Consider the following 72,089-nt stretch of genomic DNA (forward strand, 5'->3'; position numbering starts at 1 on the left):
TGAATTCTTTGGAGAAGGGAACGCTGAGAGTTTTTTCTTCATAAATCATTTTTTATTGGGTTTTTGAACAAAGTATATTTACCGTTATGTACACAGAATAAGAAATATATATATATATATATGGAAGAGAACGCTAAAGTTTTTTGACAGAAGTATCAAAATCATAAGGGGTCTGGACAGAGTAGATAGGGAGAAACTGTTCACTGTCACGAAAGAATTAAGAACAAGAGGGCAAAAGGAGCAAAAACGATATGAGGAGAAACGTTTTCACACAATGAGTGGTTAGGGTCTGGAATATATACAAACAGATGAACAACGAGTAGGGGTTGGCCATTCGCCCCCTCGCACCTGCTCTGCTATTTTGTAAGATCATGGCTGATCTGATGGCAACCTCAAATCTGCATCTCACCTACCCCCGATCACTTACCAATCCCTCGCTTCCAAGAACCTATCCACCTCTGCTTTAAAATATTCAAAGGCTCTGCTTCGACTGTCTTTGCAGGAAGAGAGTTTCAAAGACTCACGACTCTCTGAGAGGAAACGTCACCTCGGGCGAGATTCTCCGACCCCCCTTCGGGTCGGAGAATCGCCGGGGGCTGGCGTGAATCCCACCCCCGCCGGTTGCCGAATTCTCCGGCACCGGATATTCGGCGGGGGTGGGAATCGCGCCGCGCCAGTTGGCGCCCCCCCCCCCCCACGCGATTCTCTGGCCCGGATGGGCCGAAGTCCCGCCGCTTAAATGCCTGTCCCGCCGGTGTAGATTAAACTACCTACCTTACCGGCGGGACAAGGCGGTGCAGGCGGGCTCCGGGGTCCTGGGGGGGCGCGGGGCGATCTGGCCCGGGGTGCCCCCACGGTGGCCTGGCCCGCGATTGGGGCCCACCGATCCGCGGGCGGGCCTGTGCCGTGGGGGCACTCTTTTCCTTCCGCCTTCGCCACGGTCTCCACCATGGCGGAGGCGGAAGAGACTCCCTCCACTGCGCATGCGCAGGAATGCTGTCAGCGGCCGCTAACGCTCCCGCGCATGCGGCGCCCGGAGATGTCATTTCCACGCCAGCTGGTGGGGCACCAAAGGCCTTTTCCGCCAGCTGGCGGGGCGGAAATACGGCCGGCGCCGACCTAGCCTCTTAAGGTTGGGGCTCGGCCCCCAAAGATGCGGAGCATTCCTCACCTTTGGGGTGGCGCGATGCCCGACTGATTTGCGCCATTTTGGGCGCCAGTCGGCGGACATCGCGCCGATACCGGAGAATTTCGCCCCTCATCCCCATTTTAAATAGGCAACCCCTCATTTTTAAACAATGCCCCCTAGTTCTAGGTTCTCCCACAAGTGGAAGCATCCTTTCCACATCCACCCTGTCAATACTCCTCAGGATCTTATATCTTTCTAAACTCCAGTGGATACAAGCCTAACCTGTCCAACCATTCCTCATAAGCGAACCAACCCATTCCAGGTGTTAGTCTGGTAAACCTTCTCTGAACTGCTTCTAATGCATTTACACCCCTCCTGAAATAAGGTGACCAATACTGTACTTAGTACTCCAGATGTGGTCTCAGTAGTGCTCTGTCTAACTGAAGCATCACCTCCCTACTTATGTATTTGCTGAGAGTGTAGTGGAGGCAGGTTCAATCAGGGCATTCAAAAGGGAATGAGACAGATGTATGAAGAGAATGAATGTGCAGGGCTATGTGGAGAAGGCAGGAATGAAACTAAGTGAAATGCTCGTTCAGAGAGCCGGTGCAGACACACTGGGCTGAATGGACTTCTTCTGCGTTGTAACAATTCTGCGATTCTGTTGCAACAGTCTGCTCATGGAGATTTGGAGAAATGTGCTAATGTACTGTCAGGTATTTTATTGGACAGGCTGTGATGTAGAAGGAAAGAACTTGCATTTATACTTGTTTTGTGAAAAGACGATTAGTGCTGGCTCCTTGTTTTCTCATGACATGAAAATCACACAATCAGCTATTTGCTTATCACCACAGAAGCATTCAATTCATCCCTCAAGGGAGTCTTCCTGGAAGTGCAGACATATGTATATCAGGGCCCAGAAGGGAGAGAAACTGGATGAGTTTATGTTCTTTAGTCAGGGGTCCTGAGGCCAAAAGTATCATCCCTACAGCAATGTTTTCAGCAATCAACTGATTCAGCATAGACCGTGAATTGAACCCAGCCTTACTTACTGACTGCCTTCACCAACTGAAGCACTGTGGTCTTGGGTGCACACATCTCTCGCTAATTCCATCCTCTGGGATCAACCCGGGAATGGCCTCCTGATTCCCGGACATACTATGTTCTAGGAGCGACACCCACATCACCTGGGAGAACAATGTCTGGTTTTCCGACAGCCAGATTTTGGGCTATATACCTGCAGTTTGAATTAACAACTTACTTTCAAGTAGCTTCAAGAGAGCTGAGGGGAACAACATTATTGAAACAAAACCTGATAAAAGGTACCGCTGAATCATAAAACACTTTCAATGTTAATCAATCCTCTGTAAAAAAAAATGTTAAATATACATTTTTTTAAACCTTTAAACACACGGTAATAAAATCCTGTTGCTGATGACAGCAAATGTTTGATCTAACATTCTTCTGTCAGCTTTGCTAATGGATTCATTGACGCGTTGAAAATAAACAACAAATATGATTAATTTTGACAGCCTCTAGCCTTGTCCAACTGACCTGATTGGTCAATAACTTTGAATCCAAGTGAAAAAACCTGGGGCTGGATTCTCCGATTTTGGGGCTATGTCCGGATGATCCGTGGCGTTTTTGGTGAGGAAAATCAGCACGGCCCCAGCACCGACCTTCCGACCTCCTGCAGCGGTCGCGCCGCACAACAAGGTGCCGGCTGTGTGCGGACCCGATCTGCCAGATAGTGCCCCCCGGGAAACCCCCTCACCATCCCCCGGCCACCCGCCACCAGTCCTCGCCGAAGTCCCCTCGGCCAGTAGCACGGCTCCCGCCCGACTGTTGGCGGCACTGGACACAGTCCGCAGTCGCCACGCCGGATTCCCAACCGCTGAGACCACACGTCCCCCGCGCGGTCGGGAACTCGGCCCATCGGGGGCAGTGTATCGGGGGAGGGCCTTCAGGTAACGTCATGAGGCCGTCCCAACGGTGTGCGCCGCGCTCCTCAATGACACCGTTTTGGAGGGGGTGGAGCGCCCGAAAACAGGCGCCGCCCCCATTCCTTCGTAAAAAGAAATTCTCCGCCATATCGCTGGTTACGAAGTCGGCGTCGGGGAACGGAGAATCCTGCCCCTGACTGTTGGCTTAAAAAGCCAATAGTTTTCCTTTAAAGATAAAATAACTTTCATTTATTGAGCATCTTTCCTGACTTTGGGACATCCCAAAGCACTTCACAGTCAATGAAGTCCAGTCACTTTTGCAATCCAATATAACACTGCAGCCAAACCACAATTAGATAAATGGCCTATTAAGTTGCTGGTGTTAGTTGACACCGGAATAAATTCACCACTCTCCTTCGAATAATACCATGGGATATTTTACATCATCCTGCGTCTCCATTTAATGTCTCATGCAGTAGACTCTTTAGGTTCAACTCTCTTAGTAGTTCGCTGAAATGTCACCCTAGATTACATGGTCAAGTATCTGGACTAGGGTTTGAACCTACAACCAAGTGAGTCAGCAATGAGAATGTTACCAACGAAGCAAAGGTAATACTCAATTTTGCAGCAGAATAGCAGGATGAATTGGGCAGTCTTCCACACTCTCATTTTCAATTCTGCTATATGAGTCCCAAGTGCTGGGCCAATAAAAATGTTCCTTCCACTGCATTACCAATGATTACAAGATACTCCACCTAGTGGTTCATGCTGAGAAGCCGTATAGCATGTAACTGTGGCTGGTGGATATGAGTCATTGCTAATCCTGATGCTCAAAGCTGTGACAATGTGGTTATGGACTAAGTGTCAATGTTGTTAATAATTTGTTATCTGTGATGTCATTTTAAAAGTATTACGGATGCTCCAGTGTACAAAACATTTCCAATTAATTATGGGCCCAGTGAAATGTATTGTTAACATATTAGTATCAACTGAATCTTAAATAGCAATGTTCATTTGTGTTTGAAAGTAAATAATGGCCATGATTCAACTGATTAAAAACTAAGTACTATCACCAGTGAGAAAACCGGTATGTTCCCCACTGGGGTTAGCAGAGCTGATGAGGTGGGATTCAACAGCACTTTGAAACGTTTGTGGAGAGGGGTGGGTTTTGCCCTGCCCTCGAGAGCGTGGGGCCTAAACTTGTGGACAGGACCCGCTTCCCAGAGATCGTGCCGCCCATCTCAGAAAAACACGGCATTCCCCATTTTGCTAGCAAGCACCCCCAATCGCTGGCAAGGCCCCCTCCCCGAATTGCTGATGGGCATCCTGCGAATCGCTGGCAAGCCCGCCTCTGAATCATTGGCAAACCCCTCCTCTCGCTGGCAATGCCCCCCCCTCAAATTGCTGGCAAGGCCCCACCTCAAGTGAGCTATGCCCCGTTATGGACTTGCCAAATGCCCCTCATCTCTTCAGGCCCCTCCCCCTTCAGGCCCCCCTTAAGTCCCTCTCTTCAGGCCTATCCCCTCGGTACCCCATTCAAGCCCTGCCCTTCGGCAGTGCCAATCTCATGCCATGGACTCTGATGGGGGGGGCAAGGCGGTGAGTACCCTCTCTACACTTACCTCCAGGGTACCGAAGGGGTGCTTCAACTGAGGTGGAGGTCAAGTGATCTTGGGCTGGGCTGGAGGGGCTCAGGTTAGGGATCTTCCCCGGGATGGGGGTCGTGTGGCAGGTCTTTCCTCTGTTGCTTTGAAAATTATTAAACTGTCTTTCAGCGTGTCAAGTTGTAGTTAAAAGTCTTCCCTCTGATGTGTTGAAACCCTTTGATGTGTCTCCCAGCAATGGCAATATCAATGATCTGTCAGATGAAGATGAAAATCTTCCATTTGATGAGTTGGAAACCTTTGAAGTGATTTTTCCACAGTCAATTTCATTCCACTTTAACCTTTTCAAGCTCTAGGCATGCTGAGAAGCCTAAAAGCTTTGAACTGCATTGGTAACATTTAATTTCACAGTCCATCACCTATACAAGCCTCTTGAATGACAGATCCAGGTTATTTCAAAGACGATATTAGTTTTGTTTGTTTTTATAGCTCTTCACGTTCCATTAGCTCTGAAGCACTTCCTCTTTTGAGCAGGTGTTATCTCTAACCACAGTTTTTTTAAACAGGCTGTTTCTTTGTTCCGAAAAGCTTCCAGAAACTTTAGTAGCAATAGCAACGTCAGAAATTGTTCGAATGACTCAGTGATCAACAGGAGTGGCACAAATTGAAAACCGGTTTAAAAATAAGTAATTTCAATCATATAGGGGGCAATTCTCTGCCTGTATTCCACCCGGCACTTATCCCGCTATTCCCCGAGAATAAACACAGTTTACGCTAGGCACCGAACGCAGCATGATGCTCTCGGCACATGGGAGCAGACGCAATCTGGTTCATGCCCTCACTGGGTGCGAACCAGATGAACATATTTCAATAAGCATTTAAATATGCTCAGCCCATTTCAAGCCAGAGTCTTCCATTTCCCAGGATTCTCTGTCCCCACCAGCGCGGAGTGAGGCCAGTGGGAATCACTACTGGTCTTGAGCAATGGAGACCAGACGTGATGGCCTCACCAGGGGCTAAGAGGACATTAGAGCCCGTGGCTGGTCAAGGGTAGGGTACCACCCCCCCCCCCCCCCCCCCCCCCGGACTGTGTTCCAAAAGCTGCCAAAGTGTGGGAGAATTGCAATTGGTATCGTGCCGAAACAGCCGGTGAGATAAGCACGGTTTTCCCACCCAAAAATAATATTTCGGGCGCGATTCTCCAGAAGCGCAACAAAATTCTCCTGCTAGCAAGAAAACCAGAGTGGTTCCTGCTTGCGCGAGGAGCGACCCCGACATGCCATAGTATGGCACTTTGAATTTTTTTTACCTGAATCAGATTTTGCCTGCCATTCCATGGCACACCGGATCTGCGCTGCAACTGTGAGGGGTGGGGCCTATCTCTCTGTCCAGTCCCGCGCTTCTGAGATCGGAGTGCCGTTTTTAACAGGCGCTTGATCTTAAAAGCTGCTGCAGCCACATCGCGACCCCCCCCCGCCCACCACCACCACCACCACCCCACCCACCCCCGGTCACTGGCAGGGCAATCCCCCACTCGAATCACTGGCAAGGCCCAGTCACAAAACCCTCCTTCAGCCCCCCAGACTCCCTTCAACCCCACCCTCAATATCCCCTAACACCCCCTCCCCCCAGTACCCCCCTTCAGGCCTCGCTCCTTGGCAATGCCAAGCTGGCACGTTGCAGTCCAAGGGGTGGTAAGCACCCTCCTGTCAATTGCTGCTAGAGTGTCGAGGGGGGTCTTTAATGGGAAATGGGCACGGGGGGGGGGGCTTGTGCTGTGCTGGAGAGTCTCAGATCGTAGGCTTTTCCTGGAAATTAGCTTATTAGACTGCTCTCCCCATCTGTAGCCTTTAAACCCTTTAAACAATCAGTGTGTAGATAAAAAATTAAAGTTTTCTCATAATGAAATGACCCCTTCTGTACGTCTAAATCCTTTAAAAAGTATGTCAGTATGCTACGTTTAAAGGTCTGTGAGAGGAATGTAAAATAATCCCTTTAAAATGGTTTTCACACATCCAATTTCATTGCTCAGTCCGTGTGTATGTCGAGAAAGCTGAAAGCGTTGGGCGGCGATTCTCCGAGCTCCGCGCCGGGCCGGAGAATCGCCGCAACCGCGCCACGACGCCCCGACGCCGGCGCGCGATTCCAACGAGGTGCAGAGAATCGGCGCCATTTGCGCCGGCGCGTTTGACGCGGCGCCAGCCGCGGGCCGCTGGAATCGGCGGGGCCGCCGATTCTCTGGCCCGGATGGGCCGAGCGGCCGCGTGGATATGACAGAGTCACGGCGGCGCCATTCACCCCTGGTTGCAGCCGGCGGGAACTCTGCAGGAAGGGTCGGGGGCGGCCTGTGGGGTGGGGAAAAGCGCTCATTCACCAGGGGCGGCCTCCGATGGGGTCTGGCCCGCGATCAGGGCCCACCGATTGGCGGGCCGGCCTCTCCGCCACGGGGCCTACTTTGTTGCACGGCCGGCCCCTGAACCCTCATGCCATGTTGCGTCGGGGCCGGCGCACTGAAGAAGTCCCCCGCGCATGCGCAGGTTGGCTCGGCCCAACTGCACATGCGCGGCTTGGTGTGGTGCCCATTTGGTGCCAGGAAGGGAGGCTGGAGCGGTGTGAACCGTTCAAGTGCCGTGCTGGCCCACTGTGGGGGACAGAATCGGTCGTACCCGTGCCCGTCCCCACTGCCTGATAAAGGTTTTCTGATTGACAGATTAAGGCAGTTTCAAAGGGTAGATTCAGATTGTTTATATATATAGCTATGCAGGGACCCATTAACTCAGGGTAGCAGGTGTTTTCCTAACCACTGCTTTTTTTACTGAGACTGCCTCTTTGTTCTCAAGTGCTTCCTAGAAAATGCAGGGACAGCCCCTCATCGGCACCCTGACAGAAATTGTTCGGAGGGTACTTACCACCTTACCACCCCTCGGACTGCAAGACGCCAGATCCACGTTCCACAATACTCGCAACAATTCAGCCAGTGGGACTCTTGGGTGGAGAGATGGAGCATCCCAGCTGGCTAATCATCCAGGTGTCCTGCCCGTCAATGAGATGTAAAATAGCTGTAATGAGCTATTTGCAAGGTCTTGCCAGGTAGCTTGACAAGAACGTTGGGAAACCCACTATGGCCGGCTGGGTGGGCACAGAGATTCATGATAGGTTTGCCGCCCGGCGTGAATCCTTATTTTGGCCCGACGCAGGATTCTGCGGGGCATCGCAAATCCCGCATCTAATGGCCGGCCCCGAAGAATCCTGGTCTTGGTCAATAGAACATAGAACATTACAGCGCAGTACAGGCCCTTCGGCCCTCGATGTTGCGCCAACCTGTGAAACCACTCTAAAGCCCATCTACACTATCCCCTTATCATCCATATGTCTATCCAATGACCATTTGAATGCCCTTAGTTTTGGCAAGTCCACTACTGATGCAGGCAGGGCATTCCACGCCCTTACTACTCTCTGAGTAAAGAACCTACCTCTGACACCTGTCCTATATCTATCTCTCCTCAATTTAAAGCTATGTCCCCTCGTGCTAGACATCACCATCTGAGGAAAAAGGCTCTCACTGTCCACCCTATCCAATCCTCTGATCATCCTATGCCTCAATTAAGTCACCTCTTAACCTTCTTCTCTCTAACGAAAACAGCCTCAAGTCCCTCAGCCTTTCCTCATATGGCAGCGCAGTAGCATTGTGGATAGCACAATTGCTTCACAGCTCCAGGGTCCCAGGTTCGATTCCAGCTTGGGTCACTATCTGTGCGGAGTCTGCACATCCTCCCCGTGTGTGCGTGGGTTTCCTCCGGGTGCTCCGGTTTCCTCCCACAGTCCAAAGATATGCAGGTTAGGTGGATTGGCCATGATAAATTGCCCTTAGTGTCCAAAATTGCCCTTAGTGTTGGGTGGGGTTACTGGGTTGTGGGAATAGGGTGGTGGTGTGGACCTTGGGTAGGGTGCTCTTTCCAAGAGCCGGTGCAGACTCGATGGGTCGAATGGCCTCCTTCTGCACTGTAAATTCTATGATAATCTATGATAATCTTCCCTCCATACCAGGCAACATTCTGGTAAATCTCCTCTGTACCCTTTCCACATCTTTCCTATAATGCGTCGACCAGAATTGCACGCAATACTCCAAATGCGGCCGCACCAGAGTTTTGTACAGCTGCAACATGACCTCATGGCTCCGAAACTCAATCCCTCTGCCAATAAAAGCTAACACACCGTACCCCTTCTTAACAACCCTCTCAACCTGGGTGGCAACTTTCTGGGATCTATGTACATGGACACCGAGATCTCTTTGCTCATCCACACTGCCAAGAATCTTACCATTAGCCCAGTACTCTGTCTTCCTGTTATTCCTTCCAAAATGAATCACCTCACACTTTTCTGCATTAAACTCCATTTGCCACCTCTCAGCCCAACGCTGCAGCTTATCTATGTCCCTCTGTAACTTGTAACATCCTTCCGCACTGTCCACAACTCCACCGACTTTAGTGTCATCTGCAAATTTACTCACCCATCCTTCTACGCCCTCCTCTTGGTAATACTTGGTAAAATTCTGCACAGTGTGTGACATTTAGGTGATCTGGCTTTAATAGTGTAGTGCAGAACATTCTGTACACAATAAAACACTGAAAAACAAACAATAACAAGTTGGTTGGTCTAGCTGAATAATTCAGCCTAATGAATGATAGTTCTATATGAGTTAATCAGTTAAAGAAAACAGTTTTTTCAAATAAAGCAATGTGTTGGCACATATACCCTATAGTGTCCTTTCCTTGAAGGGGTATGGACATCTGGTAAAGTGTTTAACACATAATTATGTTTGCAATCAGAGGAATGTATAATTACCCTGCTCTTTGAAACAACAAAATCAGAAAACAGATCCCAGTTTTCTGAAATGTCATAACTTCATTTAGAATTATGGTCATTCAGAAAACAGAATGATACAATTTCATGCAATTAAACTGGCTGCAGTTTAAACTTTCCCCAACAGAACACATGTGCAGGGTTTAACTACGTTTCTGGAATAGGCTGTTCCAGGAGCTGACCCTCCCGCCCCATGTAATAATAATGCCCTTTAACCTTTCAACAAGGGGCCTTCAGGAATCAGACAGTCTGCAGTTGCCTTGGGGTAAGTCATTTCTTGCGCGCTGTATTTTTCCGGCAAATCTAAGTAATCCAGCTGAGTTTAGAAATTCAGACAGAGTTTTAACATCACATCTGAAGATGCACAGCAGCACCTCTAGCTATAGGAAGCAATGGAAGCCAAGTAATAAGCCCAGCTGTGTCAGACCTGCTGAAGCCATGTGCCAGACAAGGAATGCGGTAGGTAATTTGTAAGCCACATACCACAGCTAGCATGTAGTTCCGGTTATATAACAATGTTTTTAAATTGACCTTGCTTTAACTCAGATTACAGGAAACCAGTACTTGAGTGTTTACACCACTACATTTGGAGGTGACCAAATTGTGCATCCAGTAAGAAACTTTGGAGGAGTGAATTAAAAGGAAGTTTACACCGGAATATTAAATAACTGTCCTGTATTAAAATTACACCTGCCACTCGTTTAAAAACAGCCTTACATATTCAGGGACAATACAACTGTGCATACAGTGTTGACTGCATTAGAGCTACCAGAACATGATGTACAATACAGGCACAAAATGCACTCAGCACCAAAATAAATAATAGGATGTAGGTTACCATGATTCTTTTGTCCCCTAACAGGTCTTATATCCAATATTCCATTCAGTCCTTGGTACTTCCTTGTGTAACCTAGTTCTCAATTTATGCTAGTTTACACTTTCACTGCATTGCAAGTATCTGAGTAAAATTATATAGAAGGGCCCCTTGAAAGAGCATCTGTGGAAACAATATAGTGAAAGGGAACCGAGTGGCTCAGACCACAGCTACAGTTTAAGGAGGCAAATATTTATTACAGCATATTCATTTTAACAAGAGGTGAATATGCTCTCATAGTATGCACGCGTACTGATGTCAAAGAATTACTTGTGAGTTTACAGCTAGAAAAAGTTATCTTTTTATCAATTACTATGGTATCCTAAAATATTTGGATTTACAATTACAGATTTCATGAAATTTACAAATATTTTCATTTTCTATAAGTTATCAAATCAATCTCAGCAACAATATAACACCTGGCTCATAAAACGCGACTTTAGGACCTGCATGCAGGGTTATGAGTATGATGGGATAAAATTGACCAAATATTTTATCAACAGTTAGCATTTAAAGCCAGCACATAACCTTTCAACTTAGAACTCCCCCACAAAAATCAGCTTTATCGCTGGGATTGGAGAGCGTTCCTACTAACTGGTCAGATTTGTCCCATTTGTGCAATGGGACTGAAACCTGTCAGGAGCAATCAATTATACCTTACCCGCTCCCACTTTTAATTACACACGAACTTGAGGCTAGAAGCTGTTGGTTTTTGAGATCCAGTTGCAAGTGTTTACCAACAGTGTTTGTCCACCAATAATCCATATACAACAAGTTGTTTAAATGCTTTCTTTTTCGCTTCCCTTAAAGCAACATTATGTGCTGTGCCTGCCTGTTGCCTGATGTGAAGGTATCTTCAAGAGTCGTTGCATCTGCTTTTTGAGATAAGGGGAATATTCTCCAGTGGGAAAGCATTATTGGGTTTTGTTTGAGCATTTGTGACACTACCCTGGAAATAGTTGATTTCAACACATTATTGTAAATTTAGCAGAGTTTGGAAAGAAAATATGAAGTGGGATTGCAATAGTGATTCGCTCCATACATTTTAAAATATTATTGCCTTACAGATGAACTGCGACAAACTGTTGGTCTTCCAATAAGTACATTACATTCTGTAATTCTGAAAGCTATTTTCAGTTTATTAGCTCATGGTTATTGTACAGAAACTGGGCGGAGATCACATAGAGCAGCTAACATCAGGAACAGCGAGGAGTAATATGAAGCAATAAATAGGGAACAGATTATCACCTCAATGTTGGGGTTAGTTAATCTGGTACACCTCAAAACACACAGCATATAAATCATAAAAGCGAATTTTATGATTTAGATGTTGATTTCAACTTCTGGGGCGAAATTCTCCGTTATCGGCGCAAAGTCCGCCGATCGGCGCAAAAAGCGGCGCAAATCCGACTTGCGTCACGTCGGAAAAATGGATCGAAAGTCTCCGGCCCGAAATGGGCTAGCAGCGACGTAACGAGATCCGCGCTTGCGCACGTGGTTGACGCCGTGCAGCGTCATACGCGCCGCACGGCGTGACGGCTCATAAGGCCGCGCTGCTCCCCCCCCCACCCGACCGGAACACCCGACTGGATGGCTGGCCGCCGCTCAGCCCCGAGGTTCGAGTCACGTGATGTGGAGGCGCTCCTGGATGCAGTGGAGCAGAGGAGGGACGCCCTGTATCCTGGGCACGGCCGCAGAGTTGCCCCACGCCACAGCCGGCGTCTGTGGAGGGAAGTGGCAGAGGCCGTCACCGCTGCGGCCCTGACACCACGGACAGGCACCCAGTGCAACAAGAAGGTGAACGACCTCATCAGAGCAGACAGGATGAGCCTCCCCCATATCCCCCCTCCCAATATTCCCCCCTCCCCCATATCCCTCCTCCCCGATATCCCCCCTCCCCCATATCCCCCTTCCCCCATATCCCCCCTCCCCCATATCCCCCTATCCCCCTCCCCCATATTCCCCCTCCCGATATCCCCCCTCCCCCATATCCCCCATATCACCCCTCCCCCATGTCCCCCATATCCCCCTCCCCCATATCCCCCTCCCCATATCCCCCTCCCCATATCCCCCCTCCCCATATCCCCCTCCCCATATCCGCCCTCCCCCATATCCCCCTCCCCCATATCCCCCTCCCCATATCCCTCCTCCCCCATATCCCCGCTCCCCCATATCCCCCCTCCCCCATATCCCCATATCCCCCCTCCCCCATATCCCCCTCCCCCATAACCCCCCCTCCCCATATCCCCCCTCCCCCATATCCCCCCTCCCCATATCCCCCCTCCCCCATATCCTCCCTCCCCCATATCCCCCATATCCTCCCTCCCCCATACCCTCCCTCCCCATGTCCCCCATATCCCCCCTCCCCCATATCCCCCATATCCCCCCTCCCCCATATCCCCCCTCCCCCATATCCCCCCTCCCCATATCCCCCTCCCCCATATCCTCCATATCCCCCTCCCCCATATCCCCCTCCCCATATCCCCTTCCCTATATCCCCCTCCCCATATCCCCCTCCCCATATCCCCCTCCCCCATATCCCCCTCCCCCATATCCCCCTCCCCCATATCCCCCCTCCCCCATATCCCCCCTCCCCATATCCCCCATATCCCCCCCTCCCCCATATCCCCCCTCCCCCATATCCCCCTCCCCCATATCCCCCCTCCCCCATATCCTCCCTCCCCCATGTCCCCCATATACCCCCTCGCCCATATCCCCCATATCCTCCCCTCCCCATATCCCCCCTCCCCATATCCCCCCTCCCCCATATCCCCCCTCCCCCATATCCCCCATATCCCCAAGTGAATCCAGCCCTAACCTTAACCTCTGCAATGCACGCGCAACCCATGGCATGCATTCATATACCTGCCTAACAGTGTTGCCTTTTACCCCTGCCACCACCCCCACCCACCCCCCCCCCCCCCACAGGAGAAGCGCGCACACAATAATAGGGAGCATGTGAGGACTGGAGGAGGCCCCGCTGATGAGAGGCCACTGACCGAACACGAGGAAAGGGCCCTGGAACTGGCTGGCGGACCTGAGGACCGGGAGGTTGCTGATGCAGAGGTCGGGGGCGTACTAGCAAGTGAGCCACCGACAGCCCGTCCCCATATCCCCCCTCCCCTATATCCCCCTCCCCCATATCACCTGATCACTGCCTGCGTGTCTAACCATGCATGCTTCATTGTGTATCGTAGGACCAAACGTCCAGGCACCCATCCCCGCAGATGCAGACCAACCGCAGGATGCCCCTCGGAGGCCATGGGAGACAGAGAGACCCGGACCCACCAGCATGCGACGCCCGCAGGATGCCCCTCGGAGGCCACGGGAGACAGAGAGACCCGGACCCTCCAGCATGCGACGCCCGCAGGATGCCTCTCGCACACAACGGGAGACGGAGAGACCTGGAGCAACAGGGAGACGACACCCCCGTCACGTGCGGGAGCGACCACCCAGCGACGAGGGGGGCAGCCACAGGCCCCCATCACATCCGAGCCAGGACACCACTACCCAGGACACCACTACCCAGAACACCACTACCCAGGACACCACTACCCAGGACACCACTACCCGGGACAGCACTGCCCTGGACACCCCTACCCGGGACAGCACTACCCAGGAAGACGAAATACCGGACAGTGACTCAGAGTGGATGGGTGGAGACGAACCCCCACCCCAAAGTGCCATGGACTCAGAGTGGGACGAAGAGCACGACACAACACCACTGCTGTCACCAACACCCTCCACCATCGCAGAAACACTCACCTCGGTTGGGCACTTTAGTGATGAGGCGTCTGGTACACTCACTGGTGTGCACAACACAGCCGTCCCGGTACAGCAGGTGGAGGTAGGAGCAGCAGAGGGACCGGGCGGTCGGAGGGCAGCCCAGCCCAAGCGAACATCTGCCGCCCAGATGGATCACGGGTTCCTGGAGTTACCACACCCACACATAGATCCGATGCAACCACCGACCCGGAGACGAGCGAAGAGGGTGACGGCCGGCTTGCAGCGGCTGCAGTCGCAGGTGGAGGAGTCCACCCGCGTCCAGGAGCTGGAAGTGGTGCCGGTCATACGTGCCACCCAGGCCGACACCGCACGGGTGGCGTCCGCGGTGGAGGCAATAGGTGCGACGGTGTCAGACATGGGGAACGGTTTGCGAGGCCTGGGGCTTTCCGTGCAGGCGGCGTCTGTGGCCCAGGACATGGCTGCCCTCTCACAGGAGGCCATGAGCCAGTGCCAGCGCCAGATGGCAGAGGCGCTCAACACCATAGCCCAGTCTCAGCAGGCCATAGCCCAGTCTCAGCAGGCCATGGCCCAGTCTCTGCAGGCCATGGCCCAGTCTCTGCAGGCCATCGCTGAGGGCATCGGCGCCAGTGGCCATGTGCGAGCCGGCGTCGCACTGTCACAGACAGGGTTTGCCAACCCCCTGGGCTCCATGGCTGCAAACCTGCAGACCCCTGTCGATACCAGCACGGCCTCCAGGACTGGCAGCGCCAGATGCCGGGGGGGCGTCGGATGGCCAGTCCGTTCGCATCCCCCACCCATGTAGAGGCCTGGGGGCCATCGGGCACCCCGAGGGAGGAGGAGGTGGTGTGGTCCGTCCCGGGTCCCCCTGTAGGGGAGGTCTGGGAACACCGCGACACCTCGGACTCCCCCCCTTCCGGTCCCAGGTGCATCGGGTGGGCAACGGGCAGGACAGGCTGGCAGCTCGCCATCCCAGTCGCCCGGGCCGCAGCCTGGCCCATCTAGGCCAGGACGCCCCAGGAAACGGCCGCCAAAGGGATCCAGTGTCAGAGGGCAGGAATCACAGGAGTCCACCTCCAGTTCTGCTGTACCGTCTGGGGAACCACGTAGACGTAGTCAAAGGGCCCGTAAGGCCAAACAATTAGACACTGAGTAAGTTGGCACGGTTGCAGGGCACAGATGAGTTTTAGGGGCTAGGGCACGTGCATGAACTCATTTGGTTATTAAAGTCAATGTTACACCTACAGAAGCTGCCTTTGTGCTCTGTCCAAAGTGTGCGGGGGTGTCATGTACGTTGAGCGCAAGTGTGTGTGTGAGGGGTGGTCTTACCTCAGCCCCAGGTGAGTCTGCCCCCTTCCCCCTGGGCCGCCATCAACATCCCCCAGGCAGAGGACGGGACCGTGCGCTGCAGTGTCACAGCCGCATGCAGGGATGGTCCGGGTGGATGGTGGTACTGTGGCCATGGGTCAGACATAGTCCAACGATGTGGAGCCAGGAGCTCACCGCAGGGCGGGTTGCCATCATCTTCCACCGCCTGCAATAGACACGCGTCCACCCGCAGCTGTGTGAGCCCGGCCTGTTGTGCCGCATGTGGATCGGCAATGGGGGGGGTGGTGTGCATGCGGGTGGGGTAGGTGGGGTTGGGGAGGGGGGTGAGGGTGCTGGGTGGGTGGATGGGTGGGGGGTGTGGGTGGTCGGCTGTTGCCATGGTGTGCGGTCTGTGGCCATACTACCCGATTCCCAAGCCCATCTAGTCAGTGAAGCGGGCGGCTATCAGTCTGTCCCGTGCCCGCTGGGCCAGCCGGTAACGGTTGACAGCCACCCGCCTGTGTCTACCCCGTCTGCCCTGACCATTACCCCCATCCCCCTCATCTGGGGAGGACTGCGCCTCTTCCTGCTGCTCCTCCACTCCGCCCTCCTCTGTCTGCGGCACATCGCCCCTCTGCTGGGCTATGTTGTGCAGGACGCAGCACACCACAATGATGCGGCCGACCCTATCTGACCGATACTGGAGGGCGCCCCCAGAGAGGTCCAGGCACCTGAAACGCATCTTCAGCACGCCAAAGCACCTCTCTATCACTCCCCTTGTCGCTACATGGGCATCATTGTAGCGGTTCTCCGCCTCATTGCGTGGCCTCCGTGTAGGCGTCATCAGCCACGATCGCAATGGGTAGCCCCTGTCGCCCAGCAACCAGCCCCTCAGCCGGGGATGGCGTCCCTCGTACATGCTGGGGATGGATGACTGCGACAACACATATGAGTCGTGTACACTGCCTGGGTAACGGGCGCAGACTTGCAGGATCATCATGCGGTGGTCGCAGACCACCTGTATGTTCATCGAATAGGTCCACTTCCTATTGGTGAACACGGCCCTGTTATCTGCAGGTGGCCGCACGGCGATGTGCATCCCATCAATCGCGCCCTGGACCATGGGGAACGCGGCCACGGCAGAGAAGCCCACGGCCCGGGCATCTTGGCTGGCCCGGTCCACAGGGAAGCGGATGTAGCGGTGCGCCATGGCATATAGGGCATCTGTCACTGCCCGGATGCACCGATGCACCGATGTCTGCGATATGCCAGACAGGTTCCCACTCGGTGCCTGGAATGACCCTGTTGCATAAAAGTTCAGGGCAACCGTAACCTTGACGGACACGGGGAGAGGGTGTCCCCCGCCAGTGCCACGCGGTGACAGGTGTGCCAGCAGGTGGCAGATGTGTGCCACGGTTTCCCGCCTCATCCGGAGTCTCCCCCTGCATTCCCGGTCCGTGAGGTCCTAGTATGACTGCCGGGGCCGGTACACATGGGGCGCCCTCGGGTGCCTCCGTTGCCGTGGGGCCGTGACGTCCTCCTCCCCCTACTCGTCCTGTCGGTCAGGTGTCCCTCCAGCCTAGGCGGCTGCCGCCTGACCCTCTGCGGCAGCCTGCGCCGCCTCTCTGGCACGCTCCTCCTCCTCCTCCTCCTCCTCATCCAGGGCAACATAGACATTAGCGGCTGCCGCCACGGCGGCCAACATCGCTGGATGATCGGAAAACATGACGGCCTGGTGGGGGGGAGGGGAACGACGACATGTCATCATTGCCCATATCCCCTCCTCCCCCCAGCCAGGTGGCATGGACCGCATGGGTCCAACTGTTGGAGGCTGGCACCTGGCCAGGTGGACCAACTCACATGCCCTCGCATCCCCATCCCCGGCACGGACCCCAACCTCCTCCTCGGCAGGGACCCCCCCCCCATCCCCCTCCCCGGCACGGACCCCCCCAACCTCCTCCCCGGCACGGACCCCAACCTCCTCCCCGGCACGGACTCCCCATGCCCCTCCCCGGCACAGACCCCCCCCAAACTCCTCCCCGGCACGGACCCCAACCTCCTCCCCGGCACGAACCCCCCATCCCCCTCCCCGGCACGGACCCCCCATCCCCCTCCCCGGCACGGACCCCCCCAACCTCCTCCCCGGCACGGACCCCCCATCCCCCTCCCCGGCACGGACCCCCCCAACCTCCCCCCGGCACGGACCCCAGCCTCCTCCCCGGCACGGACCCCCCCATCCCCCTCCCCGGCACGGACCCCCCCAACCTCCTCCCCGGCACGGACCCCAACCCCCTCCCCGGCACGGACCCCCCATCCCCCTCCCCAGCACGGACCCCCCAACCTCCTCCCCGGCACGGACCCCAACCTCCTCCCCGGCACGGACCCCCCATCCCCCTCCCCGGCACGGACCCCCCCATCCCCCTCCCCGGCACGGACCCCCCCCATCCCCCACCCCGGCACGGACCCCCCCAACCTCCTCCCCGGCACGGACCCCCCATCCCCCTCCCTGGCACGGACCCCCCCAACCTCCTCCCCGGCACGGACCCCAACCTCCTCCCCGGCATGGACCCCCCATCCCCCTCCCCGGCACGGACCCCCCCAACCTCCTCCCCGGCACGGACCCCCCCTCTCGGCACTCCCCCGGAGCCCAGCCCACTCTAACCACCCTCCCCGCCGCACACACACACACACACACAACCCGAGACACACCTCTTCCCACACATTCAGACTGCGGCCACGCCATCGCCTGCCCAGCGACCACCCCCTCAGGCCGTCACTCACCTCCACGCTGGTCGGCGTGAACCTGGAGCACAGGGTCATGCCGATGAAAAGGAGGTTTGATTCACGTCGACGTGAACGGTCATCACGTCGACGGGACTTCGGCCCATCCGGAAGGGAGAATATCGGCAGGCCGAAAATCGGCTGCCTTGCGCAGACCTGTGCCATTCTCCGACGGCAGCGGCGCCATTAACGCCCCGCCGACTTTTCTCCCTTCGGAGACTTCGGCAACCGGCGGGGGCGGGATTCACGGCGGCCAACGGCCATTCTCCGACCCTCTGGGGGGTCGGAGAATGATGCCCATCCATGTGCCCGTTTCGTCAAGCCACATTTTTGGGCATTTCACTAATTCCAATTAAGCAGTTTGAAATAACGGGCACATTTTAGCGGAAATGAAATTGAATCCTGTGTCGAGCGCATTTAGGCGGGTATTTCCCAGCACTTGAAGTGCCGAGAACGACCCCGCTATCAAACGGGACTCTGCTTAACTTCGGGGCCTCTCAATACTTCTTAGCGCAGTAGGCAGTGTGTCAGTCTCATAATCTGAAGGTCTTGAGTTCAATCCTCAGAGGGGGTAAGTTATTGGGGCGGCACGGTAGCACAGTGGTTAGCACTGTCACTTCACAGCTCCAGGGTCCCAGGTTCAATTCCCGGCTTGGGTCACTGTCTGTGCGGAGTCGGCACGTTCTCCCGTGTCTGCGTGGGTTTCTACCGGGTGCTCCAGTTTCCTCCCACAATCCAAAGATGTGCAGGTTAGGTGGATTGGCTCTGCTGAATTGCCCTTAGTATCCAAAAGGGTTAGGTGGGGTTGCTGGGTTGCAGGAATGGGGCAGAGGTGTGGACTTAAGTGGGGTGCTCTTTCTGAGGGCCAGTGCAGACTTGATGGGCCGAATGTCCTCCTTCTGCACTATAAATACTATGATCTATGAATCCCATTTCTGAGGAGCGGAGCTCGTTCATGCAGGAAGAGATCGGGATGCAATTTGTAAATGGCACCCAGACCTCTAGACTCCCCAATGTAGTCTCCAACGCCACAACTCACCTATAAGGGAGTCATCAAGCCCCCTGCACCCCACCTGATAAGGGCAGGGCACCCCTGGGCCCAGTCCCCAGCACAGGCATAATGCCACCCGGCCACCTTGGCACTGCTAGCCTGGCACCTAGCAGTGCCCCTGCCTGACTGGCAATGCTTGCTGCCTGGGCACCCTGACAGTGCCTGGGTGGCATCGGGGGGTGCCAGGGTGCCACATTGCCCAGACACCAACCAACTAGGGGCCCCTAATTGCCTGGGAGACCCCCCAAGTGCCGGTACATCTGGTCCCCGTTTGTGGAGACCAGTACTCGCCAGAGCGTACTAATAATAATAATTAATAATAATAATCTTTATTTGTGTCAATCCTGGTGATCCCGTTAGATCTCACGAGGAGTAGAGAGCTGTGTAAATCTCGCGAGAGGCCTCTCACGAGATGTATCGACCACGTCGCGTCCCGAGTCTGGCGCAGCATGGCCATTAGATCACGCCCAATGTTTGCTTCCAGTACAAAAAAAATACTTTTGGACTGAATTGATAGGCTTACATTAACACTGCAATGAAGTTACTGTGAAAAGCCCCTAGTCGCCACACTTCAGCGCCTGTTCGGGTACACTGAGGGAGAATTCAAAATGTCCAATTCACCTAACAGCACGTCTTTCGTAACTTGTGGGAGGAAATCGGAGCATCCGGAGAAAACCAACGCAGACACGGGGAGAATGTGCAGATTCCGCACAGACAGTGACCCAAGCCGGGATGCGAACTCGGGACCCTGGCGCTGTGAAGCAACAGTGCTAACCACTGTGCCACGCATACTCAGGGTCTCCAAGGCGCGGTGGTTAGATCTTGTGCCTTGGGTAACTCCAGCGAGTGCATATTAAAGTTAACCTTACTGCATATTTTAATCTGCAAATTTATTTGTGGATGGGCTCCAGATCGCGACATCTCGCAAGATCCCGTTAGATCTCGAGAGGCATAGCGAGCTGCGTAAATCTCGCAGACAGAATTGATATTAATGATACCATACCGATACTTAATGCTACAGGCATTTACGTTTATTTGCAACTTGCTTAATTACCATTGTGGCACCTTCCCGCCATCAAATCCTGGGAGTCATCATTGATCAGAGTTTAACGAGACCAGCCATATAAATATTGTGGTTATAAGTTGAATTTAGATAATAGCAAATACTTTGCGGTTAATCCCCCGGGAGGGAAGCCTATCTGGCGATGTTTGTTTTTCGTCTTGCCAGATCTAGCTTTCGTTATCTGGGAATCCGGGTGGCCCATGATTGGGCCTCGGTTCATAAATTAAATTATACTAGTCTGGTTAATGGAGTCAAATCTGACTTACAGATGTGGGATATCCTCCTCCTGTCCTTCGCAGGCAGGGTCCAGACTATTAAGATGAATGTGCTCCCGATATTTTTATTTATTTTTCCATGTCTCCCCACTTTTCTCCCAAGCCTTCTTTGTCAAAATTAATAAATTAGTGTCCTCAATTATTTGGGTGGGTAAGACCCCAAGGACCCGTAGGCCGTCCCTCCAGCAAAATAGGCAATCAGGAGGCTTGGCTTTACCCAACTTATTATTTTACTATTGGGCAGCCAATATTGAGAAGATACTGGGGTGGTTTAGTGACCCGTGTGCCATATGGGGACAAATGGAGGCGAGTTCCTGTCAGCGTTCAAACCTTGGTGCATTAGTAACCGCAAAGCTCCTGTTCTCTCCAGCGAGATTTTCCTTGAATCCGGTAATGGATCCACCGCGAGAATCTGGAAGCAGTTCAGGCAGCATTTGAAACTTAGTTCCATGTCTTTGCTGGCCCCTATCTGCAATAATCGCATATTTTGCCAGTGGCTTTGGACTTGACGTTTAGGTGAAGGGAGGGAAAGGGCTTGGCGAGATTTGAGGACTTGTTCGTGGAGGGAAGATTTTCCAGCTTTAAGGAGCTGTTGGACAAATTTCAACTCCCTGGTTCCAATCTGTTTAGATACTTACAGATTCACAATTTTTCACACAAGGCTTTTCTCTCTTTCCCCTTGGCACCACCCTCCTCCCTGTTGAAGAGTATTTTGTCTTTCATTGGATCTGGAGGGGGAATTATATTTTGCATATACTGCCAGTTCCTATCAGCGGAGTCAGCTCCATTGGATGAGGTAAAGATGAAATGGGAGGGTGAATTGGGTCCTATTTTGGATGATGAGGTATGGAGTGAGGCTCTTCACACGGCCAACTCCCCATCCTGTTGTGCTCAGCTTTGGTTGATCCAATTCAAGATGGTGCACAGGACTCATCTGACCAAGGTAAGGATGAGCGGATTTTTCTCTGGGGTGAGGACAGGTGTGAGCATTGTTCTCGGGGACTGGCTAACCACACTTATATGTTCTGGTCTTGTCCCAAGTTAGTAAACTTTTGCGTCTCTTTCTGAAGGATCATGTCAGAGGTACCTAATGCTGATCTGGAGCCATGTCCACTGGTGGCCAACTTCAGGGTATCAGTTTTGCTGGTTCTGCAAATGGTGGTGAAGGTGGATGTCCACCCCTTTGCCTCGTTAATAGCCCAGGAACAAGTTCTGCTTGGGTGGAGGTCTCCTACCCCACCCAGTGCCTCAGCTTGGTTGTGTGACCTCATATCGATCTTACAATTGGAGAAGGTCAAGTGCATCATTAGGAGGTCAGTAGAAGGGTTCTACTTAAGATGCCAGGCATTCATTTCCTTTTTTAAAGAGCTAGTCACCGTCAATTGTTAAGGAGTTTAGCTTAGTTTTGGGAGGTTAAGTTAATTTGGGCATTTGATTGTTTGTCGTGTTCTTTGTCATTGTAACCTGAATTAGTTGTTTTATATTATTTTGCTTGTAGTGAAAAGTTTTCAATAAAAACATTTTTAAAAATAAACCTTGTAGGTACAAGGGCAGGTCAGAGGTTGGGAATTCTAAAATGAGTAACATACCTTTTGGCTCCCCAAAGCCTGTCCACCAATTAAAGGGCTCAAATCAAAAGTGTGATGAATATAATAAATTGCCATACTTTGACCTGGGTTAAAATGCTTACAGACAGTGAGCGCGATTCTCCGACCCCCCACCAGGTCGGATAATCGTCGGGGGCCGGCGTGACTCCCACCCCCGCCGTGTCCCGAATTCTCCGCCACCAGAGATTCAGCGGGGGCGGGAATCGCGCCGCGCCGTTAGGCGGAAATCGCGCCGGTCGGCGGGCCCACCCCCGGCGATTCTCGGGTCCGCGATGGGCCGAAGTCCCACCGCTGTCAACCCACGCCAGCCGGCGTAAATTGAACCACCTTTCGAAGGCGGGACAAGGTGGTGCGGGCGGGCTCCGGGGTCCTGGGGGGGGACGCGGGGCGATCTGGCCCCGGGGAGTGCCTCCACGGTGGCCTGGCCCACGATCGGGGCCCACCGATCGCGGGCGGACCTGTGGCGTGGGGGCACTCTTTTCCTTCTGCCTTCGCCATGGTCTTCACTGTGGCGGAGGCGGAAAAGACCCCTCCACTGCGCATGCGTGGGGATGCCGTGAGTGGCCGCTGACGCTCCCGCGCATGCGTCGCATGGCAAAGTCATTTCCGCTCCAGCCGGCGGGGCGGAAATCACTTCGGCGCGGGCCTAGCCCCTCAAGATGAGCGATCGGCCCCTCAAGATGCGGAGAATTCCACACCTTTGGGGCGGCGCAATGCCAGATTGATTCGCGCTGTTTTTGGCGCCGGTCGGCATACATCGCGCCGATTGCGGAGAAACCCGCCCAGTATGTCTGCTAGAACTATGATTAAACTTGAGGTAATCAGTGATTTAGCAGGGGAAGTATTTTACAAATAGATATGACAGACCATTTTACCTGTTTGCAGTTGGCGGGCTAATGTCATGGTGTAACAATTTGAGCGTGGCTAAACAAATCAAGACACATCTTGCAACAAGAGACAAAAGAATGCTGTGTGCTTTGAGAGCAGCTGGTATAGCTAATGGGAGGACCCAAGTCTGTCTGGAAAAGACATGTTGCTTTCAGGGCTCTAAGCTGAGCAGTAGGCTTTCAGCTTGGTCTTAAAAATGGTCTCTCTCTCCAAGGACTCTACACCAAGATAAACAAGTAAAGCCTGGTTGTTAACGCTATACATAAGTGGTATTTGAAATATATGGGTTGCTTTATTGGAATCTGGAGGCAAGTTTCATGAAGAAAGTTAAGATGTAGTACTTGTTAACTTTAAGGCTTTGTTGCTAGTGTGTTTAATTCTGTGTTCATATTAAAGTTTATTTTAATATAAAAGCTGTGTATTGGTCAATGTTATCACTCCTGTGGTTCAGTAACATTTCCTCACAATTTTACCAAATGCAAATAGTTGGGTTCTGATCCTGGACCTTAACCAAAAATTGAGGTTCTGGTCCGGAACCCTAACAAGAGTGTGATCGAATACCCTCCAATTTCCTGGTGATTGTAGCTCCAACACTTAAGAAGCTGGATATGGCCTAGGACAAAGAGGTCCACTTGATTGACGCCCCATGCATTATCCTCTCTGTCAAATTAGATAACAAAAAATAAATAAAGAGGGAAAGAGAGAATAGATTAATAGAGAGAATGAGAAAGTAAGAACATTTCTAAAATTTTAACTCTCTAACAACAATTTATGACCTGGAGGAATGAGGCTACCTTTTCACCTGTTTCCTTTCCGTATCTGAGAAGTTGATTGGTATTGCATTAATTATAATCATATTGCTAAGAGGGTACTTCATTCATAACTATCAGCATTAGCTTTCTGTGAAAAAGCTAATGCGCAATTAATGTGCAAATTCAGCAAGCTCTTGCGAAAGAAACGATAAGTTCTGGAGATTTGTAACTCAAGATTCTTTTTCTTGCATCCCTTAATCCTTTCAATTTACTGGTAATTTAGTGAATTAATAACATAATGCACCACATGGTTATTTTCCAGCAAGACTTGGCCCAATGTAGCTAAGGTTAGATTCTCAATTGAAATATCCTGAAATGTTATATTGAAGTCTGCACTTTTATTTTCATATCTATGCCATTTCCAAAATAAATAATTTGGGTTCAAAAGACCGAGTTAAAGCACGTTCCATAATATTATGCAAAGTATCAAGCAAAGGGATAACAATGTAAATGCTGGAGGGTATGCCCCCACAATCCATACAACTTGCATTATATGTCTTCAGTGCTTGCATCTGCATTTGGTAATTGTTAAATCTATCACAGCTGGGGTTTTCTTTTGCTGCATTCTTTAGGCATCTTTCGCTTCATTGTCAAATATACCCAAAGCTAAAGTTAGACGAGCCAATATATTAATGCACTTTTAGTCTAACTCCATTGTCTTCACATGTCATACAGGCTTGTCCTTGTCTGCTTTATTGAAACTGTTGGTCAACTTTTGCTACCTTTCACCTCTGGTTTATTTAGCACATATTTGTTTTCCAGATTCAATCATTCGCCTTCCATGCTACCATTGATCCTTTTCATAAGCCAGAGAGCAAAAGAGTCAGCTATTATAAGGTTAAATATGTACTCAAATATGAACAAAAAAAATTCTTCTTCTTGAACAGTCACCCCCTTATATGAAGAGGATGTGTGATACAGACATACAAACAGAAACAGGAACTCGGCAAACACAATGGAGGCATGGCGGGTGGGAGATTAAAAGCAGGGGGCATTTTACATCGAGGTCTGATACAAAGTAAAAAAGCAACGAGTCCTGTGGGCAGCTGCAGTGGTACAAGAGAATCTCAACCTGTGCATTGGGAGGGAAATATCAAAATTAGCACAAGAAAGGAGGACAATTAAAAAAAGAAAGAGAAATAGGGGAATCTAGTTAGCAATATAGGAAGAGAGATATTAATTTAACTAGCAGATAGTGCAGGAAACTACTGATAACCTGATATGTGTTATGAAAGCTATTGTTAGGTTCTAGTGTTCTGCTTGATGCATAGGATCTGATGCACAGTATCTTTAGTTATGCCATATGGGATTGATAATAACAATTAAGTTGATGGCATCATCATGTGACCCCCGGCAAGCTGATTTCCATTTTAGTTTTTTTTGTCTAGGAGCAATTTAAATAAAAGATTTTTCTGGAATGTTTTTATCCACTGCCAAAAAACAAATGCTGGAATTGAGGTGGTGTAAGAAGGAGGGGGAGGAGTTAAATTTGTTTCCCCCTTTTCGAAGCACAGTATAAAACAGCTGGTTTAACAATTTAAGTGTGAACTATATTAAAAATCATCATTAAGCCTCAGCAAAAAACATGAAAGTGGCAGTGTTCTTTGTCAAGAGTAATCTGAGTTCACGTCCATTATTGCCCCACATCGAGGGTGGAATTTAATGCCACCCAATAACAAGTTTTGTTTGGGGGGGCATTTAAACAGGCAGGAGGAGAGTGGGTGGGGACCCTGCCACCTACCACCACTACCCCCCACCACGTGCCCACCACTGCCCCAATTAAGTCCGGGGTGGGAAATTAGTGGACAGCTTTCTGCTCCCTCTGCCAATTGAACAATAATAGAACATTACAGCGCAGGCCCTTCGGCCCTCGATGTTGCGCCGACCTGTGAAACCAATCTAAAGCCCATCTACACTATTCCATTATCATCCATATGTTTATCCAATGACCATTTAAATGCCCTTAATGTTGGCGAGTCCACTACTGTTGCAGGGAGGGCATTCCACGCCCTTACTACTCTCTGAGTAAAGAACCTACCTCTGACATCTGCCCTATATCTATCTCCCCTCAATTTAAAGCTATGTCCCCTCGTGCTAGCCATCACCATCCGAGGGAAAAGGCTCTCACTGTCCACCCTATCTAATCCTCTGATCATCTTGTATGCCTCTACAAAGTCACCTCTTAACCTTCTTCTCTCGAACGAAAACAGCCTCAAGTCCCTCAGCCTTTTCTCATAAGATCTTCCCTCCATACCAGGCAACATCCTGGTAAATCTCCCCTGCACCCTTTCCAATGCTTCCACATCCTTCCTATAATGCGGCGACCAGAACTGCACACAATACTCCAAATGCGGCCGCAACAGAGTTTTGTACAGCTGCAACATGACCTCATGGCTCCGAAACTCAATCCCTCTACCAATAAAAGCGAACACACCGTACACCTTCTTAACAACCCTATCAACTTGGGTGGCAACGTTCAGGGATCTCTGCTCATCCACACTACCAAGAATCTTACCATTAGCCCAGTACTCTGTATTCCTGTTACTCCTTCCAAAATGAATCATCTCACACTTTCCTGCATTAAACTCCATTTGCCACTTCTCAGCCCAGCTCTGCAGCTTATCTATGTCCCTCTGCTGTAACCTGAAACATCCTTCCGCACTGTCCAGAACTCCACCGACTTTAGTGTCATCCGCACATTTATTCACCAATCCTTCTACGCCCTCCTCCAGGTCATTTATAAAAATAACAAACAGCAGTGGCCCCAAAACAGATCCTTGTGGTACACCACTGGTAACTGAACTCCAGGCTGAACATTTCCCATCAACCACCACCCTTTGTCTTCTTACAACTAGCAATTTCTGATCCAAACCGCTAAATCACCCTCATTCCCATGTCTCCGTATTTTCTGCAATAGCCTACCGTGGGGAACCTTATCAAACACTTTACTAAAATCCATATACACCACATCACCTGCTTTACCCTCGTCCACCTGTTTGGTCACCTTCTGAAAGAACTCAATAAGATTTGTGAGGCATGACCTACCCTTCACGAAACCGTGTTGACTATCCATAATCAAATTATTCCTTTCTAGATGTATATAAATCTTATCTCTTATAATCCTTTCCAAGACTTTGCTCACAACAGAAATAAGGCTCACTGGTCTATAGTTACCATGGTTGTCTCTACTCCCCTTCTTGAATACGGGGACAACATTTGCTATCCTCCAGTCTTCTGGCACTATTCCTGTAGACAATGACGACATAAAGATCAAAGCCAAAGGCTCTGCAGTCTCCTCCCTAGCTTCCCGTGGAATCCTAGGATAAATCCCATCTGCCCTGGGGACTTATCTATTTCACGCTTTCCAGAATTGCTAACACCTCCTCCTTATGAACCTCAATCCCGTGTAGTCTAGTAGCCTGTATCTCAGTATTCTCCTCGATAACATTGTCTTTTTCCTGTGTGAATACTGACGAAAAATATTCATTTAGCACCTCTCCTATCTCCTCGGACTCCACGCACAACTTCCCACTACTGTCCTTGACTAGCCCTACTCTTACCCTAGTCATTTTTTAATTCCTGACATACCTATAGCTTTAAGGTTTTCCATGATCCTACCTGCCAAGGACTTCTCATGTCCCCTCCTGGCTCTTCTTAGCTCTCTCTTTAGGTTCTTCCTGGCTACCTTGTAATTCTCAAGCGCCCCAACTGAACCTTCACGTCTCATCTTTACATAAGCCTCCTTCTTTCTCTTGGCAAGTGATTCAACTACTTTAGTAAACCACGGTTCCCTCGCTCGACCACTTCCTCCCTGCCCGACAGGTGCATACTTATCAAGGACACGCAGTAGCTGTTCCTTGAACAAGCTCCGCATTTCAATTGTGCCCATCCCCTGCAGTTTCCTTCCCCATCCTATGCCACCTAAGTCTTGCCTAATCGCATCATAATTGCCTTTCCCCCAGCTATAACTCTTGCCCTGCGGTATATACCTACCCCTTTCCATCGGTAAAGTAAGCATAACCGAATTGTGGCCACTATCACCAAAGTGCTCACCTACCTCCAAATCTAACACCTGGCCTGGTTCATTACCCAGTACCAAATCCAATGTGGCCTCGCCTCTTGTTGGCCTACCTTGGTGCAGAGGAGGTTCACCAGGATGTTGCCTGGTATGGAGGGTGCTAGCTATGAAGAAAGGTTGAGTAGATTAGGATTGTTTTCATTGGAAAGACGGAGGTTGAGGGGGGACCTGATTGCGGTCTACAAAATTATGAGAGGTATGGACTGGGTGGATAGCAACAAGTTTTTTCCAAGAGTGGGGGTGTCAATTACAAGGGGTCACGATTTCAAGGTGAGAGGGGGAAAGTTTAAGGGAGATGTGCGTGGAAAGCTTTTTACGCAGAGGGTGGTGGGTACCTGGAACGCTTTGCCAGCGGAGGCAGTAGAGGCGGGCACGATAGCATCATTTAAGATGCATCTAGACAGATATATGAACGGGCGGGGAACAGAGGGAAGACAGGTTTAGATAAAGGATCTGGATCGGCGCAGGCTGGGAGGGCCGAAGGGCCTGTTCCTGTGCTGTAATTTTCTTTGTTCTTTGTTCTTTGTACCTACATACTGGGTCAGGAAACCCTCCTGCACACATTGGACAAAAACTGACCCATCTAAAGTACTCGAACTATAGCGTTTCCAGTCAATATTTGGAAAGTTAAAGTCCCCCATAACAGCTATCCTGTTACTTTCGCTCTAATTGAGAATCATCTTTGCAATCCTTTCCTCTACATCTCTGGAACTTTTCAGAAGCCTATCGAAAACTTCCAACAGGGTGACCTCTCCTTTCCTGTTTCTAACCTCAGCCTATACTACCTCAGTAGACGAGTCCTCATCAAACGTCCTTTCTGCCACCGTAATACTGTCCTTGACTAACAATGACACACCTCCTCCTCTTTTACCACCTTCCCTGAGCTTACTGAAACATCTAAACCCCGGAACCTGCAACAACCATTCCTGTCCCTGCTCTATCCATGTCTCCGAAATGGCTACAACATCGAAGTCCCAGGTACCAACCCATGCTGCAAGTTCACCCACCTTATTCCGGATGCTCCTGGCGTTGAAGTAGACACACTTCAAACCACCTTCCTGCCTGCCGGTACACTCCTGCGAACTTGAAACCTTACTCATGACCTCACTACTCTCAACCTCCTGTATACTGGAGCTACAATTCAGGTACCCATCCCCCTGCTGAATTAGCTTAAACCCTCCCGAAGAGCATTAGCAAATCCGCCCCCCCCCCCCCCCCCCCGGATATTGGTACCCCTCTGGTTCAGGTGTAGACCATCCCGGTTGTAGAGGTCCCACCTCCCCCAGAATGAGCCCTAATTATCCAGGTATCTGAATCCCTCCCTCCTGCACCATTCCTGTAGCCACGTGTTCAACTGTTCTCTCTCCCTATTCCTCATCTCGCTAGCGCGTGGCACGGGTAACAACCCAGAGATAATAACTCTGTTTGTTCTAGCTCTAAGATTGAGGCCTTAAGTGGGCAGTTAATGCCCACCCAGGGTATTCACCCAGCAGCAGGCGGGGATGGGGCTCTTTCATTCCAAGGCATTCAGTTCCTGATTAATGGATCCAGCAAAATTAAGGAGCAGCCTGCTGTGAGTCACCCCCTCCACTGCCCAGTTAAGCAATTTAATGTGGTGGGCCATTCCAAAGGCAGGTGACATGGGTGCCTTGCTGAGTCTCCATCAGGCAGGTGAGACCTCTGCCGCTGATACTAAATATGCCCTGAGAATTCCTTTCATCCATTGGTTATGAGATGGACTTTTATCTTTGAGGTAGGAAGCTTGAGTCAGGGAATTTACTGACTCAGCAGATCCATCTCCTTTAAAAGCATCCCCGCCAAAAATATTTTCTTTTTGGGGTGGCAGGGTCAGGGAGGATTTGGGCCACTACGTCCAGAGGCAGTTCAAAGATGGCCATGGAGGCAGGCGAGTACCAAGGTGGACTGTTTCAAAGGACCCTCTCAGTTCCCCGAGACTTTAACCCAGTTGCATAAAAGGCTGGTCAGCCCTCTATCCCTCACCCCTCTCCACTGCCAACTTTATGCTCCATCGAACCCCCAATCTACCCTATGCACCCACCCCCAAGCCAGCTGACTAGCCATTCACCCGGTATCATTTATGGACAGACTTCAGGAGCCATATGGAGAAGAAAGAAGTTCTGCCGATCCAAGAAAATTCTCACTCATATAATACTGAAAAAGAATGAATTCATGAAACACAGTCAAAGGTTTTAATTCCCTCAGGCCGTCAATCTGTAAAGCACAAACTTTTATTCACAAACCATATCAAAGACACCTAGGGCAGGATTCTCAGTTAGCCGATGCTGAAATCAGGGAAAGCGATTGGGCAGAGAAAAGGCCACAAAGCCGAAATCGTGGCTGGAGCCTGGATTCCATGCCCCGGTGCCTCGACTGTGGCGTCAATGCGTTCACACATCATGGGCGAGATTCTCCGACCCCCCGCCGGGTCGGAGAATCGCCGGGGGCTGGCGTGAATCCCGCCCCCGCCGGTTGCCGAAGTCTCCGGCACCGGATATTCGGCGGGGGCGGGAATGCGGAGCATTCCGCACCTTTGGGGCGGCGCGATGCCCGTCTGATTTGCGCCGTTTTGGGCGCCAGTCGGCGGACATCGCGCCGTTTCCGGAGAATTTCGCCCCATTATCTGGCCTGATCTGGTATTCTCCGGGGCCACCGCGATGCTCCGCCGGGAGGAATTGCCGACAGCGAGTTTCACTTGTGGTTTCAAAAATCAGGAAACAGGCATCGTGGCCAATGAGAGAGAGGAGGTAGGACGTGCAAAGGCACGATCGTGGGCTGTCGGTTCTACCATTGGCAGGGCTGGCTGGTTGGTGAGGGGGTGGGGAGGGATCTCTGCCAGACCCGGTGGGGGTGGGGGGGCAGCTGGGGGTGATGGGGGGGTGACCAGGGGATGGGCCATGAGGTTGGGATGATCCCCCATGGGACTGGGGTGTCCAGGCACAGCTCGCCTTTGCCGCGGATTGCAAGGTACCCATCGTGCTGCACACCCTTTGACCTGTGGTTGTGCAGAATGTCACCGGCCATATGGATGCCCCCACTCCTCCAACCCCGCATCCATCTCATCACATCTTACCCTCCCCCCGCAACCGGACGGCACCCTACGACCCACCCAAGCGCATTACCCACAGTAGCCCCTGCAGGAGGGCACAGGGTGGGGTCCGCAGAGCGTACCACCGGCATGGATAGCAGCAGCTACCAGTACCCTTTGCAGGAGAGATGGATGCCAGAAGCCCCCATGGTGCTGCACACCAAAAGGGCCGGGGTGGGGAGGGAGGAGTGGCAGCAAGAACGGCCGGGGTGGGTGTGGGGTAGAGAAGGAGGGTGGGAGGGGAACATGTGGGGACAGGGGCTGCAGTGCAGGCTGGGGACACTTGGTTGGGCATGGGGGTACGCACCATGCTAACATGCCTGCCTTTCACCCCGTACAGACAATGGACTTCGGAATCCAACCAGGAATGGTGGCCTTCGTCCTAGTCGCCGCAGCCCTGGGGGATGCACTGAGGCTGTACGGGCTGGGCTGCTAAAGGAGGGCCGCTGAGGGACAGGAGGTAGCCGGTGAGGATGGAGAGCCAGCCTTCTAACAGGTTGAGGAAGAGTGGGAGGAGGCACTGCATGAAGCCTCGAGTGTACCGGCATCGCCTGTCATTCGAGGAACTGCTGGACTGGGTTTGTCATTGAAGACTCTGGCTGAGTAGGGGGATAGTGCAACATATCTGCCAGAGCATGGTACACCTGGCATCGCTGGAGTATGGGGAGGGCACCTGGGCTACTCCATGGGATGGGGGTGCGAGCAGAGCGAACTCCTGAGGCTTTCCCGCCAACTGGCACTGCCAGTCCTGGAGGCCCACCCCTGTCCCCACCAATCTCGATACTCATGGCCATGGAGCACAGGGAGTGGGCAACCTTCCTCTGGGACTGCGCCACATCACACTTTGACTGTACCACCACCTTCTGGGTCTATGCCACATCAGCCAGTGGCTGTGCCACCTCGCTCTGGGTGTGTGCCATGTGAGCCAGCGCCTGGGCAATGCTGCTGCCACGCTCAGCCATAGCCTGCTGTGACTAGGCTACACACGGAAGCGCCACCGCAATGTCTAGGTTGCCCTGGTGCATGGCTGCCTGTGAGAGGGCAGCCCTATCCTGGGCCTCGACCACCGCCCGCGCAGATTGCCCCAGGCCTTGGCCCGCGCAGATTGCCCCAGGCCTTGGACTTCCTGGACCAAGGACAAAACCTTCTCTCTTTCTCCCCCCCCCTCCCCCATCATGCTGTGGCTCAAGGCCTTTAGAACAGAGAAAGTGGGGTCTGTTTAAACTCAGCGCTAACTTTAAATAGCGCTGCTGAGTTCAGGTTTTCCATCTGTGTGATTTGCATCCTTCCTCCTTCCCTATTCTGGCAAAAACTGAACCTGCTGGAAACGGGTGCAGGACTTCCATAACCATGTCCCAGTTGTCATTTTTCAAGGCATCTGGAGTCGATCTGTGTCCACTCCAAAGATTCAGCCCTATGAGTCAGTTTGGGTCGCCCTCTCAGTAACATTAGCAGAGTTTTGAAATTGGGTTTTCCCTCCTAACTAGATGCTGAAATGGAATGATAACAATGACTCAAAAAAAGGTAGTGTTATGTTTCAAGATGTTTTGACCAATTTCTTTTCAAGCAGAGGATCTGAGGACTGAGAAGGATTTTCCAAATATAAATCTGGTGAAAAGATTTAAGTCAAATGCTGGCAGGAAGGACAACGGTAAGCACAAGAAAATCACCACAATTCAACCAGAAAAAATGGGTTAACCATTTGAGGGTAAACTCTTCATTAAAATTTAATATTTTGTTCCAACCGTTCTATGTCAGAAATATCTTTTTCTTTCCAGGTGTGGCTGTGTTTTCCACATCATTCTCTTTCTTTTAAATTCAGATTTGCATTTAATTTTCTAAGACAAAAAGGATGATATTTATAATTCTCATAAATAATGGAATGCATTTAATTTGAGATGTACATATACAAAAAATGTTTACATGCAGAAATTGGAATCCATGGGTAGCACGGCGGCTCAGTGGTTAGCACTGCTGCCTCACGGTGCCAAGGACCCGGTTCGATCCCGGCCCCGGGTCACTGTCCGTGTGGAGTTTGTACATTCTTCCCGTGTCGGTGTGGGTCTCACCCCCACAGCCCAAAAATGTGCAGGGTAGGTGGAGTGGGCACGGTAAATTGCCCCTTAATTGTAAAAAAAGAATTGGGTACTTTAAATTTAAAAAAGAAATTGAAATTCATGTTGAACATGTTTTGCATATGTAATTTTAAAAATGTAAACCTCATAATAATGAGCTCAGATGCTGCATTTGTTGGAGCTACTGTCTTGTTATTTGTAATAAATTACTAATTCAATCATAATGGTTTTGGTTTACAGATTAGTTTTTGAACAATCAAAATTATAGCCAACTAAATTTCATAATTTAAGAGTGAGTATTCTTAAGGAGATTGTTTATTGGCAGCATGGTGGCCCAGTGGTTAGCACTGCTGCCTCACAGCACCGAGGAGCCGGTTCGATCCCAGCCCCGGGTCACTGTCCGTGTGGAGTTTACATTTCTACCCGTCTCTGCGTGGGTCTCACCCCCACAACCCAAAGGTGTGCAGGGTAGGTGAGTTGGCCATGCTAAATTGCCTCTTAATTGGAGAGAAAAAGAATTGAGCACTTTAAATTTAAAAACAAAAAATAAGTAAATAAATAAGATTGTTTATTACCGAGCTGACCTTAAATCAGAAAAAATGTATTACTGTTTTGGATCTCACAATATTCGAAATAATTGCTAGACAATTGCACAGTAGGACTATTGTTTTTTATCTAGGAACATAAGATAGTCAAACCCCCAAGACCAACCAATTATCATATCTACCACATTGGTTTAATTGGCAAGCAAAGCTGAACTTCCTTATATGATTATTTTAACAGTAAGTATCAATTAGGTGTGCGTCACAAACTGTATTTTAAAGCTGCACATACACAGAGACCTTTCCTCTGGATTAAAATATAATGCAGGAAAAGGTTCAGTTTAAAGCATATTGTATAAACAATACAGACTTGCTGGACTTGGCTTCAATCCTAATCAAAAATGCGGCAGCCCACACTTGGAACAGCACCAGCTTAGTGTGGAATTGTTCCAAGTCGGCAGTTGATCCAAATAAATTTGTCTTGATCACTCGTTAGTCACTGCGTTGCAAAGAAAGCATACTGCGTATGTTGTACCACTGGGCCAGCATGACCAGATTAATTCTATTTTTGCACTTGTGTAGGAAACAGGCCTGATTGCAAACTAGACTTTTTATTTGCAGGTGCGGTAGATCACTGTAGCCCCTATTGCCAGTTAACAGAGTGCTGATATAATGATGATGGCTCCATTCTTTATGGGACACATTTCAGCAGGTCGGTGAGGTTCTCCATTTCCCATAGGGGCAGCAATGCTGGAACACACTCACCTTAACAACAGAGATGGTTTCTAATTACACTCTCTTCTGATCGTTTTGATTCAGACATAATGGAATTGTGCTTTTGAATGAATCCCTCTCCCAATCCCATTTTAAAACATGGATATTAAAATAGAAAGCGCTGAGCAGATGCCAGGTGCTTCACCACAAGGGAGAAGAAGAATCATTGGGAGGACTCGGTTTGCACCTCTTAGCATCTGCTTATAGCTTTGTGACCAGGCCTCCTGTTTGACTGTTCAGGAAAAGTACAAGAGGTTGTTTTTTTAAATCAAAATGTTTCTTTTTTGTATTTTAAGTGTTCATATATTTAAGTTAGAGCGAGTTTCAATACTCACCAATAACGATTCAGGGTCAGGTATTGTAAATTGTACTAAAAATAATAATTTTTTTTAATTGTCACAAGTAGGCATACATTAACACTGCAATGAAGTTACTGTGAAAAGCCCCTAGTCGCCACATTCCAGCACGTGTTCAGCACAGATGGAGAATTCGGAATGTCCAATTCACCTAACAAGCATATCTTTCGGGACTTGTGGGAGGAAACCAGAGCACCCAGAGGAAACCCACGCAGACACAGATAGTGACCCAAGCCAGGAATCGAACCTGGGACCCTGGAACTGTGAAGCAACAGTGCTACCCACTGTGCTACTGTGCTGCCCACTGTCATGTGAGAGTACCTTTAAGAAATGGGTGTTTATAAATGGGTGTGTATATAAATATCTGTAGTGAGAATACCTTTAAGAAATGGGTGTTTACTACTGCAGTGATGTCAGAGAGGGTGGAGCTGGGCTGTCTGTCAGCTTTTTACTTTTGTTTTACACTGTTTGCTGCAGGGTGTGTTTTAGTTTTGTTTTCAGTGTTGGAGCTGAAGCCAGACCAAGCAGGTGTACTGCTGTTCTCTCTGCCATCAAAAGACTATCTCTTGAACATTTGGTGAATTCAGAATTATAAATGTTCTCAGTAGTGAATGTAAACCTTATGTGCTTCTGTTAAAAGGTGTTTCTTGGGTCTTCTGGATGTTGTTTGGGAAGTTATTAAGGATTACTTAGTGTATTCTTTGGGGGTTGAATTTGAATTGATGGTTGCTAAGATCTTCACTGTATGTTTTAAAAAGGTTAACTTGAGTTCATAGAATAAACATTGTTTAGCTTTAAAAAATACTTTTCCATTTCTGCTCTATCACACCTGTAGAGTGGGCCGTGTGCTCCCCATACCACAATCTATTAAAAGTTGTGGGTCAAGTGAACTCCATGATACGCTTTGGGGTTCTCTAAACCCTGGCCCATAACACCACTAGTGAACTCGTTTGACGTTGGCCGCAATGGGAAAGCTGCATCGAGCTGTATGGATAGAGGAATACCAAAGCAAACAGTCCCTGTTTGAGTCTCACTCTTTATTGTAACTCCAGCCACAAGGAAACAATGTGAAATCTGTGTCTTACCAATATCCTATGCGTATTAATAGTACTAAGGAATTCTATGATTCTGATGTGCAAACAGCTTTTACATGTCCTGTATTTTTGAAAGAGCACTCCACTAACAAAAGCAAATTACTGCGGATGCTGGAATCTGGGGCGTCATTCTCCGACACCCCCGCCAGGTCGGAGAATCACCGGGGGCTGGTGTGAATCCCGCCCCCGCCGGTTGCCGAAGTCTCCGGCACCAGAGATTCGGCGGGGGCGGGAATCGCGCCGGTTGGCGGGCCCCCCCGCTCGATTCTCCGGCCCGGATGGGCCGAAGTCCCACCGATAAATTGCCTGTCCCGCCGGCTGGATTAAACCACCTTTTGAACGGCGGGACAAGGCGGCGTGGGCGGGCTCCGGGGTCCTGGGGGGGGCACGGGGCGATCTGGCCCCGGGGGGTGCCCTCACGGTGGCCTGGCCCGCGATCGGGGCCCACCGATCCGCGAGCGGGCCTGTGCCGTGGGGGCACTCTTTCCCTTCCGCCTCCGCCACGGTCTCCACCATGGCGGAGGCGGAAGAGACTCCCTCCACTGCGCATGCGTGGGAAACTGTCAGCGGCCGCTGACGCTCCCGCGCATGCGCCGCCCGGGGATGTCATTTCCGCGCCAGCTGGCGGGGCAACAAAGGCCGTTTCCGCCAGCTGGCGGGGCGGAAATTCCTCCGGCGCCGGCCTAGCCCCTCAATGTTGGGGCTCGGCCCCCAAAGATGCGGAGCATTCCGCACCTTTGGGGCGGCGCGATGCCCGTCTGATTGGCGCCGTTTTGGGCGTCAGTCGGCGGACATCGCGCCGTTTCGGGAGAATTTCACCCCTGAAACCAAAAAGAAAATGCTGGAAAATCTCAGCGGGTTTGGCAGCATCTGTAGGGGGAGAAAAGAGCTAATGTTTCGAGTCCAGATGACCCACTATCTGCACTGCACTAACCCCATTCAGTACTTTTCACATGATTAGTTTAAATGCCCCAGAAAAAAAATTCACAATACATTTTTTCTTTGCGCATATAGTTTTAGTTAGAGATTCACTTAGTGCTCATACACACCTACTAGACATTGCAACCATTATTATGTTGTTCAGTACCATACTACAACTTTTGATATTGCTTGTCCAATCTCTGACATCAATTTGTTGTTACAATCTGCTGTATGAGGAATGAACATTTGCAGACAGCCAGTTAGGGAGAAAATTCCTTGGGTGTCACTTAGATAATGTGATCACAAGATGTTTCCATTTCTGCCGTCAGTTTAAAATGCCACTGCTGAGCAACCCAAAAAGTTGAAATTGGGTCTGCACCACGGCTGGTTGGTGGAGCACATAGTGAGTATCTCATGTTCGGGTTTCCTAAGAATCAGTCTCATCTAGTGAACCTGTTGTTTGATGTCTAATCTGATGAAACTACCATTCATGCATTAAATATGAGGATCAATATCTTTTAATTACACGGTTTTGTATAGCCACAATTTTAACCTAGTCGTCTGGTTGGGTTTCATGCCAAACGTTTGCTTTACATACCTTGTTTTTGTTTTCTTTTTTCTAAATTTTGTCATTCATGGGATGTATGCATCATTGGCTAGGCCAACATTAGTTGCCCATCCCTAATTGCTCTTGAGTGTCTGCCTATGCCATTTCAGAGAGTCAACCACCTTGCTGTCACATACAGGTCAGACCGGGCAAGGATGGCAGATTTCCTTCCCTGACCAGATGGGTTTTTACAACAATGATAGTTTTGTCTTCACCATTACAGAGATTTCATTAACTGAATTTAAATCCCACCAGCTGTTTGTGGTGGGATTTGAACCCTCTGGGTTACTAGTCCAGTGATAACACTACCACACTGCGTTGCTTCTTCTAAGAGCTGATTTAGCTCAGTGGGCTAGACAGCTGGTTTGTGATGCAGAATAAGGCCAGCAGCGCAAGTTCAATTCCCGTACCAGCTTACCGTACCTGTACAAGCGCCGGAATGTGGCGACTAGGGGCTTTTCACAATAATTTCATAATTGTGACAATAAAAGGTTGTTATATTATTAAATTCAATGAAGAGTAAAGTTAGGCTAAGTGTAAAACAGGAATGTTATATTCCAGAAAGCAAGTAGTAGAAGGATAGAACTGGAGTCAATCTTTACACTTTTATAAGAATTCATTTACAATGTTACACATTATAAGGTTACACCTCCTAATCCAACAACCACAGCTTCAGTCTGTATCTACTCAAGTGAATCCCCCAGTTAATGCCCAGCATCGTCACACAGTTAAACACAATTACTGTACAATTAACTAAGTCTAAATCAGAAACTGCCCCAATTGGCCCAAACAAACTAGATTAAAATATTTGTGTGTTTGGAGGGGATGGGGGTGCTGAGGAGTTTGTTATCCTGAAGATTAATTTGCATCTGTGTTCCTGCTGAGTCCACAGGACACCTTGTAAGCAAATAATCTCAACCACCAAGGTTAAACTGGAAGTGATGGCTCTGGAGTCCATTTCCATTTTAACTGAAGCAGTTTAGGGACAAGCGACTAACCTGCTCCAAAGAGGTGGGTCTGTTACTAAAAATTTTAATATGGCTGTGTACCTCCAATTTAACAACATTATTACTTTTTGCAGCCGCAGGCCAGGTATCTCAGGCCTTGGGATACCCAGCAGCTGAAAGAGACAAAATTGCCCAGACGCATCAGATAAATGATTTTACAGCTCTGCTTGTGGGCCAGGAAAAGAGAAGCGCTTCAATATGGTCCACCAAGCTTACCTGCTTCCATCTTTGCAATCAAACCCCAGTGTAATTGGGCCACCATGCATGACAAAATTCCTGATGTACAACTCCCCCATCATTAGCTGAACCCCCCTCCCCAAATGGCTGCTCCAAACCCCAAGCTCCTCTAGATGTCCCATTTACTTTGCTCTTCAGATTCCTTCACACCTGCCAGCTTCTCAATCTTGTACAAAATCATTATCCCCTCTTTGTTATTTTTATTGAGTATCACTATCTGAAATTCAGAATTCCATGTGTCCCTTGTATGGCTATTAGATTCAAGTATGCAAAAATTACAGGAAAGGCATAGCTAATATATTGGCTGTATTAGCTATATTAGCAGAGCCAAGAAGGTGAAAAAAGAGGGCGGAATTCGCTCAGCCTGGAGCGGGGCATGAAAATCACTGCGACCGGTGCGAATCGTGCCACGCCGCCCCGATGCCGGGAAGAGATTCTCCGCAGAGCGGAGAATCGGCGCTATTGGCGCAAGCGCAATCAGCTGCTCTACAGGGACCCCCCGGCAATTCTCGGCCGTAACAAAAAACCTGAGTCCCGCCGGCGCGGTTCTAACCTGGTCTTAGCTGGCGGGACCTCAGCGTGGAAGGGTCTGGGGGCAGCCTGTGGGTGGGGGGGGGGGGTCCGACCACGGGAGGGGCCTCCGTTGTGGCCTGGCCAGCGATCGGGGCCCACCGATCGGCGGGCCGGCCTCTCGGGCTGGGCGCCTCCTTTCTTCCGCGGCGGCCCCTGTAGCCCTACACCATGTTGCGTCGGGGCCGGCGTGGAGAAGGGATCAGCAGCTGGAGCGGCGTGGATCGCTCCAGTGCCGTGCTGGCCCCCTGTAGGGGGCAGAATTGCTGATCCTGAGGCCATGTTGACGGCGTCGGGAAAGGCGACGGCATTTCCGACAGCGTCAACACTTAGCCTCAGGATCAGAGAACCCCGCCCAGAATCTCACAGATCACTGATCAAAAACCAGTTCAAGAGATCCGTTTGGAGAGCAGAAAATAAAGTTATTTTTGTTTGTTGCTCACATAAAGGATTTTTGCTGTACATGTTAATTTAATGATACCTTAAAAATGTAACACCTGTCCAGTATGGATAACAACAAGCTCTGTGTAGCAAAGCTTGGTTATTTGCTAATAACCAAGCAATAACTTGGTTATTTCACGAGCACAAAAACGTCATTTATATTCTTGTTCTTAAAATGGACATAAAATGTGTTTTGGAACTTTGGGCTAAGTTTTCTCATGTGATGGTGGGCTTGGAAGGGGGGGAGCTGGGAAAATAGAGAGGAGACACATTGAGACGGCTGCTTGTTGCATTCCCACCGCCAGGAAAATTTCCCAGGGAACAGGCTGGGAAGTGGATCAGCTGCCCACTACTTGAAGGCAGGCACTCAATTAAACTGATTAAGGCCCAAATTTGGGGCGATTTCACAGTCTCGTTGGAGGTTGCCTCCTTGTGTTAAGGTGGGAAGAATCACTGGAGCCAAAGTTTCCTTGTGCTATTGACAGAGCTGTGGGCATAACAGGCCACAATTGTGGCTGGTCCTGATCCAGCGGAGGGATTTCTTCTTTTTTTAAAAAATATTTTTATTGAAATATTTGTAAAATACTATAACAAAAACAATAGGCGTTAAACATTAACATAATGCAAAAATAGATATTTCCCCGAACAGCTCTGTCTTCACAGACCACCGAAAACTAACCCCCCCCCCCCCCCCCCACCCCCCCCCCCCCCCACCCTCGGGAGGAATTTTTGGAGGTTGGCGTCGTGGTCCTGCTGATCGTGGCCGCAGATGGTTACGTTGTCGAGATACGGGAACGTGGCCTGTAACCCGTGTTGATCAACCATTCGGTCCATCTCCCGTTGGAAGACCGAGACCCCGTTTGTGACGCCAAATGGGACCCTTAGGAAGTGGTATAGTCGCCCATCTGCCTCGAAGGCTGTGTACTTGCGGTCACTTGGGCGGATGGGGAGCTGGTGATAGGCGGACTTGAGGTCCACGGTGGAGAAGACATTAAATTGGGCAATCCGATTTACCATGTCGGATATGCGGGGGAGAGGGTACGCATCTAGCTGTGTGTACCTGTTGATGGTCTGGCTATAGTCTATGACCATCCTTTGCTTCTCCCCGATCTTTACTACTACCACCTGTGCTCTCCAGGGACTATTGCTGGCCTGGATTATGCCTTCCTTCAGCAACTGGACTTCGGACCGGATAAATGTCCGGTCCTGGGCGCTGTACCGTCTGCTCCTAGTGTCGACGGGTTTGCAATCCGGGGTGAGGTTTGCAAACAAGGACGGCGGTTCAACTTTGAGGGTTGCGAGGCCGCAGATAGTGAGTGGGGGTATTGGGCCACCGAATTGAAACGTTAGGCTCTGCAGGTTGCACTGGAAATCTAATCCCAGTAATGTGGGCGCGCAGAGTTGGGGAAGGATGTAGAGCCTGTAGTTTTTAAACTCCCTTCCTTGCACCGTTAGGGTCACTATACAGAACCCTTTGATCTCTACGGAGTGGGATCCTGCAGCTAGGGAAATCTTTTGCGTACTGGGACGGATGGTCAAAAAACAGCGTCTTACCGTGTCGGGGTGGATGAAGCTTTCGGTGCTCCCGGAGTCGATCAAGCATGGTGTCTCGTGTCCGTTGATCAGCACCGTTGTTGTTGTCGTCTGGAGCGTCCGGGGCCGTGCTTGATCCAGCGTCACCGAGGCCAGATGTGGTCGTAGTGTCTCAGCGTCTTCTTCGGACCCCGTGGAGCCGTCGATGCTGGGGTCCATTGTCGTCATCCAAGATGGCGGCATCCATGAATCGCACGCGGCCGGGGGTGGACAAAATGGCCGCCCCCACGGATCGCACATGGTCGGGGGTCACAAGATGGCGGCACCCATCCTCCCCTCATGGTGGCCGGGACCCAAAATGGCGGCGCCCACGGGTCACACATGGGGCGCTGGGGGGGGTTGGGGAGCGTTTGGGATGCGCTGGACTCTTTCTTCTCCGGGGACAGTGGCGACCCCCCGGGACCGGCACACAGCCGCGAAATGGCCCTTTTTCCCGCAGCTCTTGCAAGTTGCTGCGCGGGCCGGGCAGCGCTGCCGGGGGTGTTTCGCCTGCCCGCAGAAATAGCAGCGGGCTCCCCCGGGATGGTCTGGCGTCTTAACCGCGCAAGCCTGTGAGGGAGTGGGGGGAAGGGGGTTTGTCGCGACAGGGGTCCACGGAGCCCAAGGGGCTGCCGCGCGGTCGGGGCCGTAGGCGCGGGCGTTTTGCGAGGCCACATCTAGGGAAGCTGCAATGGCCCGTGCCTCTGAGAGTCCTAGCGACTCTTTTTCTAAAAGTCTTTGGCGGATTTGGGGAGAGTTCATACCTGCCACAAACGCATCGCGAATTAACATGTCCGTGTGTTCCGTCGCGTTTACCGGCAGGCAGCCGCAGCCCCGTCCCAAAATTAGCAGCGCGGCGTAGAACTCTTCTCGCGATTCTCCGGGACTTTGCCGTCTCGTTGCGAGTTGGTAGCGTGCGTAGACCTGGTTCACTGGACGAACGTAGACGCTCTTTAGTGCTGCGAGCGCCGTTGGGAAATCCTCTGCGTCTTCTATGAGAGGGTAAATTTCCGGGCTTACCCTTGAGTGCAGGACCTGTAGTTTCTGGTCTTCTGTGATCCGGCCGGGGGCCGTTCGGAGGTAGCCTTCGAAACAAGTCTGCCAGTGCTTAAAAACTGCTGCTGCGTTCACTGCGAGGGGGCTGATCCGCAGGCATTCCGGGGCGATCCTGAGCTCCATAGTCCTTTAAGCACGCTTAATAAATTGTAGCGCACAATGACTTACGAGAGAGACGATTAGAGATGAAGTCGATGAGGCTTTATTAAGCGTGACTTGTTCCCAGCAGTTCAGCAACAGACTGGAGATGCGGGGAGAAGCCCAGGTTCTTATACTCCGCCTTCAGGGCGGAGCTAGGGATCAACAGCCAACCAGGACCCTGGATCTGTCAGCCAACAGCATCACGGCTTCACAGTCCCACATGACCCCTAATGCATACTACCACAACCGCTTTCCCTGTTGTCAACAATTCAAACTCTGCCTGAAGCTTGCGCTGCTCCCACAGGAGTCCTGCGTTCGGGGCCTCCGCATATTTCCTATCCACCCGGAATAACTCCTCCACCAATCTCTCCCTCTCCGCCCTTTCCCTCTTTTCTCTATGGGACCGGATCAATATAAGTTCCCCTCTAATAACTGCCTTCAGGGCTTCCCAGACCGTCGCTGCCGAAACCTCTCCCATGTCTTTTGTTTCCAAATAGCTCTGGATATTCTTATTCACCCGCCCGCAACCACCTCGTCCGCTAACAACCCCATGTCCAGTCTCCACAGCGGACGCTGCCCTCTCTCCTCCCCAAGCCGCAAATCTACCCAGTGCGGGCATGATCCGAAACTGTAATCGCCGAGTATTCTGTCCCCGTCACCTTTGGGATCAATGCCCTGCCCAGAACAAAAAAATCAATACGTGAATAAACTTTGTGGACGTGGGAGAAGAAGGAAAACTCCTTTATCCTCGGCCGTGTAAACCTCCAGGAGTCTACGCCCCCCATCTGTTCCATAAAGCCCTTCAGCTCCCTTGCCGCCACCGGCCTCTTCCCTGTCCTGGATTTTGACCAATCCAATTCAGGTTCAATGACTGTATTAAAGTCCCCTCCCATGACCAAGTTGTGTGACTCCAGGTGCGCGATTTTGCCTATCACACGCCCCATAAAATTATCTGGTCTGCGACCTTCAGATGTGTCTCCTGGAGCATTGCCACATCTGCCTTTAGTCCCTTTAAATGCGCGAACACGCATGCTCTCTTCACTGGCCCATTCAGACCTCTCACATTCCAAGTAATCAGCCTGGACGGGGGGCTACCACCACCCCCCCCCCCCCCCCCCCCCGCCGACTAGCCATCCCCCTTTCTTGGCCAGCCCCGAGCCCGCGCCGCCCGTTTCCCCGGGCACCCCCTCAAGCAGCAGCCGCCCCCGACCCTCCCTTTATTCCCTGAAGAAAATGTCTCCCTTGTCCGCAAAGCAGCCATCACCCCCCCTACCCCCTCCCCCCTAACACCATAAACCTAATCTCCCAAATCAAACACCAACTCAACACTAAGTCACCCCCCACCACGCTCCCGAGAGTCAGCTGATCCATGCTGACCCCGATGGCCCCCGACCCTGGTGCCGGTCAGACTATCGCCCTATTGTTCGGGCCCCTCTCCCCACATAGAAAAAGCTATTTACCAGATCACATTCCCCAGTAAGTAAACATCAGCGCTCCAAAATCCATTAGCATAACCAAAAAGCCAAACAAACACACTCACTTAAAACAGAACCCAGTTCCCCGAAGGGTGGTGCTGGCTTCACGACCCCGCTTCCCACCACCCCCCCCCCCGCCGTATCAACCACTTTCTAAACAAAGCGCCCCACAATCTTATTTAAAACAGAACACAGGTACAGACCACCGCCTCCTCCCATCTTCGAAGCATTAAGTGTCTCTTAACTCGAGTCCAAATTCTTCTCTTTGATAAATGTCCAAACATCATCTGGCGACTCAAAATAATAGTGTCGGTCCTCGTGCGTTACCCACAGCCTCGCTGGGTGCAACACCCCAAACTTCACCCCCTTCTTAACGAGGGTCGCCTTTGCCCGGTTGAGCCCCGCATGTCTCTTGGCCAGCTCCGCACCCAGGTCCTGATAGATGCGCACCTCATTATTCTCCCACTTGCTGCTCCGTTCCTTCTTGGCCCATCGCAGGACGTGCTCCTTGTCTGAAAATCGGTGGAAATGGACCAGCTTGGCCCTTGGCGGGTCGTTCGCCTTGGGTTTCCTTGCGAGGGCTCTGTGGGCTCCATCCAGCTCCAGGGCTCGAAGGAAGGCCCCCGCTCCCATCAATGACTCCAGCATACCCGCCACATACACTCCCGCATCTGATCATAGAATCATAGAATTTACATTGCAGAAGGAGGCCATTCGGCCCATCGAGTCTGCACCGGCTCTTGGAAAGAGCACCCTACCCAAGGTCAACACCTCCACCCTATCCCCATAACCCAGTAACCCCACCCAACACCAAGGGCAATTTTGGACACTAAGGGCAAGTTAGCACGGCCAAGCCACCTAACCTGCACATCTTTGGACTGTGGGAGGAAACCGGAGCACCCGGAGGAAACCCACGCACACACGGGGAGGATGTGCAGACTCCGCACAGACAGTGACCCAAGCCGGAATCGAACCTGGGACCCTGGAGCTGTGAAGCAATTGTGCTATCCACAATGCTACCGTGCTGCCCTCAATACATTCCGTAAGGCCAACGATTCTTAAATTCTGCCTCCTGGTTCTGTTCTCCAGCTCCTCCAGCTTCTCCTGCATCTGCTTGTGGCGGTCCTCCAGCACCTCCACCTTATGTTCCAGCACAGTTATCTCGTCCTCTTGGTTGGAGAGTTTTAATTCAATCTCCTGGATCGCTTTCCCCTGGGCTGCCTGAGTCGCGACCATTTGGTCGAGCGATGCTTTCACCGGGTCAAGCGTATCCCTTTTTAGCTCGGCAAAGCAACTCTTGAAAAACTCCATCTGTTGCTCCTTCGGCCAGTGAGCCACCGCTCCCTGGTCCTTGCCGTCTGCCATGCTTCACCGCACTGCCAGCTCCCCTCGCTTCCCTCTATCGGGACTAATTCATTTCACACGGCCTCTTCTGGTGCAGCTATCCATACACCGGGGGGAAACCCTCCAACTTATGTTAACTCCACTGATTTATTTCATAAAGTCCCCAAAATCCCGGGAAAAGAGGTCCAAAAGTCCGATTCAGGCGGGAGCTATCGAATGTGCGACCTACTCCTCCATGGCCTCCACCGGAAGTCTCCAGCAGAGGGAATTTACACCTTCACCCTGATGGCACTGCCAGCCTAGATTTAGTTTATTTCTCAGCGAGGATGCCACCATGTTAAGACACTCTTGCGGTACCCGGCCTGCCTCTGCAGTGCCCATCTCTTTTGGTGGGGCTGCAGAGGTTCCAGAGCTGCCGGCCCTCTGCTTTGATCTGCAACATTGAGAGCTCACCTACTATCCTTAATACACGGAGACAACCAATTAGGAGATCCTTCCCGGAATATTGCCAAGCTGGCCTCGAGGCAGGTGTATGATAGGCGGCCACCACTTCTGGTTGCGGCTATGCCTAGCTAGGTCGCACGTTCGGCAACTCCCGCCGGGAATGGACTTTTGGGCTCTTCAGAGGGGCCCTAACGGCAATTGTTCGACGGCTTCCAGTGTGGGAAGGTGACAGCAAGGTCCCCCCGACAGTGTATGGATTGGACCAGGAGTGGAGCGGTTTAAAAAGTGATCCTGGTGCAGCGGAAAGTGCGAGGGAGGAAAAGCAAGATGGCGGCGGGTGGAGACCAAGCAGCGTGGGCGCAGTGGTCGCAGGAGCAGCAGGAGTTTCTTAAACACTGCTTCAAGGAGCTGAGGACAGAAATGCTGGCGCCAATGAAGGCGGCGATTGAGAAGCTTGTGGAGACCCAGAAGGCCCAAGGGGCGGCGATCCGGGAGGTGTGGCAAAAAGCCTCGGAGAACAAGGACGAGATCTTGGGCCTGGCGGTGAAGGTGGAGGCGCACAAGGCGCTGCACAAGAGGTGGGCGGAAAAATTTGAGGACCTGGAGAATAGGTCGAGGAGGAAGCATCTTCGGATTCTGGGTCTCCCTGAAGGAGTGGAGGGGCCCGATGCCGGGGCATATATGAGTACGATGTTCAATTCACTGATGGGCGCGGGAGCTTTCCCAACGTCCCTGGAGCTGGATGGGGCTCATTGGGCCCTGGCAGGGAGACCCAAAGCCAATGAGCCGCCAAGGGCTGTAGTGATGAGGTTCCACTGCTTTATGGACAGAGAGTGTGTCCTGAGATGGACCAAAAAAGAGCGGAGCAGCAGGTGGGAGAACACGGAGATCCAAATTTACCAGGACTGGAGTGCGGAGGTGGCTAAGAAGAGGGCTGGTTTTAACCGGGCTAAGGCGATGCTCCATCGGAAGGGGGTGAAGTTCGTGATGCTGCAGCCAGCACGATTGTGGGTCACGTTCCAAGATCGGCACCACTATTTTGAAACGCCTGATGAGGCATGGAACTTTATCCAGACTGAAAAGTTGGACTCAAACTGAGGGTTTGTCGTGGGGGGATGTTTACTGTGTTTATTGCGTTTGGAGAATTTTCTTTTTGTTTTGGTGCTGGGTGGGGATGGGTGAATGGTTTTGATGTGGGGGCTGTGGGAGAGTGTGGGCGTCGGTGTTGGAGGGACAGGGCCCCGCAGAGGAAGAGGGGGGATGGAGGCCCAGGGATGGGGAGTTGGGGTAAGGCCGCAAAAAGGAGCCGTGCCAGAGGGGGCGGGGCCGGCTCAGGAAAGCGCGGGCTTTTTTTCCGCGTTAGGGAAGGATGGGGGCGGGCTGGGGGGAAGGGCGGTGCTGGAGAGGAGCGCACACTGACTGCCAAGGGGTGGGGGGATTCTCACACTGGGGGGTTGATGGAATAGCAGGAGAGGCTGGGGTCAGCAGGAGTCAGCTGACTTACGGGAGTGTCATGGGAGGAGCAAAATGGCAAGATGAGGATCTAGCAGGGGGTAGGGGATGGGAGGGGGCGAGGGGGGGAAATGGGTTGCTGCTGCATTGGCCAAAGGGGAGCTGGAAGTAGGAGAGGTAGTCGGGGCGGGAGTCCACCGCCTGGGGGACTGGAGGGTGCGGGAGGCGCGGGCACGTGGCTGGCCTAGAAAAGGAGATGGCTAGTCGGCAGGGGAGGGGGCCGGTCAAGAGGGCCCGGATGTTCGCGCACTTAAAGGGACTGAAGGCAGACGTGGTTATGCTCCAGGAGACACATCTGAAGGTGGCAGATCAGGTTCGGCTGAGAAAGGGATGGGTAGGGCAGGTCTTTCATTCAGGGCTGGATGCGAAGAACAGAGGGGTTGCAATACTGGTGGGGAAGCGGGTGTCGTTCGAGGCACTGAATATTGAAGTGGATAATGGAGGTCGATATGTGATGGTGAGTGGTAGGTTGTAGAGGGTGCGGGTGGTACTGGTTAACGTATATGCCCCGAATTGGGATGATGCCGGATTTATGAAACGCATGCTGGGTCGGATTCCGGATCTGGAGGAAGGAAGCTTGATAATGGGGGGGGGACTTCAACACGGTGCTGGACCCAGCACTGGACCATTCTAGGTCCAGGACGGGTAAGAGGCCGGCTGCGGCCAAGGTGCTTAGGGGGTTCCTGGACCAGATGGGGGGAATGGATCCATGGAGATTTTCCAGGCCACAGGCCAGGGAATTTTCCTTCTTCTCCCACATCCATAGAGCCTACTCCCGGATAGACTTTTTCATTTTGAGTAGAGCACTAATCCCGAAAGTGGAGGGAACGGAATATTCGGCCATAGCCATTTCGGACCATGCCCCGCATTGGGTGGAGCTGGAGTTGGGGGAGGAGAGGGACCAGCGCCCGCTGTGGCACCTCGATGTGGGATTGTTGACGGATGAGGGGGTGTGCGGGCGGGTGCTGGGGTGTATTGAAAGATACTTGGAGGCCAACGACAACGGGGAGGTGCAGGTGGGGACAGTTTCTGAGGCGTTGAAGGTGGTGGTCAGGGGAGAGCTAATCTCTAGTAGAGCCCACAGGGAGAAGAGAGAGGGGAGGGAGAGGGAGAGGTTGGTGGGGGAGATTTTAAGGGTGGACAGGAGGTATTCAGAAGCCCCCGAGGAGGGGCTACTTAGGGAGCGACGGAACCTCCAGACAGAATTCGACCTGTTGACCACGGGGAAAGCAGAGGCACAGTGGAGGAAAGCGCAGGGGGCGGCATATGAGTATGGGGAGAAGGCGAGTCGGATGCTGGCACAGCAGCTTCGTAAGAGGGAGGCAGCGAAGGAGATTGGTGGAGTCAAGGATAGAGGGGGGAATACGGTGCGGAGTGCAGTGAGAATAAACAAGGTATTTAGGGACTTCTATGGGGATCTGTACAGGTCTGAGCCCCCAGCGGGGGAGGAGGGGAGGTGAACGATTCCTGGATCAGCTGAGGTTCCCGAGGGTGGAGGACGAGGAGGTGGCTGGTTTGGGGGCGCCGATTGGGCTGGAGGAGCTGGTTAAAGGATTGGGGAGCATGCAGACAGGGAAGGCCCCGGGCTGGATGGGTTCCCGGTTGATTTTTACAGGAAATACATGGACCTGCTGGGCCAGTTGCTAGTGAGGACTTTTAATAAGGGGACCTTGCCCCCAACAATGTCCAGGGCGCTGATTTCTTTGATCTTGAAGCGGGACAAGGATCTATTGCAATGTGGGTCGTATAGACCGATCTCGCTCCTCAATGTTGACGCTAAGTTGCTGGCGAAGGTGCTGGCTACGAGAATTGAGGACTGTGTCCCGGGGGTGATTCATGAGGACCAGACGGGATTTGTGAAGGGTAGGCAGCTAAACACTAATGTGCGGAGGCTCCTCAATGTGATTATGATGCCCTCGGTGGAGGGGGAAGCGGAGGTAGTGGCAGCTATGGACGCGGAGAAGGCCTTTGATCGGGTGGAGTGGAAGTATCTTTGGGAAGCGTTGCGGAGGTTTGGGTTTGGGGAGCGGTTCATCAGTTGGGTCAGGCTGCTATATAAAGCCCCGGTGGCGAGTGTGGCTACGAATCGTCAGAGGTCGGAGTACTTTCGGCTGTACCGGGGGACGAGGCAGTGGTGCCCCCTATCCCCCTTGTTGTTTGCACTGGCAAATGAGCCGCTGGCCATGGCACTGATGGAATCTAGGAAATGGAGGGGATTGGTCCGGGGGGGAGAGGAACACAGGGTGTGGTTGTAAGCCGATGACCTGTTGTTGTATGTTGCGGATCCAGTGGAGGGGATGGCGGAGGTCATGCGGATCCTTAGGGAGTTTGGGGACTTTTCGGGGTATAAACTCAACGTAGGGACGAGTGAGCTCTTTGTGGTGCATTCAGGGGACCAGGGAAGGGGGATAGACGAGCTACCGCTGAAGAGGGCGGAAAGGAGCTTTCGGTACCTAGGGATCCAAGTAGCTAGGAGCTGGGGGGCCCTGCACAAGCTCAATTTGACGCAGTTGGTGGAGCAGATGGAGGAGGATTTTAAAAGATGGGATATGGTGCCACTCTCACTAGCGGGTAGGGTGCAGTCGGTCAAAATGACGGTCCTCCCGAGGTTCCTCTTTGTGTTCCAGTGCCTTCCCATTTTGATCCCCAAGACCTTTTTCAAACGGGTAAGCAGGAGCATCATGGGATTTGTGTGGGCGAATAAGACCCCGAGGGTGAAGAGAGTGTTTCTGGACTGTAGCAGGGACAGGGGGGGCTGGCGCTGGCGAATTTGTGTGGCTATTATTGGGCTGCTAATGTGGCGATGATCCATAAGTGGGTAATGGAGGGAGAGGGCGCGGCGTCCTGTGTGGTCACGAGCCTGAGGGCGCTGGTGACGGCACCGCTGCTGCTCTCGCCGACAAGGTACACCACGGGTCCGGTGGTGGCGGCGACGCTGAAGATCTGGGGGCAGTGGAGGCGACACAGGGGCGAGGTGGGAGCCTCGGTTTGGTCACCGTTTCGGGAGAATCATCCGTTCGTCCCGGGAAGGATGGATGAGGGGTTTCTGAGCTGGCATCGGGTAGGGATTAGAAGAATGGGGGACCTGTTCATCGATGGGACGTTTGCGAGCCTAGGGGCGCTGGAGGAGAAGTTTGGGCTACCCCCAGGAAACGCTTTCAGGTACATGCAAGTGAGGGCAGGTGAAGGAATTCCCGCTGCTTCCGGCACGTGGGATTCAGGACAGGGTGATTTCGGGTGTATGGGTTGGAGAAGGCAAGGTTTCGGCGATTTACCAGGAGCTGAAGGAAGAGGAGGAGGCCTCGGTGGAGGAGTTAAAGGGCAAGTGGGAGGAGGAGCTTGGGGAGGAGATAGATGAGGGTCTGTGGGCTGATAGTCCTGAGTAGGGTTAATTCTTCCTCCTCTTGCGCCAGGCTCAGCCTAATACAGTTCAAAGTTACTCACAGAGCGCATATGACAGGGGCGAGGTTGAGTAGGTTCTTTGGGGTGGAGGACAGATGTGGGAGGTGCTCGGGGAGCCCGGCAAATCACGTCCATATGTTCTGGTCGTGCCCACCGCTGGATGGGTTTTGGAGGGGTTTTGCGAGGACTATGTCCAAGGTAATGAACGCCCGGGTCAAGCCGAGCTGGGGATTGGCATTATTTGGGGTATCGGACGAGGCGGGAGTGCAGGAGGCGAAAGAGGCCGGTATTCTGGCCTTTGCGTCCCTGGTAGCCCGGCGGAGGATTTTGCTATTATGAAAAGATGCGAAGCCCCCTAGTGTGGAAGCTTGGATCATTGACATGGCAGGGTTCATCAAGCTGGAGAGGATAAAGTTTGCCTTACGAGGGTCTGTGCAAGGGTTCTCCAGGCGGTGGCAACCGTTCCTAGACTATCTCGCGGAGCGTTAGGAGGAGGTCAGCAGCAGCAGCAGCCCAGGGGCGTGGGGGGGGGGGGGGAATGGGGGTTTCTTTTGGGGTGGCGTTTGGGTGAAGGTGGGGGGGTTTCCCTATTTGTGCTTTTAAATGTTATATGGGGGGTTATTGTATATGGGGGAAATCCAATGTATAATTTCTGATTGTTGTGTATTTGTTTCTTTTTTCTTGTTGGGGGGGGGGGTTTGTTGAAAATTTGTTGGAAAATTTGAATAAATATATATATATTTTTTAAAATGATAGGCAGCCACCATTTGGACCTGACGTCGGGATTCTGGGGCGAAATTCTCCGTTATCGGCGCAAAGTCCGCCGATCGGCGCAAGAAACGGCGCAAATCCGACTTGCATCACGTCGGAAAAATGGGTCGAAAGTCTCCGGCCCAAAATGGGCTAGCAGCGACGTGACGGGATCCACGCTTGCGCACGTGGTTCACGCCGTGCAGCGTCATACACACCGCACGGCGTGACGGCTCATAAGGCCGCGCAGCTCCCCCCCACCCGACCGGAACACCCGACCGGAACACCCGACTGGATGGCTGGCCGCTGCTCAGCCCCGAGGCTCCAGTCACGGGATGTGGAGGCGCTCCTGGACGCAGTGGAGCAGGGGAGGGACGCCCTGTATCCCGGGCACGGCCGCAGAGTTGCCCCACGCCATAGCCGGCGTCTGTGGAGGGAGGTGGCAGAGGCCGTCACCGCTGTGGCCCTGACACCATGGACAGGCACCCAGTGCCACAAGAAGGTGAACGACCTCGTCAGAGCAGCCAGGGTGAGCCTCGCCCATATCCCCCCCTCCCCCATATCCCCCCTCCCCCATATCCCCCCCTCCCCCATATCCCCCATATCCCCCCTCCACCATATCCCCCCCTCCCCCATATCCCCCCTCCCCCATATCCCCCCTACCCCATATCCCCCTCCCCCATATGCCCCCTCCCCCATATCCCCCCTCCCCCATATCCCCCCTCCCCCATATCCCCCCCTCCCCCATATCCCCCCTCCCCCATATCCCCCCTCCCCCATATCACCTGATCACTGCCTGTGTGTCTAACCATGCATGCTTCATTGTATATCGCAGGAGCAAACGTCGAGGCACCCATCCCCGCAGATGCAGACCGCCTGCAGGATCCCCCTCGGAGGCCACGGGAGACGGAGAGACCCGGACCATCCGGCATGCGACGCCCGCAGGATGCCCCTCGCACACCACGGGAGACGGAGAGACCCGGACCCTCCGGCATGCGACGCCCGCAGGATGCCCCTCGGAAGCCACGGGAGACGGAGAGACCCGTACCCTCCGGCATGCGACGCCCACAGGATGCCCCTCGCACACCACGGGAGACGGAGAGACCTGGAGCAACAGGGAGACGACACCCCCGTCACGTGCGGGAGCGACAACGCAGGCGTGTGCCACCCAGCGACGAGGGGGGCAGCCACAGGCCCCGTCACATCCGAGCCAGGACACCACTACCCAGGACACCACTACCCAGGACACCACTACCCAGGACACCCCTACCCGGGACAGCACTACCCAGGACACCCCTACCCGAGACAGCACTACCCAGGAAGACGAAATACCGGACAGTGACTCAGAGTGGATGGGTGGAGACGAACCCCCACCCCAAAGTGCCATGGACTCAGAGTGGGACGAAGAGCACGACACAACGCCACTGCTGTCACCAACACCCTCCACCATCGCAGAAACACTCACCTCGGTTGGGCACTTTACTGATGAGGCGTCTGGTACACTCACTGGTGCGCACAACACAGCCGTCCCGGTACTGCAGGTGGAGGTAGGAGCAGCAGAGGGGCCGGGCGGTCGGAGGGCAGCCCAGCCCAAGCGAACATCTGCCGCCCAGATGGATCCCGGGTTCCTGGAGTTTCCACACCCACGCATAGATCCGATGCAACCACCGACCCGGAGACGAGCGAAGAGGGTGACGGCCGGCTTGCGGCGGCTGCAGTCGCAGGTGGAGGAGTCCACCCGCGTCCAGGAGCTGGAAGTGGTGCCGGTCATGTGTGCCACCCAGGCCGACACCGCACGGGTGGCGTCCGCGGTGGAGGCAATGGGTGCGATGGTGTCAGACATGGGGAACGGTTTGCGAGGCCTGGGGCTTTCCATGCAGGCGGCGTCTGTGGCCCAGGACATGGCTGCCCTCTCACAGGAGGCCATGAGCCAGTGCCAGCACCAGATGGCAGAGGCGCTCAACGCCATAGCCCAGCCTCTGCAGGCCATGGCCCAGTCTCAGCAGGCCATGGCCCAGTCTCTGCAGGCCATGGCCCAGTCTCTGCAGGCCATGGCCCAGTCTCAGCAGGCCATTGCTGAGGGCATCGGCGCCAGTGGTCATGTGCGAGCCGGTGTTGCACTGTCACAGACAGGGTTTGCCAACCCCCTGGGCTCCATGGCTGCAAACCTGCAGACCCCTGTCGATACCAGCACAGGCCTCCAGAACTGGCAGCGCCAGATGCCGGGGGGGGCGTCGGATGGCCAGTCCGTTCGCATCCCCCACCCATGTAGAGGCCTGGGGGCCATCGGGCACCCCGAGGGAGGAGGAGGTGGTGTGGTCTGTCCCGGGTCCCCCTGAAGGGGAGGTCTGGGAACACTCGGACTCCCCCCCTTCCGTCCCAGGTGCATCGGGTGGGTAACGGGCAGGGCAGGCTGGCAGCTCGCCATCCCAGTCGCCCGGGCCGCAGCCTGGCCCATCTAGGCCAGGCCGCCCCAGGAAACGGCCGCCAAAGGGATCCAGTGTCAGAGGGCAGGAATCACAGGAGTCCACCTCCAGTTCTGCTGTACCGTCTGGGGAACCACGTAGACGTAGTCAAAGGGCCCGTAAGGCCAAACAATTAGACACTGAGTAAGTTGGCACGGGTGCAGGGCACAGATGAGTTTTAGGGGCTAGGGCACGTGCATGAACTCGTTTGGTTATTAAAGTCAATGTTATACCTACAGAAGCTGCCTTTGTGCTCTGTCCAAAGCGTGCGGGGGTGTCATGTACGTTGAGCGCAAGTGTGTGTGTGTGGTAGTATGTATTGGGGGTCATGTGGGACTGGAAGCCCTAATGTCATTCGCTGACAGATCCCGGGTCCTGGTTGGCCGTTGACCTCATGCTCCGCCCTGAAGGCGAAGTATAAGAAGCCGGTGCCTTCCCCCGCAGGCCAGTTTACTATCGGGCTGCTGGGGAACAGACACGCTTAATAAAGCCTCATCGACTTCACTCTATTCGTCTCACGGAGTCTTTGTGCGCTACAGTGTGTGAGGGGTGGTCTTACCTCAGCCCCAGGTGAGTCTGCCCCCTTCCCCCTGGGCCACCATCAACATCCCCCCGGGCAGAGGACGGGGCCGTGCGCTGCAGTGTCACAGCCGCATGCAGGGATGGTCCGGGTGGATGGTGGTACTGTGGCCATGGGTCAGACATAGTCCAACGATGTGGAGCCAGGAGCTCACCGCAGGGCGGGTTGTCATCATCCTCCATGGCCTGCAATAGACACGCGTCCACCGGCAACTGTGTGAGCCCGGCCGTTGTGCCGCAGGTGTATCGGCAATGGGTGGGTGGTGTGCATGCGGGTGGGGTGGGTGGGGTTGGGGAGGGGGGTGAGGATGCTGGGTGGGTGGATGGATGGGGGGTGTATGTGGTCAGCTGTTGCCATGGTGTGCGGTCTGTGGCCATACTACCCGATTCCCACGCCCATCTAGTCAGTGAAGCGGGCGGCTATCAGTCTGTCCCGTGCCCGCTGGGCCTGCCGGTAATGGTGGACAGCCACCCGCCTGTGTCTAGCCCGTCTGCCCTGACCATTGCCCCCATCCCCCTCATCTGGGGAGGACTGCGCCTCTTCCTGCTGCTCCTCCACTCCGCCCTCCTCTGCCTGCGGCACATCGCCCCTCTGCTGGGCTATGTTGTGCAGGACACAGCACACCACAATGATGCGGCCGACCCTATCTGACCGATACTGGAGGGCGCCCCCAGAGAGGTCCAGGCACCTGAAACGCATCTTCAGCACGCCAAAGCACCTCTCTATCACTCCCCTTGTCGCTACATGGGCATCATTGTAGCGGTTCTCCGCCTCATTGTGTGGCCTCCGTACAGGCGATGCACCGATGCACCGATGTCTGCGATATGCCGGACAGGTTCCCACTCGGTGCCTGGAATGACCCTGTTGCATAAAAGTTCAGGGCAACCGTAACCTTGACGGACACGGGGAGAGGGTGTCCCCCGCCAGTCCCCGGCACGGACCCCCCATCCCCCTCCCCGGCACGGACCCCCCCCATCCCCATCCCCGGCACGGGCCCCAACCTCCTCCCCGGCACGGACCCCCCCATCACCCTCCCCGGCACGGACCCCAACCTCCTCCCCGGCACGGACCCCCCCCCCCCATCACCCTCCCCGGCACGGTCCCCCCATCCCCCTCCCCGGCACGGACCCCCCATCCCCCTCCCGGCACGGACCCCCCCATCCTCCTCCCCGGCACGGACCCCCCCCCCATCCCCCTCCCCGGCACGGACCCCAACCTCCTCCCCGGCACGGACCCCCCATCCTCCTCCCCGGCACGGACCCCCCCCGGAGCCCAGCCCACTCTAACCACCCCCCCCGCCGCACACACACACACACAACCCGAGACACACCTCTCCCCACACATTCAGACTGCGGCCACGCCATCGCCTGCCCAGCGGCCAACCCCCCAGGCCGTCACTCACCTCCACGCTGGTCGGCGTGAACCTGGAGCACAGGTTCACGCCGATGAAAAGGAGGTTTGATTTACGTCGACGTGAACGGTCATCACGTCGACGGGACTTCAGCCCATCCGGAAGAGAGAATATCGGCAGGCCCAAAATCGGCTGCCTTGCGCACACCCGTGCCATTCTCCGACATCAGCAGCGCCATTAACGCCCCGCCGACTTTTCTCCCTTCGGAGACTTCGGCAACCGGTGGGGGCGGGATTCACGGCGGCCAACGGCCATTCTCCGACCCTCTGGGGGGTCGGAGAATGACGCCCCTGAATCCTACGGCAAAACCTAGTTCTTTTGTCTTTATTTCCTCATTAATAAAACAACCATTCAACCTGCATATAGGCGCTGGTTTAGCACAGTGGGCTAAACAGCTGGCTTGTAATGCCGAACAAGAACAGCAGCGCGGGTTCAATTCCCGCCCCAGGCTCCCCGAACAGGCGCCAAATGTGGCAACTAGGGGCTTTTCACAGTAACTTCATTGAATGCTACATGTGACAATAAGCTATTACTATTATTATATTACCCTCTCTATTATACTCTACTTGCTATGTCTATTTTGGGCGGGGGTTTCCGGCGCCCTTCCCCATGGGGTGTTTTCCAGCAGAGGAAGTTTGCCATTGACCACCGGTGGGATCGTCTGGTCCTGTCAAAGTCTACTGGGGGGATTCTCCTTTCGGGGGATTAAGTCCCCATGCCGGCGGGAAAACCGGCGTGACCCACTCTGGAGTCAACAGCCCCCCAAAAGTGCAGAATTCTCCACACTTCCAGGGACTAGGTGGACGCTGGAGGGGCTGGCACCACGACAGCCGGTGCTAAAGGGACTGCGCGAGGCCGGCATATTCTGACACATGCGCAGGGAGTTGCCTTCTCTGCGGCAGCCATGGCGGAGCCCTATAGGGGCCGGCACGGAAGGAAGGAGTGTCCCCACGGCACAGGCCCACCCGCAGATCGGTGGGCCTCAATCGCGGGCCAGGCCACCGTGGGGGACCCCCCCCGGGGTCGGATCCCCCCCCCCCCCCCGAGGACCGCCCCAGCCGACCTACCTGCCAGGTCCCGCCATGTGGGATCATGTCTAACCCACGTCGGCGGGACTGGCCAAAATCGGACGGCCGCTCGGCCCATCGGGGCCTGGAGAATTGCCGGGGGGGCCGCTGCCAACGGCCCCCGACCAGCGTGGTGTGTACCCCGCCCCGCCCAAAAAAAACCGGCACCGGAGAATACGGCAGCCGGCGGCGGGGCGGGATTCGCGCCGCCCCCCGGGGATTCTCCGGCCCGCCGGGGGGGGGGTGGTCGGAGAATCCCGCTACTGGTGTTTTGTCCGTCTCACCCGTCCAGTCACTGGGGAACCCACCGTGGAGGGAAGGGCCAGATAATCTTGAACTTTCTGTATTACCCTGTAATGCCCAATAGAGACAGATAGGACAAAATGAGCTTGGTTGCGTTCATTTACAATTGGAAACTGTTCTAATTTACAGGGCTAAACTCTTGCACATAAACAGCATCAGAAACACATTGGTCGGAATTTTCCGGCTGTTGATGCCGGAGGATCTTCCGGTCCAGCCGACTGCGCACCCCCGCCGTGGTTTTCCCGCCTCTGAGGGGCGCATTCAATGGGAAACTCCGTTGACAATGGCGGAACTAGAAGATCCCGCCGTCAGCCAATGAAGGGCCATCTCAGCTTGTGCGGAAAATTCGGTCCATTCTTTTAACACTAAAAAAGGGGCCAGATGCCTGTTTTAGAACCCATATTGTTTTTTCCTGAACGCAGCAGGCATTTGTTATTGCTGTATGCAAGACTTGGTTCACATGTGGCGTAGACCTTAAAAGACTGCTTGAGGCAGCCACTTTAAAAATCCTTACCGTATTGTGGAGCCAGGCTTAGACTCATCTGAGGCCCTTGGCTAATGTCCCATCCTGCTACTCCCTGACGGCCTGCCAGCTGCCTCTGGGACTCGGACTGGCACCTACGGCTCACCAGCATCAGCTATAGAGGCCAGAGGACCAACTTACTACAGTTCAGCTGTTGGCCATTTTCGGCACATACACTTCGAGCACACCCTGATTCAGGTTCAATCTAATTTCTAGACCATTATGGATTATAAAATCAAATTCTATAAATCATCTTGTGCGGACATTTTAGGGAGTCTGAACACCTCAATGACAGATGATTAAAATATTCACCTCAGGCAAATTCTACCATCCAATAACTTTCCAAAATAATTGTTTTTCCAAGCAAATTTTAATATTCTGGGACATATCTTTAGATTAATATCATTCCAGTTTTCTCAGCAGTGTAAAATGTTTGAGAAATACTAAGTTGAAATAAATGCTTTAAAATTATTTAGTTAGTTGATTTAGTTAGCAGAAAAAGGTTTATGTGATTCAAATATATTTTAATACTTAGGTCATTTTGTCAAAGGAAGAAATTACCTGGGTACCAGAAAACATCGCTTCCTGCACTAAATTCCACTCAAAGTCCTATAAATACTGTTGCTGACAAACAAATTGTAGGTTTGTTCTAGAACAGTAACATGTTCTCCTTGCCATACAAAGCCTGTGTTTAAATCCGCTGTATTTAGACAATCTTATACAAACGTGTCAGTAGACAACTATTTAAATTGCATGTTGCAGAAGTGTGACTCACTTTTAACAAATGATTGCAGACATTGGGTACCAAGTGATTCAATTCATTTGTTTGAAGTTTTTATGACTGCTTTTATTTCAAAAGCATTTGACAAAAAATCCTGGTACTCCCTTCCTAACACCACACGGACTGCAGTGTCTCAAGAAGGTGGCTCAACATCACCTTCTCAAGGGCAATTAAGGATGGCAGCAAATGCTGGCCTTGCCCACAACCTGTGAACGAATAAAATAAAAATTGGGGCAACAGTTCAAGTGCTAGAATAGTGCAAGATAAAATAATGGAGAGGGTCTTTATGCAGAATCATGGGCGGGATTCTCTGTAATGGAGGTAGAGTGTCCACGGCGTCGCAAACGCCGTCGCGTTTTACGACGGCGTGAACAGGCTGCTCCCACGTCGAATTCTGGCCCCTGCAGAGGGCCAGCACAGTGCTGGAGTGGTTCGCGATACTCCAGCCGCAGGTCCCGGCGCGAACTGGGCGCCGCGAGTACCGCGCATGCGCGGTTGCACCGGCGCCAACGATGACATGTGCAGTGGCGCCAGTGCCAACCGACGCACGCGCGGTAGCCTCGCGGAGCGCTCCGGCCCCTCACCAAACGGCGCCGGGGTTCTGGGGCCGGTCGCACAAGGAAGTAGGCCGGGGGTGGAGAGGCCGGCCCGCCGATCGGTGAGCACCGATCGCGGGCCAGACCCCATCGGAGGCCCCCCCCCGGCCGGGAATGGAGCCCCCCCCCCCACAGGCCGCCCCCCCCAAGCCTTTGCGACGAGTACCCGCCGGCAGCGACCAGGTGTGGACAGCGCCGGCGGGACTAGGCCGTTTACGCGTGGCCATGCGGCCCATCCGGGCCGGAGAATCGGCGGCCCGGCCGCGAATAGTGGGCAGCGACCGGCGCCGCGCCAAACACGCTGGCGTTGGAACGGCGTCGCGCGAAAAAATGGCGCGAAAGCCAATTCTCCCAGCCGGCACGGCTTCGGAGAATCCCGCCCCATATCATTTCCATATAAATTTTGGGAGAATACTTTGGAGAGGGGTCCTATAACACTGATAAGCATTTGTAGAAAGATTAAGGATATTGCACTGAGTTGTATAATTTTGGATCTTTCCAATGACATTTCTCATTTGTCTGAACTCATGTCACTCCTGCTACACCAGGGGACAGGAGAATCCTGTCAAGCAATGATTCCTTTGCACCTCAGTACAACGTGCCCTGTTACACAGCTGAGATTATCTTGTCCACCTCTCCTTCTTTTCCATTTGGTGTGTGTTAAATCAGGATCTAAGAAAAGCGCATTCTGCCATGACATGGTGATGGGAGAATGCTGGTTACAGAATGGTGTCTCTTAAAGAAGTATTCGCAATCTTCAGTAGGTTAACTGCAAGTCTTTATAACAAGTATAACTATATACGTATGTACAGTAAACAGTACAAGATAGGAGCTATCTTGGGGCTTAGGTCTTAACCCACCTCTGCTCAACACCACACAGACCCCTGGGTCATGTGCTTTCTTCCATCTCTGTGTGGCCAGGATCATATTCAGTCCCACAATAATCCTGCAAGTCACAGACCCTCATACTACACTTTGCCCAAGTCTTCATCAGTGGCAGAGTGGTATTGCCACTGGACTAGTAATCCAGAGACCCAGGATAATGCTCTGGATTTGAATCCCACCAGGGCAGTCGGTGGAATTTAAATTCAATAAACATCTGGAATTAAAACTCTAATGACGACCATGAAGCCATTGTCAATTGTTGTAAAAACCCATCTGGGTCACTAATGTCCTTTAGGGAAGGAAATCTGCCATCCTTACCTGGCCTGGCCTACATGTGACTCCAGACCCACAGCAATGTGGTTGGTTCTTAAAATGCCCTCAGGGATGGGCAATAAATGCGGGCCCAAGCCAGCGATGTCCACATCCCACGAACGAATAAAAAAAAAGGTTGGATCGAAGTTCAACAATTTCCTGGTTTTGGTCGTTAATTCTGCATTCTGAGACTTCAGTAATTCCTTCTCCTGTCGCAGCCATTTCTCGTGATCTTTACAAGAGACAACAGATGCTTGAAGTTCATCAACCTTTAATTGAAGCCGATCTTTGTTGAATTTGTTTGTACAAGTTTAACATTTAAGCATTTCAAGACCTCTTTCATGTGTTCTACTTCCTGCAAGCGACATTCCAGTGTTCTCATCACTTCTCATTTTTCCTTAACAAGCTCATCATTCATACATGAAAGCTCTGCACTGATCAGTTTTTCCTTGGCAGAGTGTAATTCCTCTGTGCTACCCTTCAAGCTCACATTCTGTAATTGCCAATTGTTTTTGAGACACTTCTTTAGTGAGAACGTCTACCTTTGCTTGCTATTCTATATTCTCGAATTTCATCTCTTTGTGTATATATCTGTTTGGAAAGGTAAGGTCTCTTGCAAATGTGAAACAGTATCCTTCAATGCTGCAATCACTTTATTGGACCTCTTGGCTTCCACCTTGAGTCGTCTCTGAAAACTGGTTCATCAGTTCTATCACTTATTTCACTTCATAATGTTCCAGATGAGGAAACTCTGACATGGGTTATGTGAAGCATCCTCTGACCTTGTAGCATGTGAATGTCTTTCAATGGTTTTCCTTTTCATTGCGAAGCTCAATTACTTCACCCTGAGATTTCTTGTAATTTACCAGAGTCTCACTGAGTTTGTTTTGCTGTCTGCCTTTCTGCTGCTCAAGATAGTCTTTATTCCATCATGTTGATGAAGCGTTAGGTATTGCTTTTTAATCTGACCCTGAAGAAAAATTAGCTGTTCTTTCAACTGTTTATTTTCTTGTTCAGCTCTTGTCTTTTCAGTGTATTACATTGTCACTACTGATAGCTCCAGCACAGATTTGTCTGAAGTAGCGTTCAACAACTTTTTTAACTCCTTATGTTTTTCTAGGGGCCCACATTGGTTCTTCCAAGATTCTTTAAAGGCCACAACTTCCTTGAGTACCTGCTCTTGTGACTGGCTGTACAGTTGGTTGCGTTTTCCCAACTCCTGCTTTGACTTGCCAACCATTATTTCCTCCTGATACCTTTGAGAAGCCAAAGCAATGGGTCTTTCTTCACCCAATGGCATGATGTGAGAGATCACTGCTCCTACACCTTACGGAGATGCATAACAAGCTAACTGTAAGGGTAACATAGGACCAAAATGTGTGAGAACTTCAAATCTAAGTAACGTTTCTTTGGCGTGCATTATTGCATTGATCCGAGCACTTCCACTTCTTGTTCTGGCACAAGAAGTTGTGTAATGGTTTTAGAATTGTTGCCACGTTTGGGATAAATCTATCAACAATCCCAGGAAGGAATGTAACTGGTTAATATTCTGAGGTGCAGGCACCTCTGTCATGGCCTTAACCTTTGAAGGAAATTTCTGAAATCCAGTGGCATCAGTTACATGTCCCAAATACTCAACGGAGGATTGGAAGAACTCACACTTGTCCTTCAGGACTCTCACACCATTGTCTCCCAATCTCTGGAGAGTGGCATCAAGATTTCAAAGATGTTTCTCTTAATTTCTTCCAGATGTCATCCAGGTAGCACTGGACTCCTTCACTCAGTCCACTCAAGTTTTGATCCATTGCTCTTTGAAACATTGCAGGAGCTGATGTGGTACCAAACTGCAATCTCCAGTACCGGAACTCGTCTATTTATGCCACAATTGTCAGAGGTTCCTGTGACCTCTTGTCCACATTTTTCTGTAAGTAAGCTTGGCTCAGATCAATTTTGCTGAAATATTGGCCTCCTGCCAATCCTGGAAACAATTTGTCAATGTGAGGGTAATGGGTACTGTTCAGCACACAACACTGGATTTATGATTACCTTGAAGTCCCTGTAAATCCTTACAGATCCATTTTTCTTGATGACTGTGACCATTGGTGTGGCCCATTCACTGATGCTGACAGGTTCCAAGACTCCGGACTTCACAAGTCGCTCTAACTCAGCCTCCACCTTTGGTCTAATAACATATGTTACAGGCCTTGCCTTCAAGCATTTTGCTTGGCTTCTTTCTTTTATTTTCAGTTTAACTGTAATAGCTTTCATCCTCCCTAATTCACTATTGAACACAACAGTGCGCTTCCTTAAAATTTTCACGAGGCCGAATTCTCTATTGGTGATCATGTTAACTTCGGCCTAGTTCAGTCCAATCTTCTCCAGCCATGTTCAACCCATCAAGCTTTATTACATGTAGAGACAAATCTGCTGTTTTCTCATTAAGTTGCACAGTTACTTTAGTGCAGCCTTTCAGTGGAACCACTTCTCCTGTGTATGTCTTCAGGACCATCCTTGATGGCCTGAAGGAAATATGTTTAAATTTCTCCTTCTACACAGTCTCTGGCACCAACGAGACTGCTGTCCCAGTGTCAACCTCCATCCTTACTGGCTGTCCAGCAGTTGGGTGACAGCATCTAGCAACAATGGCTCAGACATTAAGTGACAATTCCTCCTCTGACTGTGAGTCACTTTGTTTTCCTTGACCCTTTTACCCAGCATGGGCATTTCTCCCTTTATTCTGTTTAAATGCTACTTTGGTTTGTTCTTGCTTCTTATTTTTACTGAGAGGTTTCTTTATCTTCCTACAGGTGTGCTCTGTGTCTTTTTTTTCCCACAGCTTCAACATACTCGTCTTTACACTCACATTCAGCAGCAGAATGCCCTGGCTTTGCACATCGGTAACATGTACGAATCTCAAGGGGCGAAATTCTCCCCCAACGGCGCGATGTCCGCCGACTGGCGCCAAAAACGGCGCCAATCAGACGGGCATCGTTCCGGCCCAAAGGTGCGGAATGCTCCGCATCTTTGGGGGCCGAGCCCCAACATTGAGGGGCTAGGCCGGCGCCGGAGGGATTTCCGCCCTGCCAGCTGGCGGAAATGGCGTTTGTTGCCCCGCCAGCTGGCGGAAATGGCGTTTGTTGCCCCGCCAGCTGGCACGGAAATGCGGCGCGTGCGCGGGAGCGTCAGCGGCCACCGACAGTTTCCCGCGCATGCGCAGTGGGGAGAGTCACTTCCTCCTCCACCATGGTGGAGACCGTGGCAGAGGCGGAAGGGAAAGAGTGCCCCCACGGCACAGGCCCGCCCGCGGATCGGTGGGCCCCGATGGTGGGCCAGGCCACCGTGGGGGCACCCCCCGGGGTCAGATCGCCTCGCGCCCCCCCCCAGGACCCCGGAGCCCGCCCACGCCGCCTGGTCCCGCCGGTAAATACCAGCTTTGATTTACGCCGGCGGGTCAGGCAATTTCTGGGCGGGACTTCGGCCCATCCGGGCCGGAGAATTGAGCGGGGGGTCCCGCCAACCGGCGCGGCCCGATTCCCGCCCCCGCCCAATCTCCGGTACCGGAGACTTCGGCGGGAGCGGGGGCGGGATTCACGGCGGCCAACGGCCATTCTCCGACCCGGCGGGGGGTCGGAGAATGACGCCCAAGATTCCCTGGTGTGTCGGTTCAGTGGTAATTTTGTGTGTTTGAGTAGACAAACTCAATTGCTGAACTTCCTTGCAACCAGCTTCGTAGGAATAGTGATTTCCATAGCCTTCTGAAGAGTAAAATTATTCTCAGTAGGCAAATATTTCTGTATCGCTTCGCTGCATAGACAACAAACCAACCTGTCCCAAATAGTGTCATTCAGCATATCTCCAAACTCACAATATTCTGTGAGTTTATTTTATAAATTTAGAGTACCCACTTAATTTTTTCCAATTAAGGGTTAATTTTAGCGTGGCCAATCCACCTACCCTGCACATCTTTGGGTTGTGGGGGTGAAACCCACGCAAACACGGGAAAAATGTGCAAACTCCACACGGATAGTGACCCAGAGCCAGGATTGAACCTGGGACCTCGGTGCCGTGAGGCAGCAGTGCTAACCACTGCGCCAACATGCTGCCCTCTGTGAGTCTTTTAAGCGCAGCCACGAATTGCACGGCTGACTCCCCCTCTTCTTGGTTTCTTTTATGGAATCTAAAGTGTTCTACAATCACCATGGGCATCGGTGAAAAACATGCTTGCAAAATATCTACAATCTGCTTGTACGTCTTTAATGTCTGGCTTCTCAGGTCGCACTAAACTACAAAGCAGGTTAAACGTGCTCAGGAAAGTGGGCACCATAATAGCTTCGGCTATTTTGTTAACCTGAACAAAATAGTCAAAACACTCAGTACAGGAACTCCATCGCTCTACATTTTCATCAAAGGGTCCCTCAATGCCGAAAACTCCCTCCATTTTTCTACTAATGGAGGCTTCCCGTACGCATACTTCACATCTGCATTTTGAGCAGCTATCTTGATTCCCTGATACACGAGGCAACAACCTGAGCTTCAGCCTCTTATTTATCACAGACAGCTATATAATCTGTTCTACAGGCCGATTATTGTTACTCACGCCCAGCGAGCTCGTTAGTTCTCTGTAGTACATGTCGCACCGGGTAAAATGTTTTCCTTTCAAACTTTTCTATTTTTTCGACTTTCCTCTGTAAGTGGGTGACTAGCCAACGTACGTTCATAGTCCTTATCGCCAATTTTTAAGTTATGTTTGGAGTTGTAATACTAGGGAGCACAGAGGTTTAGAACAAGGAAACTTTATTTACACTATGTTATGCCTGCATGGTTGTTCTCTCTCTGTTTCCCGCACTAGAACTTATGAAATCTCTTCCGGTGAATACATTAATACAACAAAGCTTCACTAGTGCTCATAATGAAAATACATAACAATCCCCATTTGACAAATTTTGTGACCTGATTTTAATGACGATCCACAGAATAAGTAAATGTCACGAGATTTCTCCCCGCTTCTGGCAAAGGGGTTAAGAATTTATAAGGGCCAATTAGTCCTGCTCTTTCTAAATTACTACTTGTAGGTTATACTTTATTTTGTTAATCTCTCTCTCTTTCTCTCTCCCTCCAAAGATGCATCATTAGTCAAACATTTCAAGGAAAGAAATGTGAAATTTCTCCCTGGCCCTGGACATAATCAAGTGAAAATTCCAGAATGTGAATCTAACTTGACTTCAACATTATGCAACTTTGAACAGTTGCATTCCATAGAGAATATTGCCATTGTTCCAGCAGTTCTGGAACAGAGTACTTAATTATCAATGAGTAACGGCTCAGGAAAAATGTAATTTTTATTATGTTGTACAGGATTTGCACAAATTGCAACTCCACCAAAACGGAGGGGCTGGTACAAAAATTGACAGCCATCAATGTGTGCCCTGGTCAAGCCCCCAATGCAATCATTCTGTTACAGAGTGATCCATGAAGCTACAGACATCATAAATGGCATCACCTGCCTACTGGGCCTCAGGAGCACACCCATCCCCAACATCCCCCAAACCCTCATTCCCCACCTTGAAGATTTACTCAATACACTCACTTTCTCCTCAACTAGAGGTGGAATAACACAGGAGAGGAGACGAGCCAGCAGCAGTTCCATGCCTGATACCTAATTCCAAACAGTGCCTTATGTAATAAGTTATTCTTGAGCCAACCTTTTGGCCCAAGGAAGCACCAGGCACCAGGACTAAATAAATCAGAAAAAGTAAAATTCCTGCCAGAAAAATAATAGATGAAGAAATGCAAGAGAAATGGGAGACATGTTGGGCGGGATACTCCCCCCCCCCCCCCCCGCCCCCCCCCCCCCCCGGCTGGGTCGAGAATCCCCGGGAGCTGGCGTGAATCCCGCCCCCGCCAGTTGCCGAATTCTCCAGCACTGGATATTCGGCGGGGGCGGGAATTGCGTCCCGCCGGTCGGCGGCCCCCCCCCCCAGCGATTCTCTGGCCCACGATGGGCCGAAGTCCCGCTGCTGTCATGCCTGTCCCGCTGGCGAGAATCAAACCACCTCTCTTACCGGCAGGACTAGGCGGCGTGGGCGGGCTCCGGGGTCCTGGGAGGTGCCCCCGCGGTGGTCTGGCCCGCGATCGGGGCCCACCGATCCGCGGGCAGGCCTGTGCCGTGGGGGCACTCTTTTCCCTCCGCCTCGGCCACAGCCTCCGCGATGGCCGAAGCGTAAGAGACACCCGCCCCTGCGCATGCGCGGGGATGACGTCAGCGGCCGCTGGCGCACCCACGCATGCGCGGACTTCCACCTTCCGGCGAAGTCCTTTCGGTCCCGGCTGGCGTGGCACCAAAGGTCTTCCACGCCAGCCGGTGGAGCGGAAACCACTCCAGCGCGGGCCTAGCCCCTCACGGTGAGTGCTTGGCCTCTAAAGGTGCGGAGAAACCTGCACCTTTGGGCCGGCCCGACGCCGGAGTGGTTCCCGCCACTCCATCCCACCGGGACCCCTCGCCCCACCGGGTAGGGGAGAATCCCAGCCCAGGTACACTCTGGAGTTTGTGAGTCTACTGTATCTTTGCCTCTCCGCTGCAAGTATGAGTACAGATAATTCACATTATGAAATGATCATATTCTGCAAGATTAGATTTATTAATTTGGTACTCATTAACTTTGCCACATAGGGCACGATTCTCCGGAAAGGTTTCTAAGTGTGGTAGGGAGCGGGAACTGCTGCAAGCATTGTGGCACTTAGCCCAGCGAGGCCCGCAACACTATTCAACATTAATTGGTCCACTTAACGAGGTCCCACGGGCTTCTCATTCAAATGAAGGCTTGCCAGCCAATTCGCCAGACTGCGCTCACCAGACCCCCACTTACAAGGTTGAGCAGCACTTAAGCTGCACTTGCTCAGCCAACCCCAGCCAGCTCACAACAATGGCGCCGAGGAGACCAGCTCCAAGATTCGGCGATGCAGATGTGGGGAGGCTCCAGGAGAGATGTCCTGTTCCCCCAAGCATCCTGGGAATGGTCATGGCGTTGTGGAGCTTGTCCCAGTCACAGGTGGGCATTGTCGAGGTGCTGCAGAGCATGGCCCAAACACTGAGGAGTATTGCTGAGGGAGTCGACACAATGATGCAGACATCGGGGAGTCGCCAGGGCTGGCAGAGCCAGATGATGCAGGGGCAGCCTGGCTCGAACAAGCTGCCTCCCCCAATCCCAAGTTGAACCCCAGGGCCCAATGAGAGGGCCCTGGCTGCCAACCCAGACCCGACCCATGGAGTGGCGACGGTGTCCACCAGCTCCCCTGAGTTCTACCCCTCAGATGAGGCCGCATCTCACAGTCAGCACACGGGGCAGGGTGGCTCAGCTGTGCATGTGTCGTCGACAAGTGGGCCGGGGCCCTCCGGCCTCAGAGCCCCCAAAGGATGGGTGTTTGGACGTTGGCTGTTGCATGTGTGGTGTTGTCTCCTGAGCGTCCGCTACCTCCTGCCGAGCACTGGTGTGGGAAGCCCAGCGTCTCCATGTCTTTGCCTGTGAGCAAAGATGGCTACTCCCCTCCTCTGCTCCCCACAGAAGTCCTTCTGCCAGGTTCACGTTTTTCAAAAGGAGTACTAATCGGTGCCAGCATGACCACTTGCTGGGGAGGCCGACTAATGAGGGGAGGCCGTTGGTTATGGGGCGGCTCCTGTTAATTGTGTGGTAATAGGGCTTAAGTGGTGATAATTGGTTTCTCGCCAATTGCCAGTTGCATCACAAACTGTTTGGCGCATGGCGCGGTTCTCGTTTTCGGCCTCTCCTGCTATTCATTGGCCTCGTTTCGCTCGAGCAAGAGTGCAACAAGGCCGGAGAACCGCGCCCATAATACCAGGGGTTGACTCATTGAACGCTTCTGATCAACAGTTTGAAATAGAAAAATATGCAAGGTTCAGTTTGAACCAATAAGCAGCTCAACTTGAAATTGAGGTATTTGCAACACTGGTTCATTATCTTTTCCCTAGGGTGTTGAGCCTGACTTGTAACTGACTATGTCATTTGCATAAATGGATAACTGTGTTTCCTGAAGCTGAACCAGAATTAACATCTAAAAATAAATAGAATTTAGAAAATTAAAATGTTAAATTGAAAGATTTGTCGAACGATTTTCTTTTCAAAATGGTTGAGTATTTCAAGTTTACGCTGTAAAAAATGGAGCACTTTTGAGAGAACAAGGTGCAGGATCAAAGCCCACAGCATAGAAACCCTTCGCGATGGAAAACAGAAAACGAAGCAACCATCAGGCGGTGACAAACCTGTGTTTTAAACTCTAAAGACTGTGGGAAGAATGAAAGACTGAAGGAGATTAATAGTTCTGAAGTACTGGAAAACATGTATTTAGAGTATGAGATAATACAGTGAATCTTTATTTCAACTGTCCTTGGAGCTTAAAAAGGGACAAGAGAGGAAATTATGATAAGTTTTGCCAAGAGTAGAATTGGTAGGAGAGTGAGTGGCAGAGTAGGCTCGATTCAAAAGCGACTGTCTCTTAGCTGACAAGTCTTCAGTTCATTTTTCGATGAGGGAATACCAAGATATCAGGCCATTAAGCAGGCTACTATTAAGTATGCATAAGTGAAATGTTGGCTAAGGAATATGCAGTCATCAAAATTAGAAAATCCCAATCTACCCTATTAGATTTTTTTTTAAATGTTGCAAAATCGCGAGAGTCTGTTTAAGTGAATCAATCATTCTAAAAAAAACACTAATTGCTGTCCCAAGACTCATTTGTAGCTGTAGTCCACAAGTACTGTGACTCAGATCAAAAGGAGCAATGAATAGGTCACCAACTAAAAATGCTGTTACTTAGCACACGGGTAGACAGCTTCAAGGAGTTCACCACCCCCAGGCGTGTTATAATTTCTAACGTTCAATAAACACAGGTTCACAAAGTTTGAAACAAGTAAATACGTGATAGGCATTGATTCACTATACCCAATAAGTAGATGTTTCCAGCCACAAACACCACACCAAATCACCACAAGAGATCAATTCTGTGACTACGAACAAAATTCTGTTTCTGTATTGCAAGACAATGAAGAGATTTCATTAACTGAAGAGTATGAACCTGATTAAGCACAAAGAGCATCAGTTTCTGGTTTTTGAGTGGCGCAATCTTTGAACTGCAAGATCATGGGAAACCATTTGAGTATTGCAAAAATATGAGATAGAAAGCAAAACCCGAGCAGAAAGGCAGCTAGTAACGATACCGCCATTCAGGAAACACTACTATGTTTTTTCAATTTCACAGAAACAGATGCTCTTTCTATTCCACATAGATATGTTGGGCAAAGCGATTGGATAACTCAATCTTACCCCAAAATTGACTGGTTTCCCTACTGGATGGAATTCAGCAAAAAAAGGAAAAATTGAAGGGGGTGAAAACAGAAAATACATCTGTTTTGGCTGGTGTGTTGTGGGGTTGCCACGCTTTCTAATCTGCACAAAGTCTTGGAACGGCAGAAGATCCTAACAAGTTAGTAGGACAATGGCCCAGAAGGTGGAGACCAGCAAGGTGTGACACAACCAAGCGTCATGACACTAAATAAGGCAATGTAAGTCACGTGTGAAGAGTCTGGGACCTCACACAGTATAAAGTCCGTAGTTAGTCTTGGAAAGTCATGGTCGATTTAGAAAACAGATGAGGTTAGGACCCCTGCAACAAATTCTGTTGGGAAGTAGAAGCCCTGGCCCAACAAAGTAGCCAACAGATTTATGGCCAAGTTGACCTCAACCGACAAGAGAGGTTAACTTCTGAGTCTATTACACTCAATGGAAGAGGTAGTTTCTTGAGAGTAGGAACATGGAATATAAATACTTCATATCAGGTGGCAAAGCTTGATAACTGCATATAGGTAATAAATAGACACTGGGCGGGATTCTTTGGTCCGCCAGCTGCATTTTCCTGGGCGTCGTGCCAATGAGGTTTCCCATTGTAGCCACCCCACGCCATCCAGGCATTCATGAAGTAACAACAGAACATCTAAAAACTCTTGGAGAAACAGGAGCAGAAGTGATAACAGAAATTTGTGATCACATATATACAGAAGGATGCATTCCAAGTGACTTGAGATATTCATTAAGTTACCTACAAAACCTAAAGCCATGAACTGCAATTATTTTAAAACTATAAGCCCAATGAGTGATCTGATTAAAGTGATCTTGAAAAATAGACGACGAAGAAATAATAACCTGGACAATGGTGAAGATCTGAGGAAGATAATAGACGCCTTTGAAACATGGATGCTGAGACTTAAACTAAAAATTCCATATGTAAACCATAAGACAAATGGAGAGGTAGTGAACTTGCAAGAGCAAGAGGAACTCTAAAATGTGATATCCGGAAAATAAAATGTCAACATTTCATTAATTTAATTGGTGCTGGAAAGCTACAGAGATCTCTGCTCGAGGAAAAAGTGGAGGGCAGCAGAAAAAGGGATCGGCTTAGGTGTGGTTGGGCCATGGATGTCACAGAGCGATTGCAGATGAGCTACAGTGGGTATGTGAGGGTGGCACAAGACAGGCGAGTATGACATACTGTGACAGTAGATCTCCTGGAGTAGCTAGAAACAGCAACGGCATTCTTGCAAGATAATACTACTGAACTTTATTCAAGGACTGTGCACCATGGGATGTTTTAAATGGTCACAAAATAAGGCCGCTCTATCATGCAATACTCAGTGCTTTTTTCTTCTGCATATTTCTGGAATAAAATAAGACCAAAGACAATGGGTCTACCCAGCTCGCCTTGCCTCGCAGGATCTAACATGATCTCACAAGGTCTCGCAATCTGAATCCCGCCATTGTGGGTGGGATCATTATCTGGCAAATCTGCATATTAGAGCGAGACATCTAGTCTCACTCTAATATGCACTCACCGGGTCTACCATGTCCCTGAGATCTAACTCCTTGGAGACCTCGGGTGAGTGCCGGAAAGTGCTGGTTCCCACAAACGCGGACCAGACGGAATGGCACTTGGGGGGGGATCTCCCAGGTCATCGGAGGCCCCAAGGTGGGGGCACCCTAACCTTGGAACTGCCAGTCTGGCATTGCCAAAGTGCCCAGGTGGTGCTGGCAGGGGCATTGTCAGGTTGGCAGTGCCAAGGTGCCAGGTTGGCATATTTTCCAATGGTGGGGATCTGGCCTGGGGATGCCTTGCATTTGTGAGGTATGGGCGGGACCTGAGGACTCACTTATAGGTGAGTTGGGGCTTTGGGAGGATTCGGGGGTTGCATCAGGGGGGTCAAGAAATTGAAACGCCATTTAAAAATGGCCTTGGTGGGACGTTCCCTGCTGAATTGCAACAGAGTCCCAATAGATAGCCTAGTGTTGCTCGATGCTGCGAGCACCGGGAAACAACCGGCTAAACGCCCTTGTCAAGGAACTCTGTTACAATTTAGTTAGATCACATCCAAAGTGGCTCTGATTGATGTGTGTAATAGGATAGACAGTTTTAAAAAAATATATATATTTTATTAAAGTTTTTCGATCAAACAAAAACAAACATTTCCCATTTTACAACTTTGTAATAATATATACATTGATAGTTTTTTAAATAAATAATATACTAACTAACGGCAACTGCCAACATCAAAATAAGAAACAACAGAATTAGTAACTAAAATAGTAACTTCGTAAAATCGAATATAAATAACTAATATATAAACACACACATAAAGCCCCTGAGGACCCAAATGG

At 51.7% G+C, this 72,089-nt stretch overlaps 1 long non-coding RNA gene across 1 annotated transcript; it reads left to right on the forward strand.

The window, feature by feature from the left end:
* The first annotated feature begins 9,865 nt into the window (after nt 1-9,865).
* On the forward strand, nt 9,866-35,526 carry LOC140394789 (uncharacterized). Its single transcript, XR_011936005.1, has 3 exons — nt 9,866-9,998; nt 32,697-32,777; nt 34,924-35,526. It is a non-coding gene; the product is annotated as an uncharacterized lncRNA (long non-coding RNA).
* The last annotated feature ends 36,563 nt before the right edge of the window (nt 35,527-72,089 follow it).

The sequence above is a fragment of the Scyliorhinus torazame genome, chromosome 18 (assembly GCF_047496885.1).
Source record: "Scyliorhinus torazame isolate Kashiwa2021f chromosome 18, sScyTor2.1, whole genome shotgun sequence".
NCBI lineage: Eukaryota > Metazoa > Chordata > Chondrichthyes > Carcharhiniformes > Scyliorhinidae > Scyliorhinus > Scyliorhinus torazame.